This window comes from Ursus arctos, unplaced genomic scaffold (assembly GCF_023065955.2).
Source record: "Ursus arctos isolate Adak ecotype North America unplaced genomic scaffold, UrsArc2.0 scaffold_16, whole genome shotgun sequence".
Lineage (NCBI taxonomy): Eukaryota > Metazoa > Chordata > Mammalia > Carnivora > Ursidae > Ursus > Ursus arctos.
In genome coordinates, this window is record NW_026622830.1 from 25,131 (window position 1) to 97,219 (window position 72,089).

Genomic DNA, 72,089 nt, shown 5'->3' on the forward strand with positions numbered 1-72,089 from the left:
GATCCTTGTAGCAAACTGGCCTGCCCATCAAGAGCGACAGTCCAAGACCACGATGTCACAACCCCCAGCTATCTGATCCAACCACCCTGCCAGGCTGGCACCCGCTCAGTGAGTCCTAAGACCCAGAGACATCTTTCCATTCCAGCTCAATCCTTCTCACAGAGAAGCAATCTCCAGCCTCACAAACGTGTTCATCATTAGCTCTGGAATTCCCTGGGTTGTGTCTACACTGGCCCACACAGGGGTCCCATGCAGACCACTCCACAGATGCCCAATGGTTGCAAGCCATTTTCAAGCTGCCCTTAGAAAGGCAGAAACTGGCCCGATTAGGCAGACCAGGCAAGTGACTCGATGTGCTGCAAACTCAGACAACATCCTCCCTGAACACCAGCGCTTCTGAGTCCAAGCTTCCAACCCTCGCTCACTGGGCACTGAGCACCATGCCAGCATGAACACTGCTCTTCGATTCACTGGACTCCCAGGCCTTCCAATCAGAAACCCAGCTCCAGACACCACTCTATTTTCCCTTCAGAGAGAGAAGTCAACTGATGGAATAAAACACTCCCTGTGCACAGCACACTTCTATCCACATAGAATTCCTTGGTCTTTCTCATTCGGGCAGCCCTACAATGAGAGATACCTCACCAATGAGAGATACCTCAAGTTCAATCATGACTTATATATTTGACTTTGTGTTGTTCCTTTTGCTATGTGTATCTCAAAGTCAATGTCTGTAGTGCTTTCTTAAAACATCAATAATAATAATGACACGGTCACCTAAGGGTTAGGATCACCACAGCCAGACAACATGGCTCTGGTCCAGGTAAGGATGAAGACACAACCTCAGCCCATGAATCAAACCCCACACCCTCAGGAATCCCGACACACCTCACGGGTGAAGAGTTCCTTTGCTACATGGAGTTGTCTGCGTCCAAAGGATACAGGCAACCCCCAGCATTCATTCTGTTTTCTTCATCAATTCCCCAGCTCAAGTCGCAAGTGACTCACTGGGTCAAGCTTCCAGAGCCCAGGGTGGGCCTCCAGGTAAGCAGCACCCCCCCGCCCCCACCCTGGGAAAGGTAACGGGGGGGGGCCTCGATTTCCTTTGGGAGCACAATGTGGCACTCCCCGAGCTCCTAAAGAACCCACACTCCTTCTCCCTTTCTCCCTCTCACAAAGGCCACCAAACCCTGTGACAGCTCTGAGGCTGTTTTACTTTAACAAATAATTTCTACTATCGGAATGTGGCTCACAGAAGAAAAAACATGAACACCCACAAAGGATTCTCTTAATATTTCAGAAGACTGTTTTTCCATTGTTTAATTAAAACAGGAAATAAAAGGCACAGATAGCTCCTTCCACTAGCAGGTCCAATTCACTTCAGTGATTGAAAGTAGAGCAGGAAATAAAAGAGTAACAGATGTTCTGAGGACCCATCACATCCATCACCTCAGGTTTGAAACTTCTCACACATGCAAGGAAAGCAGCACCACCAAACATCTCGGCCTGGTGACTCTGACAGTCTGAACTGGAGTGACAGGGACAGACGATGAGGCTGTGTGTGTTGGGTGAGGCTGGTGGCCCAGAAGAAGGTTCTCTGCCAGCTCTCTGCCTGTGCCTCACTTGTCCTCAGCAGGGAACTTGCTCACAGCCCTCACCTGTCACAACTCTCACACAGGAGACCCACAGCCACCCCTGGAGCCCGCCCTGCCCACACCCTGCTGCACAATGCACTCAGCTCTCCTCTGGGACCCCTGTCACCTATACCCAGACCTGGAACTCCCCGGTCTCCTGCAAAGCTCCAGGATTACCCCTCTTCTTCCAAAATCACACTGGCTCAAGGCTTTCATGAGAAAGCTATAACGCTAACTAATGAAAGGTTCACACCTACTTTCCCCTTCTGTTGCATTTCTCTGCACCTTCCTTCCTACCTGTGCAAACTGGTACATATCAGTGGAGCATGAACGTGCTCTGAGATCTGGATCTTTCATCGCAGCTTTCCGAGGACTCCTTCTGCGATAAGAAACGAGCGTATCCTACAACAGGGTGTTTTACAACTATCATCTGCAGAATAGTACAGCCCAAATCACGACATTTTTACCTCACTCTTCATGAAGCAGAACACTTTTTCCTTTCTTCTCTTAAATTCCATTTAGTTCACATGCCATGGAATATTCGCTTCAGGGGTAGGATTTAGTGATTCCTCACCTGCATACAGTACCCGGTGCTCATCACAAGTGCCCTCCTTAATACCCCTCACCCATTTAACCCTTCCTCCCATGCCCCTGCCCTGCAGCAACCCTCAGTTTGTTCTCTAAGGTTGAGTCTGTTTCCTTGTTTGCTTCTCTCAACACCCCTCAACTCTGTTCATCTGTTTTCTTTCTGAAATTCCACATGAGTGAGAGCATAGGATATGTGTCTTTCCTCACTGATTTTGCTTAGCTTAATACACTCTAGGTCCATCCACATCCTTGCAAATGGTAAGATTTCATTCTTTTTGAAGCTGGGTCATATTCCATTATATATATGTACCCCACATCTGCTTTATCCATTCATCAGTGCATGGACTTTGGGATTCTCTCCATAGTTTGGCTACTGTGGACATTGCTGCTATAAACATCATGGTGCATGTACCCCCTTTGAATCTGCATTTTTGTATCCTTTGGGTAAATACCTAGGAGAGCAATTGCTGGATCATATGGTTGTTCAACGTCTAACTTTTTGAGGAACCCCCACACTGTTTCCCAGACTGGCTGCACCACTTTGCATTCCCACCAACAGGATGGGAAGGTTCCCCTTTAAGCAGAACATTATCTGCGAGCAATTTCATAAGAGGAAACAAAAATTCTGTGAGATGCACCCAGGGTCAGGCAAGCAGTTGCACAATTCACCCCAGGGCTCCTGACGCCAAGCCCCTTGAAGCCACCAGCATGCGTCTATCCAAAAGAATTCCCAGACTCTCCTTCTGACTCCACCACTGAAGAAACTACAGAGAAAACAGCTCCTCAAAATATCTAGATGATACATTTAGTAAAACTAGAAAGTCAAGCTCAACTTTTAAACAGTAAAAGTCTGCCTTGAATAATTTTGAATTTTCCCTAGACCCTAATTGTAACTCTTTCGATGAAAAGACTAACCAATGATGAAACATCACCTTTGACAAATGACATCATCCAAGTCTGTATCTGACGACAAAAAGCCACCTAACTCTAGATGCTGGCCACACATCTATATCCTAGGCCCAAGTGAATAACACTGTTAGATTAAGGAACAAATTAGACATTACAACACACACAGTGAATCTCACCTTCCCTTTCAAATAAAAGAGGATTTCCTAGCAAACAGATGTTCAAAATACATTCGTAAGCAATAAATGAACAGAGAAAATGTGATCCCCTGCAATGTTCTACCTGCAGGGAAACTACGTAACTCTTGCACCAAACCCAGAATGCTGACAGCTACTTACGTTTTACTTCATGGCTCAGCTAGAGAAAACAGAAAAGCCCAGGAGGTTTTGGGAAAATGAAAGGTTTTACCTCCAGTCTGACATAGATAGGACATTTCGCCAAACGTACGTGTGCTTTCTCTGAACGCTGACGTCCTGTGACAAGCTGCCTCGCTGACTCAGATGCTGACGTTCAAAACCTCGGGTCTCATGGAGCCAGAGCAGAGAAGTGCTGTCAGCTGGGGAGAAGAAGGCACCTCTAACCTATAGCCCGCACACCTGCTTCGGTTTCTGGGCGAAGGGGCAACATATACTTGTTTTTTACTAGTAATTATCTTCATTCTAAATAGACCAATGACCTTGCCTTTTCTGGAAAGTGGAATTACTCTTCCAAACTCTCAACTCATCTGTTCCAAATACAACCAGAGTGGGGTCTGCTTTACGCCCGCCTCCAGGCCCCCGCCTGGAGGACCTTCCAGCATGATTCTAACAGCCAAATACCACCAACTCCGGGGCACAGGGTACAATGTTGAGGCTGGGGGATGGAGCTGGGGCTTGTTACCACCACACCTGTGCCTGGGGCAGCAGGAACCTGGAGGACCCTCCTGCAGGATCCTGACACCCCATTAGCACCAACCCCAGGGGACACGGGGCATAATGCTGAAGTTGGAGGACGGCTCTGGGGCTTGCTACTGCCACACCTGTGCCTGGGGGAACAGGGAATGCCCTGCTGAACTCGGAGTACTGCTCAAGGTCCATCACCTGCACTGTGTCAGGGAACCAGGGCACAGCCAACTGAAGATGGGGACTGTGTGTGGTCCTTACCTGCACTCTTCCAGGGGAACACGGGAAACCCTGAAATTCTGCAACCCATCCCACAAAAGCTCAGGTGCGCGGGCGCCCTGGAGTTCACGGGTCTGGGGAATACAGCCAGTTGACAGACATCGGGCAGAGGAGACTTTAAAGGGAAAAAGAAAACTCACCCGCGATGAACCCTCTCCACACGCCCTTCCAGAACCCCGCCTCCCACCCGGGGCTCACCCTCCCCCCGGACCCCCACCCCGGCACATATCTCGCACTCACCCAGCCGGGAACTCCGCAGGACAACTCTCTCCCAGCGTCCCTTCTTCTGCCCCAGGTCTGCAACCCTTTGCAACTCTGGGACCAACCACAGAGAGGTAGCTCCACCCCCACGCAGTGATTGGTCGGGGAAGGTGTGCCCCAAGCCCCTTGGATGCCAGGCAACCCTGCGAGTGCAGGGGGTCCAGGAGGCGCCTCCCTGCCCCAACACCCAGCATGGGTGGGGTCGTGTGCCAGGCCCCACACACACACCTGGCCCCTTCCGGGGACCCCTCTAGCCGGAGAAGATCCTCAGAGCCCGGCCCCTTCCCTTTCTGCACCAGCCCTCCCTGCTGGGGTGTGCCTGGTTCCAGGCAAGATCAGCTGCTCTCAGACCCTCCAAGGCTTGGGCTTTAGGAAATGCAATGATTTCATGCATTTCCAAGGCAACTTTAAGACCTAAAAAGTAATGCTCTAATTGGGAAGAGCTTCACCTTCTGGTCTAACCCATGGAGTGGACAGTGCTTCTCAGACCTTCAACGCATCCTTCTAGGATGAGCCCATTTGTGCTGGAATCTATATACACATGCTTGCTTCTGCAGGAAAGCGTCCAGGATGGAGAACAGCCGCCCTTCTGTGCTGTTGCTGTTGTGAACCAGGAACATATATTTTTCACTTAAAAAGAAAGTGTATTGTTATTGTCGACACTAAATGAACTAAATAAACATTTTAGAGAGAAAGGAAAAGAGTTTTATTCAAAACCCAAGTCAGGACAGCTGCCTGGGAGACACAATCTTCAGAAAGAAGGGAGTGCACCGGAGAAGGAACACTTGGGGCAGGGTTATATATTTGTTCTGTTTTGTGTTACATACAGAGTTACACACCACAATGAGGAAGAAGATTCCAGAAAGTGACAGACTTTTTCTTATGTTTTCAGTATGTACATGTCAATATGACTTTAATCTTACGGGAGCCAAAGAGGTTCTTTATTTTTTCTTATCTTTATGTTGGCATTTTTGGTTATTGTTTTCTTCTCGAAGCAGATGTCCAACATGTGCTTGGGGCAGAAATAGGGCCCATGCTTTGAGGTTTTGTCCAGTCATTTTGAACTGGGTAAAATGTTAAAGGATAGCTTCCCTGGGAGCCCAGGATCAGGGCCCACAGATGATATAAGATAAAAATTACTTTTATCATTATACTTACTACTAAATGGAGGAATTTGAGACAAAAGCACCTTTCACAAGAGTACCAAGAAATCAAAATGATGCCCACGGAAGGCTACCTGCTCCATGGTCAGCACAGGTAACAGAAGTGTTCACAGTCTCTGGACTCCTGCCCTTCTCCTGCCCAAATCTCTGAAGCACACAGACCACTTAAAATCAGAATTGTGGAACTGCTAGACGCCTTAGAGATGTCTGGCACCATTGCCTTGGACTGCAGAATAAAACACAGTAGCTTGTTGTCACCAACTAATTTCAACATGAAGTGCCCCCTGGATGCACTAAGTTCTTTCTCTGCAAACGTTGACTAATGTAAGTCACAGTCATACCATATAAACACTACGATGGCTGGGAAGTAATTGTAGGTAAGGGAATATTTTAGCCATGTTTATAAGCATTGGCTCACTTCGTAGAAGAGGCTGAGTGTTTTTAAATACTATTTCAGACCTGTCTTACAGCACACTCTGAACATACCAGAGCCTGAATCGACTAAAAAAGATAGTTGGTTTCAGTAACTTTAATACCAGAAAAATATTATACTGTCTCTATTCCTAAGGATCCTGGAGTATATCACCAGAGGTCCTCCACTGAGATAATTATCTTCATGATCACCGTGGGCAGAGGTGAAAAGGCCAGCTGAATTCATTCCAGTTGGCCACACGACAAGAAAATGCTGATACTTGATAGGTTTCCAGATCGAGAAGCCCAGAGATAAGATGGAAATAATACCCTGTATGGAACAACAAGAGATTTGGAGTCAATTTGGGGATCCCACTTAGGTTTCTGACACTAAAATCCTCTGTGGCTCGTATTGTCTGAGTCCCCATCTAACCATCTAGAAAATGGGCCTAATAATATCTACATCCTAGCTGAGAAGTTTAACAGGGACTATGCTACAAAGAGCCAGTATGGTGTCTCTTAAGAGCAGGTGCTCAGGAAGCCATAATTACTATTGAGTCTATTTCTTTTCCAGAAGAAAGAACACATGTTGAATCCATGTTTCTAATAGATGACTCACCAGATGATTTTCAAACCTGAAGGAAGGTCAAGAAGCTACTCTGTGTCATATTTCTCTGAGAAATCATGTTTTTGCAGTGGTGAGGAAAATACAATAGCACCATCATCACTAGGAGTGGGGAGTTTCCCATTACCATATGGCCATGTTGACGCCCTTAGCTCAGGGCCACCAGAAAGGGCAGCTGGGGGCGGAGGCACAGGCCAAGGCTGCTAAGTGTGGCTGGGGCAGGCAGAGCTCTGAAGCTGAACTCCCGTCTAGATTAGGATAGTGAGGTCTCTTCACAGATAGAGGGCCATTGTCTGTGAGCCCTGACATGGAAAGGTGGAGAATTTCTATTGCGATTCCCTCTCTGACCCTTAGGATATGCAGCAAAGTTCCATTTAATTTTTTAAACATTGAGGGACTTCCTGGTTTTCTTTTCATTATGACTACAGGCTCAATTCCCCTGTGGTCTAAGAATAGAATCTAGTTAATTTCAGGCTCTTAAAATTTGTAGACTTGATTTGTGACCCAGCATACCATCTATTTGGGTAATATTCTGTGACCACTAGAAAAGAATGTATTCTGCACTTATTAGGTAATGTTCCATATATGTCTATTAGGTGACATTTGTTACCAATGTTTTGTCTGCTTTTTCTAGCAGATACTGAGAAAGGTATATTAAAATCCTCAAACAATACTGCTCTATTCAACACTGCATTGGAGAATCTACCCAGAGTTATAAGGCAAGAGAAACAAAAGGTATAAGAATTGAGGGGATAATTGTCACTATACACAGATAATATGATGGTGTACACAGAAAATCCAAAATAGTCTATAAATACACTATTAGAATTAAAAATGGAATTTAGAAATTTGAGATGGACCATAGCTTACTGTTAGACCATTTCTGGAAGATGTGTAGAAAATGTTGATCTTGGGGTGGGACACAGACTGCACTAACCTTTTGAAAAGATTCAGTGGGACTTCATAAAAATGTGACGTTTCTCCTTATCTCATGACCATTAAGAAAATAAAAAGGCAAGCCATAGACTGGGAAGTAAAGATTTGCAACACACACACGGACAAAGACTTGTCAATAAAGAATTCCTATGCATCAACCATAAAAGACAGTCTATTTAAAAATGAATACTTCAAATGTTGGAGAGGATGTGGAGAAAGGGGACCCTCTTACACTGTTGGTGGGAATGCAAGCTGGTGCAGTCACTCTTAAAAACAGTATGGATGCCCCTCAAGACGTTTACAATAGAGCTGTCCCATGAGCCAACAACTGCACTACTAGGTATTCATCTCTAAGATACAAATGTACTGATCCAAAGGGGCACCTGCACCCCAATGTCCACAATAGCCAAACTGTAGAAGGAGCTGAGATGTCCTTCAACAGATGAATGGATAAAGAAGATGTGGTCCATATACACAATGGAATATCACTCAGCCATCAGAAAGGATGAATACCTACCATTTGCATCAACATGGATGGAACTGGAAGGGATTATTCTAAGTGAAATAAGTCAATCAGAGAAAGACAATTATCATATTATTTCACTCATATGTGGAATATAAGGAATAGCGCAGAGGACAATAGGGGTATGGGGGGCACTGAATGGGAAGAAATCAGAGAGGGAGACAAACCATAGAGACTCTTGACTCTGGGAAACAAACTGAGAGTGAGGAAAGGGAGGTGGGGGGAGGGGTAACTGGGTGATGGGCATTGAAGAGGGCACATGATATGACTAACGGTGGGTATTATACTGAAGTAATAAATCACTGAACATTATATCAAAAGCCAGTGATGTACTATACCTCAGCTAAAAATTAAATTATTAAATTAAATTAAATTAAATTAAATTAAATTAAATTAAAATGGATGTTTCTTAAAAGACGGCCAATAAGACAGGAAAGGGTGCTCAACAGCATTATTTTCAGGAACATCCAGGACCTTTCTAAAACAAAAACATACACACAAACCAGTATTCCCTAGATGGATGACATCTTATTTCTGAGGACAACTTGGAGAACAGACGAGCATCCAAGTCCAGTGATGGAATTACTGACACTCAGAGGATGGACAATTGACCTAAGTTAGGGCTCAGGATCTCAAACTACAGTACAATTTCTAGGCATAATTTTGTCCTCTGAAGGCAGACAACTGCCACACCACGTCATATGCCACATAGGTTGCTTACCAACCCCTACCATAAAGGAAGAAGATCAGAAAGAGATAGGATTGATAGGAAATAGCAGAAAACACATGTGGGGATTATCCTGAAACACACTTATCACATAACTAGTGTAAGGAAGTGTAGGGAACTGACATGGACAGAGACTCAAGAGGTACTTTGGAAAATGCTGTCTGACATTGTCACACATTGGTACCAGCTAATGAGGGCTCTGAGCACACCCTAGAATGCCTATACTCACAAGAGTTTGCAACATGGTCTCTGAGGACTGAAACTCTTCAAGACCTCAAAGTTTACCTGATTGACTGCTGGACTAAGAGATTCCCATGTTCTGAGAACAGATACCAACTAATTGGGAGGCTCACCTGGGCTCACTCAGAGGCCCTACAAAAGCCTGGACCATTCACTGAAAATCAATAGAAAGAAAGAAGAAAAGAAAAGAAAAGAAAAGAAAAGAAAAGAAAAGAAAAGAAAAGGAAAGAAGGAAGGAAGGAAGGAAGGAAGGAAGGAAGGAAGGAAGGAAGGAAGGAAGGAAGAAAGAAAGAAAGAAAGAAAGAAAGAAAGAAAGAAAGAAAGAAAAGAAAGAGAAAGAAAGAAAGAAAGAAAGAAAGAAAGAAAGAAAGAAAGAAAGAAAGAAAGAAAGAAAGAAAAGGAAAGGGAGAAAAGAAAGAAAAGAATCAATGATACAAAAACTCCAAAAGGCTATTCTGGAGTGGGAAAAGCAGATCCCAGATGAACAAAGCAGAACCACTCCTGACCTTAAGTCCTACTACAGAAATGATACTTTTCTGAGCAGGACAGACAGACAGACAGTCCTACGCATCCAATGAGGGTCAGCACAACATGCAAAACAAATAGCTAGAAAACTGGTGATTGATGAATCTGTTCAAGAAAACCAGAATGAGGTGTATCTGTTCTCAGACTCATGGCAGTAACAAGTGACACAAAACTGTGGTTGGAAATAGGTCAGAAAAATGACTGCCCAGTAGAAAATAAGAACATAGGAGTTAAGAACATATGGCAGAAATTAGCGCTGGCTGGGGCGCCTGGGTGGCTCGGTCGTTAAGCATCTGCCTTCGGCTCAGGACATGATCCCAGAGTTCTGGGATTGAGCCCCGCATTGGGCTCCCTCCTCCTCTGGGAGCCTGCTTCTTCCTCTCCCACTCCCCCTGCTTGTGTTCCCTCTCTCGCTGGCTGTCTCTTTCTGTCAAATAAATAAAATCTTCTTTAAAAATTAGCCCTGGCTGACATTTCCATCTTCATCATGCATGTTTCTGTACATCAGAAGGATAGCTCTAGGGGCGCCTGGGTGGCACAGTGGTTAAAGCGTCTGCCTTCGGCTCAGGGCGTGATCCTGGCGTTATGGGATCGAGCCACACATCAGGCTCCTCTGCTATGAGCCTGCTTCTTCCTCTCCCACTCCCCCTGCTGGTGTTCCCTCTCTCGCTGGCTGTCTCTATCTCTGTCCAATAAATAAATAAAATCTTTAAAAAAAAAAAAAAAGAAGAAGGATAACTCTAAAGTAACCAAATTAAACACCAGGCAGAGAACCTCATTAGGAAAATGAGTGAGGCCAAAATACCTAAAAACATCATTTAAAAAACCAATGGTTTTTGGCAGAAGAGGAAAACAATTCAAAATGGAACCATCCATGAATAAGAAGGATAATGGAATATGAAACCGAAACACATAGATATGGCAATCAATACGATCATTGCATGGGCACATCACCAAGGAGGTCATGCTGGCATAACAGAGAACATAGAGGAAGCAAAATGTATACTGTTACCAAACGACTCACTGAGAGAGAGAGAATGCCATAATTGCTAAAGTTAAAGCCAAGAGATCTTTAATGAATACCCCACATAAAGTCAAAGCTGACAGACTCTTCCAAAATATACAAATTGAATATAACCAACCGTTGTCTGTATCAAAGAATAAACTATACCCATGTACCATTATAGACACATGGTCAAAAATAGTGTTCTCCTATTCTTGCCAGAAAAAATGCTTTAAACACTATTATCAAAGCATTAGAAATCTGGATTCATTGCTATGGTATCCCAATCATTATCAAATCAGATCATGGCACCCGCTTCACAGGAAAGCAAATACAACAGTAGGCTAAGGAACAAGGGATAATGTGGAACTTCCACTAACTCTACAACCCAACTACCACTGGGTCAATTGAAAGGTCGAGTAGCTTGAGAAATCAAGGAATCAATCCCATTTAAAATTGCACCCAAAGCCATAGGATACCCAGGAATAAACCTAACCAAAGAGGTAAAACATCTATACTCAGAAAAGTATAGATCACTTATGAAAGCAATTGAGGAAGGCACAAAGAAATGGAAAAACAGTCCATGCTCATTGACTGGAGGAAAAAAAATGTTAAAATGTCTTTGCTACCCAAAGCAATCTACACATTCAATGCAATCCCTATCAAAATAACACCAGTATTTTTCGCAGAACTGGAACAAACAACCCTAAAATTTGTATGGAACCAGAAAAGACCCCGAACAGCCAAAGGAATGTTGAAAAAAGAAAGGAAAGCTGGGGGCATCACAATTCCGGACTTCAAGCTCTATTACAAAGCTGTCATCATCAAGACAGCATGGTACTGTCTCAAAAACTGACACATTGATCAATGGAACAGAATAGAGAACCCAGAAATGGACCCTCAAGTCTGTGGTCAACGAATCTTCAACAAAGCGGAAAGAATATCCAGTGGAAAAAAAGATGGTCTCTCCAACAAATGGTGCTGGGAAAACTGGACAGCCACATGCAGAAGAATGGCACTGGAGAACTTTCTTACACTGTCCACAAAGATAAACTCAAAATGGATGAAAGACCTAAATGGGAGACAGGAATCCATCAAAATCCTAGAGGAGAACACAGGCAGCAACTTTTTTGACCTCAGCTGCAGCGACTTCTAGCTAGATATGTCTCCAGAGGCAAAGGAAACAAAGGCAAAAATGAATTATTGGGACTTCATCAAGATAAAAAGCTTTTGTACAGCGAAGGACATAGTCGACAAAACCGACAGACAACCTATAGGACGGGAGATTTTTACAAATTTCTTAACAGATAAAGGGCTACTATCCAAGATCTATAAAGAACTTACCAAATCAACACCCAAAGAACAAATAATCCAGTCAAGAAATGGGCAGAAGACATTAATAGACATTTCCCCAAAGAAGAAATACAAATAGTCAACAGACTCATGGAAAATGTTTCCACATCGGTTGCCATCAGGGAAATACAAATCATAAGATACCACCTCACACCAGTCAGAATGGCTAAAATGAACAAGTCAGGAAATGACAGATGTTGGCGAGGATGTGGGACATCCTCAGGAATGGGACAGACGTAGGAACCCTCCTACACTGTTGGTGGGAATGCAAGCTGGTGAAGCCACTCTGGACAACAGTATGGAGGTTCCTCAAAAAGTTAAAACTAGAGCTACCCTATGACCCAGCAATTGCACTACTAGATATTTACCACCCAAATACAAACGTAGTGATCTGAAGGGGCACCTGCACCCCAATGTTTATAGCAGCAATGTCCGCAATAGCCAAACTATGGAAAGAGCCCAGATGTCCATTGACAGTTGAATGGATAAAGAAGATGTGGTGTATATACATACACTGGAATATTACTCAGTCATCAGAAAGGATGAATACTTACCATTTACAATGCATGGATGGAACTAGAGGGTGTTATGCGAAGCAAAATAAGTCAATCAGAGGAAGATAATTATCATATGATTTCACTCATATGTGGAATTTAAGAAACAAAACAGAGGGGATGCCTGGGTGGCTCAGACAGTTAAGTGTCTGCCTTCACCTCAGGTCATGATCCCAGGATCCTGAGATCAAGTCCCGCATCAAGCTCCTTGCTCAGCGGGGAGTCTGCTTCTCCCTCTGCCTGACATTCCCCCTGCTGTGCTCTCTCTCTCTCTCTTTCTCTCTGACAAATAAATAAATAAAATCTTAAAAGAAAAAAAGAGGGGCGCCTGGGTGGCACAGCGGTTAAGCGTCTGCCTTCGGCTCAGGGCATGATCCCGGTGTTATGGGATCGAGCCCCACATCAGGCTCCTCCGCTGTGAGCCTGCTTCTTCCTCTCCCACTCCCCCTACTTGTGTTCCCTCTCTCACTGGCTGTCTCTATCTCTGTCAAATAAATAAATAAAATCTTTAAAAAAAAAAAAAAGAAACGAAACAGAGGATCATAGAGGAAGGGAGGGAAAAATAAAACAAGATGAAATCAGACAGGGAGACAAACCATAAGAGACTGTGAACCATAGGAAATAAATTGAGGGTTGCTGAAAGGGTGGGGGGGATGGGGTAACTAGGTGATGGGCATTAAGGATGGCATGGGGTGTAATGAGCACTGGGTGTTATATAAGACTGATGAATCACTGAAACTCTACCTCTAAGACTACTAGTATACTATATGTTAATTGAATTTAAATAAAATAAAATACGATTTAACAAAATAAATTGTGTTGGGAAGCTGGATATTCCCATGTCAAAGAACAAAGATGGACTCTTCCATTTCACCTTTTACAGAAATGAACTAAATAATGAATCAAAGACCTCAATGAAAGTCCTAAAACTGTTCGTCTCCCATAAGAAAACATAGGGGAAAAGCTTCATGACACTGGATAGGACAATGATTTCTTACATAGGACACCAAAAACATAGCAACAACAAAAATAAAAGGCAAAGAGGACTACATGAAAGTAAAAAACTGTTGTGAATCACAGGACACAACAGATGAAAAGGAAACCTACAGAATGGGAGAAAGTATTTGCAAATCATATATCTAATGGTGAGTTAATATCCAGAATAAATAAAGAACTCATGGGGTGCTGCATGGCTCAGTCATTAGGCGTCTGCCTTCAGCTCAGGGCATGATCCTGGCATTCTGGGATTGAGCCCCACATCGAGCTCCTCCGCTGGGAGCCAGCTCTTCCTCTCCCACTCCCCCTGTTTGTATTCCCTCTCTCACTGGCTGTCTCTTGCTCTGTCAAATAAATAAATAAAATCTTTAAAAAAAAAAAGAACTCATACAGCACAATAACAAAACAAATGACTTGATTTTAAAATGGGCAAAGGACTTGAATTGACTTCTGCAAAGATGTATGCAAATGACCAACAAGCATATGAAAATACACTCATATGACTAATAATCAGAGGAGATTAAACCAAAACCACAGAGCTATCAGCTCACATTCATTCTGATGGGTACTGAAAAAAAAAAAAAAAAGACAACCAGAAACAGAAAACTCCAAATGTTGGCAAAGATGTGGAGAAAGTGGAACTTTTGTGCACTGCTGGTGTGATTGTAAAATGGTGTACCACTATGGAAAACAGTATCGAAGCATCTCAAAAACTAAAAATTCAGGTACAGTATGATCCAGCAATCCCACCTCTGGGTATATATTCAAAAGAATTAGAAAGCAGGTTCTGGAAGAGATATTTGCACACCCATGTCACAGCAGCACTCTTCACAATAGACAAACGGCCAAATGGTAGAAGCAACTCAAATGTCCACCAATGGATAAATGGATAAACCAAATGTGGTCTATCCATCAATGAAATATCATTGAGTCTTACCAAGGAAGGAAGTCCTGACACCTGCTACAACATGCATGAACCTTGAGGACACGATGCCCCGTGAAATAAACCCTCACAAAAGGACAAATACTGTAGGAATCCACAGCTGGAAGCTCTCCAAAGTAGCCATATTTCCAGAAATAGAAGCTAGACTGGTAGTAACCAGGAGATTCAGGGAAGGGGGAAAAGGGGGAAGCTGTGATTTAATGGGTGCAGACATTCAAAGGCCCATCAGAGAAAGACAAATGCCATATGATCCCACTCATATGTGGAGTTTAAGAAAGAAAATAGATGAACATGTGGGAACAGGGAAAAGAAAAAAAGCAGAGAAGGAAACAAACCATAAGAGAATCTTCATGATAGAGAACAAACTGAGGATCCCTGGAGAGAGGGGGTGGGGGAGGGGCTAGATGGGTGAAGGGGATTAAGGAGGGCACTTACTGTGTAAGCACTGGGTGTTGTATTCAGTGATGAATCACAGAATTGCACCCCAGAAACCAATATTGCACTGTATGTTAACTAAAATTTAAATTAGAAATTTAATGGCAAAATTAATGTTATGATTTTTTACAATTTTTTAAAAGTACATTCTGTAAGATTTCATTTTCTAATAAAGATTTTATTTATTTATTTTAGAGAGAGAGCGCATGGCACGAGAGTGACAAGAGAGTCAGGAGGTGGAAGGAGAATCATGAGCCCACGCTGCACTGAACACAGACCCTATGTGGGGCTCGATCCCACGACCATGAGATGGCATCCAGAGCTGAAATCAAGAGTCAGTGGCTTAACCGACTGAGCCACCATCCATCTCCTTGGGCATTAGTGTTGTTCCGTTCCCTGCTCTCTCCACCACTGCTGTGCTGAACACTCCTGGAAATACAGCCGAAACACTGGGCCAGAGTTCCCGGGGGTGAGTCTGAGGACAAGCATGCTAGGTGATGGGTGCACCTGCGGCCTGGGATGGGTACTGCCCACTGTTCTCCCAGACAGGGGTGCCCGACACCCTTCTCTCCAGGGCAGCTGTCGGGGCCACCATGTCCTCAGGCACCTGAGGGCCACCCGGCCCAGGAATTCACCTTCTCCCACAGAGAACAGATGGTACTTCTTTCTCTCCAGGAATAGGAACCCTGATCCCGGGAAAGGAGAGCTCTCCTGGGACTCGTGGCCCAGCCAGGCAGCCGTGGGCACCATGTATGTGACGGAGCCAGAGAGGCTGGACCTTGGAGGGAATGTGTGCCTTACACCAGCCGTGTGCAGGGCAGGTGGGAGCAGCAGCCCCTGCTTCCTGGGGAGCAGTGATGTGTGCAGATGGAAGGAGGCAGGGGCGGAGCCTTCCCAGCCACACCACAGTCTCTCCCTCCGTACTGAAGCCAGCAGGAAGGGAGCCCCGAGGGCGGAGATGAGACTCCAGGAGGATTCCCATCCAAGGAAAGGGGACCTGCAGCCCCTGGAAGGCATTGAAGCCTCCAGCCCCACCAGCCCGCAGGCCATTTGCACAGGATCACCTCCAGCATTTCCTTAGCACATTGTCCATGTTCGTGTGTGGACAGTGATTGGCCCACTCAGTGCTGGTGCATTTCCAGAGGCAGACTAGAAACCGTCCAGTGCCTGCTAGTGGGACAGAGGACCCCCACCCAAAGAAGCCAAGGATGTCCCTTTTCCTCCAGAGCTGGGGAAGGCAGCCACTGTCCCGGGGCAGGACCTGGTCCAGGTGTGTGTCCTTTCTGAAGTCCCCGCGTTCAGTGGGCATCGTTGTGCCTGAGAAAGGCCCCCTCAGCCTTAGAGTCGGAAGCAGTGAGGGGCTGTCTCTGGCCCTGGCCCAGGATCACAACCCAAAACCATCCTGCCTTTGGGAGGACATGCCCCTCTCCCCTCCCCAGGTTCAGGACGCCCGGGACCCTGCAAGAGCTCTTCATTCGAGGCAGAGTCCTGGAGAGCATGTGTGTCTCGTCAGCCCAGCAAGTGAAAGAACCAACCGCCCCCCCCACAATGCTCAGGTTCTAACCGAAGCAGAATTTCCATGTACTCTTCAAGTCCAGATTTACTGTGTGTAGCAAGGACACCTGCCCCTCCCCACTAGGTAAGTGGGTGCTGGGGAAGGGCTGTCTGGGCATGGGGACAGCCTCCTCCCCTCTTACGTGGCCTTGGGGGACCCCAGGGAAAGTCTTCCTTGCTTTCCTTCCCTCAGAGGGAGGGGCTGGCCTCGTGCTCCCAGGGCTCCCCACTGTGTCCCCACTCCTGAGGAAGAGCCACCCATGGACCTCGTGTCAGGAGTGTGGTCTGCCACTGCTCCTGGGCTCCCAGCCAGGGGCCTGGCGGCTGCGTGGAAGGCCTAGATTGCTTTTGGGGGGAGGGGTGCTCACTGGTGACCCCACTCACCATCCCCCACAGTGGTCTGCAATCCAGGCTCTGTGCCCAGCGTAGGTCAATCACCAGCACCCCACATGTTCCTGCTATGGGAGCAATCATTCAGCATCACCCCATTGCACAGAGGAGGAGAGCGGGCCCCAGAGAGGGGAGGCAAATGGCTCCAGTCACAGGGCTGCTCTGCAGAGAAGCTGGAAGCCCAGCCCTCCCAAGCCCCCACTAGCCCACCCAGAGACTCCCTGAGCCCAGAGTGAGCCCTCCCCTGCCTGCCCAGCCACTCACTGGTCCCTGAGTTTGATGAGGGCCTGTTCTTCTTGGCTCTGAAGGTGTTGCTGGTCGACTAGGAGGGGGAGTCCAGCAGGAGAGACAGGCTGTAGCTACAGGACAGAGAGACACGTCTGAGCTAGCAGGAGCCACACTCTGGTCTCCGTCCCAGAGCCTGCCCGGGAGCTGGAATCTGGGTGCCCTAGGGGCCAGCATGCAACAGTCTCTGCTGACCAGGGAGCCGTGGCCTTCAGGGAGAGTCCACTCTGTCCTCTCCCTGCTCTTGCCCGTCCTCACCTCTCCTCACTGTGGGGCTCTGAGACCCAGAACCAGGCCCCATAGGGCTGCTCGGTATCCAGCTTGTAACGATTTTGCAGCCTCCAGAGCAGCTGGATTTCCTGGGGCTGGAGGGAGGACTGGCGGCAGACAAGGACTGGGCTGGGGAGGATGCAGGGCCTCGTGGGGGGGGCGGGTAGGATGGGGCAGGGGGCAAGTCCTGGGGCCATTGCTCATATCTAAAAAGGGCTGAAATCCCTGAATGCCCACGGGGTCCCTCATTAGAGTAACAACACCCTCACACTCAGGCACCCTGGTGGTGGGCCCCTCCTCCCTGGCCTCCTTCCTGCCCCTCTGACTCTAGCCAGGGCTGCAGCCAGGGGCAGGCTGGACCTCTGTCCCGGGTCCTGCCAGGAAGATGAGGCAGAATGAGAAGAAGAGAAGGGGAAGGGATGGACCGATCTTCTCCCTGCCCTGAGTCAGCCTCCATTGCTGCCACCAGGTCCCCTGGCCCAGCCATGCACTTAGCTAGACCCTGGGAGGGAGTCTGCATTCCAGGCCAGCTGGGTGGGGTGGGGGATATTCAGTGACCTTTGCATCCCCAGATATCCAACCCACCTGGCCTTGCACCCTGAGACTTGCTGCCCAGCGTGGGCATGGTTCTGGGGCTCAGCGGACTCTGGGGCCACAGAGCACTTGGCGGTGGTGAGGGAACATGAGGGACCAGTCAGGTGTGGAGCCATGGGTCTTGTGCACGTCCACAGCAGGACTGGGTCATGATACACATGCTGTGTGCAGGTCCCCTGTGAACACCTAACCCTCTCAGTGGGGAGGCCTGTGTGACTGGTGCACCTGTCCTCCACCTACCCCAGAAGAGCGGCCACATTCAAGCATTTCCATGCCCAACCCTCAGGGACAGTTGGGAACCTGGGGTCCAGAGAGGCAGGGACTGGCCCAGGACAAATGAGGGGTGCAGAGTCCAAGGAGCAGGGCTGCTCTCCAATCCTAGGCCAGCATCAACCTACCCATGAGGTTTGCTTTGGGGATGAGAGCCCCTCAGATCCTTGGGGATAGCTCCCCACCCCGTCCCATGTGGGGACATGACCTTGGGCATCCCAAGGCAGGTAGAGGCATGTGTACCTGTGTGCGCAGACACACACACACACACACACACACACACACACACACACACACACACACACATATACTCTGACTGCCCAGCTGGGGGTCAGAAGGGGAGGACACCCTGGGAGCGAGGTGGGTGACAAAAAGAAGAAAGAGGTCGGAGACAGCTGGGCCATGGGGCAGGGGCATCAGGACTCCTGGCCATACCCCAAATCCACAGCATGGGGAGGGGAGACACGCCAGGCTGATGGTCAGGGGGTCCCCAAGGGGCCCAGGAGGGTTGCCAGGGCACTGGGAGAGGACAGGGTCTGGGGTCCGGTGTCCATCACCTCCCTGGGCACCTGGAAGTAGGAACAGAAACCCCCCACTAGTGTGGAGGGGGCTAAGGCACAAAAGTCCTCAGCTTACTCTTCTATCAATTGGGCTGTAGAGATGGGTGTCTCCAGGATCCCACAGGCTTGTAGAAGAGCCTGCTGGCCTTGGATCTCCGTCCCTGACCCACTGTGCTCCCAGTCCTGGGAAAATGCTTTGTACTCCCTCGAGGTCCTTCTGAGCAGAGGGCAGCCTGGGGGCTTTGGGGGCTGAGGACCTGGGTATGCAGAATGTGGCAGAGCACTGGACCACTGGTCGGGGGACCAAGGTCAGGACCCTCCTTGGTGCAGCCTCAGGGTTCCCATTTGGAAGAGGTTCCAGAGTCAGTGCTCTGGGCATGGTGAGGAGGCCTTAGGAAGGAACTGAGCACCAGGACAGGAAAGGGAAACAGGGACGAGGGAGACTTCTGAGGGTTTCTCACATCGTCCCCGGAGCCCTCAGATCCTGCTCCTGTGAGACACTCAGAGACAGAGACAGAGACTGAACACAGGAGAGAGGAAACCAGGAGAAGTCACAGACTTTCCTCCATCAGCTTGGAAATGACATCCCATCCTTTTGCTCCATTCTCTTCCTTAGAGCGCAGTCACACAGGCCATCCACCCTGGAGGGGAGGGGACTCCCCAGGGATATGTGACCAGGATTCAGGAATGCCCGGGAACCACTGTGGAGACTGCCCCGCACATGGGCACAGACAAGGCCCGGGGACCTGAGCCTCAACTTAATGGGAGCCCCTGGAAGTCTGTGTCACCAGGGGATAAGGTTGGAATCAGTTCATTGCAACCTTCCCACGGAGCCTGGAACAAAGGGGTGGCTTTGCCTGGACCCCAGAGCAGACCCAGCCCCTCTGAGCTGTGTTCCATGCCCCGCCCAGCCCCTGGCTCATCCTTGCATTCCCAGGTGTGTGCCCCAGCCTCCTGTGATAGCAGGTACGGAATGTATGTAGAGGTCCTACCCCTGATGGTGTCCCTAGAAGTAGAAGCCAGAACACCCCACTGTGCAGATGGGGAGCCTGGGGAGGCCCTGAGAGGCACAGGGTCTGTCCAGGGTCACGGCCCTGGTCACGAGCAGGAGCCCGGTCTGAACCCAGCTCTGCGTCCTCACAGCGGGGACACTGGCTGCACCCAGGCCCCCTGGGGGCTGTGGGTGGGCTGTGTGGGTGTCACTGTATGGATGGGCCATGGGGGGGGAGGGTGAGCATAGAGCAGCTGGGGGAGGGGGGCCCTCGGGGGCTCTTGTAGGAGAAGGCAGTCGGGCAAGGGAGCCCCAGGCAGTGCTGACCTCACTTCCCTGACAACGGACCCCAACAGAATTTGGAACTCGGGTAACCAGGCACCCACATTCCAGAGCCAGCCCCCTGCCCAGCTCATTTCGTTGGAGATCCTCGAACGAAGAACATGTTTGCGTGTTGCATCCCCAAGTCCGGAGGCTGCAGGCTGAGGAAAGCACGCCCTGCAAACACTTTCCCTCGCTGGGGATGTCGTGTCAGGGCTCCCCGACGCCTCTGGCCATTTGGCAGGAAGGACCGAAAGGTGACACCATGAGGCCCAGAGCCGGCCAGCCCAGCCCCACACGCTCTGATCCGACTGTGCAGCCCCAGGTCCCCTCCGTGTGTGTGTGTGTGTGTGTGTGTGTGTGTGTAAGAGGGGTCTTGTAGGGTGGGGCCACTCCAAGGTCAATATTCAGTGGGCAGGTCATGTTCACACCCCAGGTCAAGCCTGGCTGGGTGGGACAGGGTGTGCGGGGGCTACGCCCTTCTGCCCAAGGTTTATCCCGAGCCCTGCAGGGATGGGTCACTGCATCCCAGGTGCAGGGCTATGCACGCACAGGTCTGTGTCTTATCTGGGAGCACCAGGGGGCCTGGGCAGGAGGACAGTGAAGACAGCCGGGCAGGGCTGTGATGCCTCTGGGCCGGCTACCGGTCCCTGTCTTTGCAGAAGACCGTGGATGAGACTGAGAGGAAGCTGGTGGACACGCCGTCCTCTCCAGGAGCAGGGACAGGGGATCTCCTGGGAAGGGTTCTGACTCCGCCCAGGCCACTGTCCCCAGTAGTCATTCACTCAGTGAGTGTGATCCAGGAGCCAGAGCCCACGGAGGCCGAGCCCGAGGGTGAGAAGGCTGGGGCTGGGTGTGTGTGGTGTGTGGGGATGGGTCAGTGCTGGCCCCACAGGGAGGAGCCCCCAGAGGCTGGTGTGGGTCCAGGAGCAAGGACCGGGCTCAGAGCACCCAGTGGGTGGACTGCAGTCGGGGACACGTCCTGGTCAGGGTTCCTTCCTGGCTGCAGCTTCTCTGGGAGCCCCTGGGCTGGGTTCTGTCTCTGCAAAGGCCACGAGAGGCAGACACATGGGTGAGCTTTTCTCCTCTCACAGCTGCTCCACCATCTGAGGAACTAGAGCCGGCTCCAAGTTCATGGGCAGCTCCAGAGGGAGGGGTGGTGCCTGCAGCAACTTCAGCAGGAGACCAGGAGCCAGCGGGTGACCTGGCACCTGCCCACGGAGAGCCTGAAGCTGTGCAGGAAGAGCCTGCTGGAGACCCTGCCGACGGAGAGCCTGCCCCTGAGCCCGGCACTGCTCCTGCCCCCACACCTGCCCCTATCTGTGCTCCTTTTCTTGCCCCTGCCCCAAATCCTGCCCCTGCTCCTGCCCCTGCCCTTGTCTGTGCTCCTGATCCTGCAAAGGATGAAACTCCTGCCCCTACCCCTTGCTCTGCCTGTGCTCCTGTTGCTGCCCCAGACCCAGCTACTGTCCCTGTGCCTGCCAGAGCCACTGCCCTTGCCCCTGCCTGTGCTCCTGTTCCTACCCTCCAGCTCTTGCCCCTGCTCCTGCCCCTTCCTCTATCCCTGCCAGAGCAGCTGCCCCTTCCCCTGCCTGTGCTGCCATTACTGCCCCAGAACAAGCTCATGCCCCAACTCTTGCCCCCTCCCCTGCCAGAACTGCTGCCCCTTCCCCTGCCCCTGCCAGAGCCGCTGACCCTTCCCCTGTCTCTGCCTGTGCTCCTGTTCCTGCCCCAGACCCAGCTCTTGCCCCAACTCCTGCCCCTTCCCCTGCCAGAACTGCTGCCCCTTCCCCTGCCCCTGCCAGAGCCGCTGACCCTTTCCCTGCCCCTGTCTGTGCTCTGGTTCCTGCCCTGGACCCAGCTCCTGCCCCAGACCCAGCTCCTGGCCCAGCTCCTGCCCCTTTCCCTGCCCCTGCCTGTGCTCTGGTTCCTGCCCTGGACCCAGCTCCTGCCCCAACTCCTGCCCCTTCCCCTGCCAGAACTGCTACCCCTTCCTCTGCCCCTGCCAGAGCCGCTGACCCTTCCCCTGTCTCTGCCTGTGCTCCTGTTCCTGCCCCAGAACCAGCTCCTGCCCCTACTCCTGCCCCTTCCCCTGCCAGAACTGCTGCCCCTTTCCCTGCCCCTGCCTGTGCTCTGGTTCCTGCCCTGGACCCAGCTCCTGCCCCAGACCCAGCTCCTGGCCCAGCTCCTGCCCCTTCTCCTGCCCCTGCCTGTGCTCTGGTTCCTGCCCTGGACCCAGCTCCTGCCCCAACTCCTGCCCCTTCCCCTGCCAGAACTGCTACCCCTTCCTCTGCCCCTGCCAGAGCCGCCGACCCTTCCTCTGTCCCTGCCTGTGCTCCTGTTCCTGCCCCAGAACCAGCTCCTGCCCCTACTCCTGCCCCTTCCCCTGCCAGAACTGCTGCCCCTTTCCCTGCCCCTGCCTGTGCTCTGGTTCCTGCCCTGGACCCAGCTCCTGCCCCAGAACCAGCTCCTGGCCCAGCTCCTGCCCCTTCCCCTGCCCCTGCCTGTGCTCTGGTTCCTGCCCTGGACCCAGCTCCTGCCCCAGACCCAGCTCCTGGCCCAGCTCCTGCCCCTTCCCCTGCCCCTGCCTGTGCTCTGGTTCCTGCCCTGGACCCAGCTCCTGCCCCAACTCCTGCCCCTTCCCCTGCCAGAACTGCTACCCCTTCCTCTGCCCCTGCCAGAGCCGCTGACCCTTCCCCTGTCCCTGCCTGTGCTCCTGTTCCTGCCCCAGAACCAGCTCCTGCCCCTACTCCTGCCCCTTCCCCTGCCAGAACTGCTGCCCCTTTCCCTGCCCCTGCCTGTGCTCTCGTTCCTGCCCTGGACCCAGCTCCTGCCCCTTCCCCTGCCCCTGCCTGTGCTCTGGTTCCTGCCCTGGACCCAGCTCCTGCCCCAGACCCAGCTCCTGGCCCAGCTCCTGCCCCTGCCCCTGCCTGTGCTCTGGTTCCTGCCCCAGACCCATCTCCTGCCCCAGATCCTGCCCCCTCCCCTCCCAGAACTGCTGCCCCTTCCCCCTGCCCCTGCCTGTGCTCCTGTTCTTGCCCTGGACCCAGCTCCTGCCCTGGATCCTGCACCTGCCACTGCTGCTGACCCTGTCCCTCCCCTTGCTCCTGTCCCTGCTCTTGCACCTGTCCCTGCTCCTGTCCCTGCCCCTATCCCAACCCCTGCCCCTACTCCTGCTTTTGCAGGGCTCCCAGAGCCACATCCAGAGCCCACAGCCCTGCAGGGAGAGCTCCTTGTGCAATTACCCTTAGTTCCTTCACCCGAACCCGACATCCCGCCAGAATGTTTCATCCCCTCCCCCTATGTTCTTTCTCTCTGGTACATATTGACTGTTACTTTATCTTTTCATGTTCTGTATACTGTTTATTATTTGTTTTAAGTAAAATTACTTGTTTTCAATTGAACATGTCATGCACATTGAGTATATTCACAATGTTGTGCCACCCCACCAGAGAACATTGCTGCAGAATATCTCCTTCCCCAAAGGGGTCCCTGAACCAGAAGCCCTCCCTGCCCATTTCTCCCCCAGCCCAGACCCTCAAAACCCCTAAGCTGCTCTCTCTGTTTCTTTACCTGTTCCGGATGTTTCTGTAAGTGGAATCACAATAGGTACCTTCGTGCCTGCCCACCTATTTTCAAAGGGGACTCTTTTTTTCTGTGTTTATCTGACATAGCATTTCCCTTATTCGATACTGAAATCCCCGATGGATTACAGATCAGACATAATCACAGAGACCACTTCAGGACTTATGGGCACAATCTCAGGGCCGAGACCCCTGCTCCTGCTGGGACACCACAGCCTGACCTCAGACAGGAAACAGCTGGCTCTTCCTGTGACCCCCACAGAAACCAGGGAAATGCAGAAAGCTAGTAGACACACCACAATGGGCAAAAGCATTGCTCACAACCCAAGGCCAGAGAAAGGTTTCCCCTGCCTCTGGTCCAAACCACACTCCAAGTCACTGGGTTCCACAGGGACAGAGACCAAACACATGCAAGTCCAAGGGGGAGGATAGGCACGTGGGGAGTATGTGTCAGAGATGCGGGAGCTCCCGGGGAAGGACTCTGGCAAAGGAAACCCTATGGAGGCAGCACTGGTCACGTTCAGATCAGCAGGTTTCTGGTCAGGGAACCAGCAGCCCTGGGGAGAATGTGAGGACACAGAAGTCCCCCGCAGGTCCCCTGGAGAGAAGGGTGACAGGCACCCGTCTGGGAGAACAGTGAGCGGCACCCATCCCAGGCTGCAGGTGCACCCACCACCTAGCATGCTCGTCCTCGGACTCACCCCTGGAAACTCTGGCCCAGTGTTTCAGTTGTATTTTCAGGAGTGTTCATCACAGCGGCGGTGGAGAGAGCAGGCTATGCACCAACGCTAATGCCCAAGGAGATGGATGGGATCCTCGGTCCCAATCCTCATGAAAGGATGCCCTGTAGCTACTGTCACAGCTTCCTCTGGGCACAAGATCTGGGAAGCCCCTCCTGAGACTCCCCTCCTGCCACCCTGCTCCTGGGAACATTCAGAATTGTCTGAGGAGGAGATGGAGAGGATCCAGGATGACAGCAGGTCCGAGGAGAAGGACGGTCAGCACTGGGAGGACAGTTGGACGTGCCCTGAGCCACCATCCAGGGCCCGGGCTATGATGCCCACGGACCTCACCCCAAATAATGGCTCCTGATGTAGGGACCCTACTTCCGTGGTTTCACTCCCTCCCTTCCTACATCATTATTCACTCCGTCATTCATTACCCCCGCCTCTTTCCTGCTCCTCCACCCCTTCCATCCTCCCTCCCTCCCTCTTTCCCTCAGTCCCATCCTCCCTCATATCTTCCTTCATTCAGCAGAGGATCTGGGGTCCCTGCTGTGTACTGAGCACTGGGGCTTCATCAGTGAGCACCCCCCCAACCCATGCAGTCACATCCACTGTGGGTGGTGACAGGGGCCAGTCCTGAGGGTGAGCAAGAGTGATGAGCACCAGGAATCTGCTCCTGAAAACAGAGACCAGTTGCACAAAGAAAAGAATGGAGAGACCCACTCTCAGTATTTCCTCTAGAAAAATCTAGTCTTGAAAAGAAAGTATATCCTAGACTTAACGCAATGTGAGTTCTCATGGCAGGTACGCACTGATTCCTAGAACCAACGAAGAGTAAATCATCCAGTCTTGATGGGGGTTTGTGACAGACCTTTTCTGACCAAATGACAGCACTTAACCAACATCTCCAGGGCCTCCAAGTCTTCCCAAGGCCTCTGTGATCCTCTGACTCTTCCATCGACCTCCTTGGGAAGCTCTGTCCTGTTGTCTTCCTTGTCGCCTGCCTCTTCTGGAACCCTCTGTGGCCTCCCCACCAGGGCCACCCTCACCGGGATTTCCCGTGACCCGTGGCTAGGTGCCCGCATCCTGTGCTGGGCCCCACGAGCCCCGTGCTTTGTGCAAGGCCTTAGTGCTCACTCTGGGTCACTTGGCATCTCCCCTTGCAGCGGGCTGCATCTTCCTGCACTGGGTCTCCTCTGAGCAGTCTGTGAGGCCAGACTGCCCATGTCACAGGCACTGAAGCGTGAGTCTAGAAGGTCCAGATGACCCACTCCCAGTCCCAGCGTGTAGAGAACGGGCCGAGGGTGGTTCCCAAGCAGAGGAGGACTTGGGCCCAGGGGGCCTGAGGGAGGGCATGGCATAGTGAGCCTGAAGAAGGAGAGCGAGCACCGTGGCGGCCTGGTGCTCAGGCCTGCTGGGAGACCAGGTCCCACCTGCACTGGCTCTGTCCCCAGGACTGGACGCCATCAGGGTATCCACACTCCCAGGCTGCAGGCTGGCAGTGACTTGCAGGGGGGAGGCACCGCTGGTGCAGGCGAGAGCCCTCCCCAGGGAGGAGGGGGCAGGTGCTCCCTCAGCAGCAGGTGCACTGGGGAGGGCTGAGGGGGCATCAGCAGACAGCAGTGGCTGCAGCTGGGGTCTCCACACAGGCCCCTGCCTCAGGCCCAGCACGAGATTGGATGGCCTTTATCCCCGAAACACAAAGTCTGGCCCAGGACCCCTCCCTCAAGCCCCCACTCCCAATCCTTTGTACTCAGCTCAAGTGACAAGAAATGGCCAATAGTTCAGGTGGTGTTGGGTGCACAGGGACATTTGTTTTCTGGCCCAGGACCCCTCCCTCAAGCCCCCACTCCCAATCCTTTGTACTCAGCTCAAGTGACAAGAAATGGCCAATAGTTCAGGTGGTGTTGGGTGCACAGGGACATTTGTTTTTCTGGCCCATGCTGTAACACTGCTGGCATTTTAAAGATCTCAAGGCTTGGATTCAAAAACTGTAGGAAGATAGCTTTGTAGCTTTCTGGAAACCTGTCTCTGTGCCTTGCAGCCCTCCCATCCCACCAGCTCTGCTCAGAATCCCTCCAGGCCACAGACCCACAGTCTTGGGTCCTCAGATGGCCCAGACGATGTGATCCAGGCGGGGCAGCAGGACACACTGCGGATTTCAGCAACCCCCCCCCAGAAAGTGAGGGTACCACTGGGCGAGCTGTCTGAAAACAGCCAGGTCAGGGTTCCAGGAAGACACCAGAGGCACAGGAGGAACTGGGGAGCATCTGAAGGTCAGGTGGGGACAGTCAGAGCTTCCAGACCCTATTCCCTAACGCTCCTCATCACTCAGCCTTTCTTCCAGTGAATCTGTTTGGTTTCTGTTTGCCCCAACTGTTACCCGTTGCCCTGGGCAGCAGAGACTCACATATGCCTTTAAACGTTTAGGACATCGAATGCCCTCCAGTAGCCACCTCACTACAGTTGGTGGTAAGCAAGAAGTCACTGAGGTCTCCAAGGGTCTGGACTTGGTGTTTCCCTCTTCTGAGATGGGGACACCTGTGGAAGGTGCAGGTGGCCGGCTGGGGGTGGGGGGCAGGCACCTGACATGGACAGATGGGGTAGGTGAGGCCCGAGGCCCCGGGGGTGTGTGTCCGGCATCTGCACTGAACAGGTCTTCAAAGCTGCAGATTGTCTGGGATCATCTTCAGGCTGAGAAGGAAGATGAGGGGAGCAGAGGGGAGAAGAGGAGGCTCAGCTTAGAGAGGAGAGGGCTGAGCCACTGCTTTGGGGGAAAAGTGGGTCAGGTCCAGGCTCATGGGGACAGACCTTAGGCCACTGTGTTATGTGAAATAAGCCAGTCCCTAAAGGACAGATACTGGAGGACCCCACTCGTGAGGGACGGAGAGCACTCCAATTCACAGAGGTGGAAATAGCTGCTGGGTGCCGGGGCTGGGGAGGGGGAATGGGGGTTAGGGTCTCGTGGGTAGAGGTTCAGTTTGGGATGACAATGAAGTTGTGGCGATGGATGGAGGTGGCAGGTGCAGAGCAGTGAATGTACGTATTGCCACTGAATTGTACCCTGAAACGTGCTTAACGGGATCAGTCATATGTCCACTACACCACAATAGGAAAGTAGTGAGTCAGGAGGACGGGGCCATCGCGAGTCCCAGGAGGGCCCTGGAGCAGGGACCCTGTATCTTGGTTCTCGCTCTCACGCTCTGCCCCTTGTTGGTGACCGAGCTCACAGTAGGCACTCAGTGAATGCTTGCTAACACATAGTGCAGAGAGAGTCCACAAGTGCAAACCCTCCAGTGGGCACTGAGGGATCCCAACAGGACGCGCATCCAGACGGAGTCAGTGCCCACATCTCACAAACACCAGCACAGAGATAGCCATTTAAAACCAAGGCAGGAACCAGAAATAACCCAGAGGGCTCCATGCTCCTGGAGGCCGTGCTAGCGGTCACAGCCTCTGGCGGTCAGAGAGGTGGCTCGGCACACCCCTGACCCTGAAGGCCCATGGCTGCTGCGAGGTGCAGGGACTGGGAGGAAGACCCAGCCAGGGCCCGTTCTGGCTCCAGGGCTGCTGCAGGGCCATTCCCAGCCCACCAGGCAGTGTCTGTTTAGAACCAGGGAGAAAACCTTTTCCCTCAATTGTTCTTTTTAAAGATGGTTGCTCAGCATTGACACAGAAAAACATTCGATGTAAAACTGGAGCCGTTCGCAGCTGCAAATGACCCAGAAATCATCGAAATGCACTGACCACAAGGAAAGGAACTTGTGCCCCAGGCAGGCCTCCTGTGCATGGGGGCAGCTAGGGGCCCTGGACATGCCCGAGCGGGCAGTGCTGGACTCCACAGTTAAGAGGACAGAAGAAGGAATCTGCTCTTATGGCTCCGCTCAGAGAGGCCACCCTGACGGAGACAGGGCAAGCCCCTCATGCGTTCTGGATGTCCTGGTGATTCTTGGGCACTGCCCGAATCTCAGCATCTTCATGACCCGAGTTGGGGGAGGGCAGCCCAGCAGCCTCAGGTCCCACGTGGCCTCTGGGGCTTGGTGGGCTTGCGGTTCAGGTGGCTCTTGTCAGGCCACATGGCCTCCATCCCATTGGCCAGGTCGACCCCCATTGCCTCGTGACAGGCCAATGTCAATCAGTGAACCTCCACCACTGACCCCCCAACAAAGGCCCCCATATAGTAAAAGTTGCCCTGGTGCCTGGGGATGTGGGCCTGGGACTGTGGCCGGCGCGCGTTGCTGAAGTTCTCATTGGCCACCCAGTAGAAACTGGGGTACAAGGTGACAAAGGGGGGGGGACAGGATCTCCATACCCACGTGGTCATGGAACTTCATGTCCACATCCGCGCACACCAGGTCGTCCACCTCACAGAGGAAGCGCTGCTCACAGAAGCGGCTGATCATCGCCATGTGCTGCATGGACACATCCTGCCAGAGCGGGGCGCTGCAGACCCCGAGGACCACCACCCTCCGGCCTTCCCAGAGAGGCACACAGGCCCGGCAGCTGGTGGTTGGTGAAGACGTACTAGGTGACCCTGTGTCCGCCATAAGGCACCACGGACCTTGAGGACCACCACCCACTGGCCCTCACGGAGGGGCACACGGGTACGGCAGCTGGCTGATCGCTGAAGACGTACTAGGTGACACTGTGTCCACCATAAGGACCACCGCCCTCCGGCCCTCACAGAGGGGCACACGGGGCACAGCAGCCAGCTGGTCAGTGAAGACATAGTAGGTGACCCTGTGTCCCACCATGAAGTGCTTCTTTGCCGTCTGCAGGACAAGCTCCAGGAAGACCACATAGCTACGGGGACAGGGGACAGGGTGAGAGGAGGGTCACTGCCAGAGGCTGGCAGCAGGACCCCGAAGCTGAGGGCCATAGACCTGTGTACTTTCTTCAAGGGGACAGGCCCTGGGCTGCTTTAAGCAATAGCCACTCTCCTGGCCTCTCCTGAGTGAGTCTGCCCATGCGGACTCCCTACCTTCTGCTCCCAGAGATGGGGGCCGTCAGCACCCCATCTTACAAAGGGGTGCCTAAGGCTTAAGAGGTTGGAAGCCCATGCAGCCCCACATGGGCTCTAGCATGCTGGAGCCAGGAACACTCCCCCTGTGCTGAGCTCCCGGGCAAACCCCCAGTTCTGTCCCCGCCTGTCAGGAGAGGAGCACCTTGGGGCACAGCCCTTGTTTCTATGCCCTACAGTCTGGGTAGAACCAGCAGGGCCGGCCACCGGCCCCATTTTGTTTTGCGTGGGATGTCACCGGCCCCCACAGAGCTGTCTCCACCTCCTGTAGGGTCCTCCCTTGAAGGCTACTGGGCATCCTGCTGACAAGGTCCTCAGTACCCCTGGTATTCCTAGGAGGGGTCACCCTCGAACTTCCCCAGGTCAGGAATCAGGTCCAGCCCATGGTCAGGGAAGGGGAAAGAGGACCTCTGGAAGAAGAAGGAGCTCGCTTAGGCCCCAGCCTTGAAGCCAAGGGTGTAAGCTCCCAGGTCCAGGTCTACATCTCCCCAGACAAGAAGTTGGGAGTCTTGTCCAACCGCCTCACATGACTGGTCCCCCTTTGAGGGGACTACCTGCTCCCCACCATAGGGAGAGCAGCTCCCCCATCATCAGGCAAGTGTGGTGAGCCCCTCTGAGACTGATTTTTTATGCAGACACTAAGGCTACGTCCTTACACCTGCCCCATCACGGGCAGGTTAGCAAATTGCTCACATCGGGAAGGCAGGCACTACATTTAAATAGCAGACAGGCACGCTCAACCAGCAGACATGAGTCAGGTTATCAGGGGGCAATTCGGGGCCCAGCCAACAGGGAAACAAGCCAAACATGAAGCAGGGGGAGAGAAGAGTGCTCGTGGCAGAGGGCACAGTGAATGCAAAGTCTTGGACTCAGGCCTGAGGCACATGTGGGACAATCATACCCCTGGGTGGCCCACAGAGGGGCAGGCTGTGATGGGAGAGGTGAGGCTGGAAAGGATGGGCAGGAGGGGAGCAGACCACAGAGAGGCCCAAATGTTATGTGTCGAAAAGATCACTCTGGTTACTGGAGGAGAATGGGCTCTGTGCAGAAGAGGACAGGGAGACCCCTAACCCTAACCCAACCATAACCCTAACAACCCGTAACACCAATCCTAACCACTAATACCAACCCCAATGAAATCATCACAAAATCAGCAAATACATCCCTACACCCGTCTTAAGATAGATGTAAGAAGCCTGATCAGAAAAATTGCAAAACCAAGAGCTCTTAAATATATTGTACATCATAAGTGTCTCTTCACAAACATCTCAAAGATTGTTCAATATAGTGAAACCAAGCAATGTTATACTCCACAATAAATTTTTAAATAAAAACATGTGGTCATATTAATTGATGCAGAAAAGGTTCTAACCAAAATCCAAAGTCTGTTGCTGATATAAACACTCATGAAAACAGGAATAAGGGGTAATTTTTTTTTCAATAAATCTATAGCAAACACCATGCTCAAGTCTGAAGATTGACAGCTCTACTCCGAAATCAGGAACAAGGACAGGATGCTGGCTTTCACAGAAGGGTAGATACTGTGTGATTCCACCTGTATGAGGTATCTAGAGACAGAAAGTTGAACGTGGCTGCAGGGCTGAGAGGAAAGGGGAATGGGGAGTTAGTGTTTCATACATACAGTCTCCCTCAGGGAGAAAGAAAAAGTTCTAGAGAATGATGTACAACCATGTGAACTCACCTAAGGCCAGAGAACTGTGACCCTGAAATGTTTTAAGTGGTAAATGTTACTATGTTTAGTCACAGTGAAAAAATTAAGGACTGATGCATGTCACCACATGGACGGACACTGAAAACAGCCCAAGCGACATAAGCCTCCAGAAAGGCCACCCAGATTGGAGCCATCTGTGCTCCTTAAATCCATCAGGGTTGTGCAAATACGGGAAAGTCTCGGGAGCAGTTGCAGAAGAAGAAAACTGGATCCGAATGGAGCAGGACATTTCAGACAGCAGGGCAGGTGGCAACAGTTCAAGTGGACCTGTGGTCTGGATTATAATAGGGAAACTGCGATGATTTCCTCGTTCAGGGCTATGTGGTGGTTCCGCAGGATGGTGTCCCTGTTCGGGGTAAAACGCACTGAAGTATCCCGTGTGAAGTGGCAAATGTGGTAAAGAAACGACAGCTGGGGAGTCCGAGTGTGGAGATAAAGCATATTTGTGCTGCTGTGACAGGTTCACTGCACCTTGAAATCACCGCAGAGTCAAGTACTCTTACAAACAACCAGGTCAGCACCAGGTCACAGGAGCAGAGCCCACATCAAGCTTCCTGATGGAGGCCAAGTCCTCCCAGACCCGGTTCGCCCACTGCGGAGAGACCACTCACCAGTGTAGGAAGCCACAGGTTAGCAAGAGACTCATGCGAGGATGACATCGGGGGCCCCTGTGTCTCGGGTGCAAGAGAAGCAGCGGGATCTGGAATTCGAATTTTCCACAACGCTCCACCAAAAACTGGTTAGAACTGTGAAAATGCGTGAAGGGAAGGCTCAGTCAAGTGGACTAGGGTCGCCAGAAGGGTCACTGGGCGGGGGAGCCAACCGCTCAGTGTCAATTACACGAACAACTGTCAATTACAGACCCCACATTGAAGCTCCACAGCAGAGACTCATGAGTCACAGGCCCCAAAGGGGAAGACGCGGGTTTTACCTCCTCCAAGAAGTCACCACGCCTGCAGCACAGTGGGTGAGAACCTAACATCACCCCGAACCTCGCTTTTCTCCAGAACAACCCACCGAACTTCCTCCTCCTCCTCCATGAAGTACTGAACAGGGAACAGCCCTGCTCTCGGACAGCCCTGTCCTCGGACACCCGTTAGACACCAACGACAGACGTCGAGTGAGATGGACAACCCCGCTCTCCGACACCCATGAGACACCAACAACAGACGTCGAGGGAGACGGTCAGCCCTGTCCTCGGACACCCGTGAGACACCGACGACAGACGTCGAGGGAGACGGTCAGCCCTGTCCTCGGACACCCGTGAGACACCGACGACAGACGTCGAGGGAGACGGTCAGCCCTGTCCTCGGACACCCGTGAGACACCGACGACAGACGTCGAGGGAGACGGTCAGCGCTGTCCTCGGACACCCGTGAGACACCGACGACAGACGTCGAGGGAGACGGTCAGCCCTGTCCTCGGACACCCGTGAGACATCGACGACAGACGTCGAGGGAGACGGTCAGCCCTGTCCTCGGACACCCGTGAGACACCGACGACAGACGTCGAGGGAGACGGTCAGCGCTGTCCTCGGACACCCGTGAGACACCGACGACAGACGTCGAGGGAGACGGACAGCCCTGTCCTCGGACACCTGTGAGACACCGACGACAGACGTCGAGGGAGACGGTCAGCCCTGTCCTCGGACACCCGTGAGACACCGACGACAGACGTCGAGGGAGACGGTCAGCCCTGTCCTCGGACACCCGTGAGACACCGACGACAGACGTCAAGGGAGATGGACAGCCCTGCTCTCGGACACCCGTGAGACACCGATGACAGACGTCGAGGGAGACGGACAACCCTGTCTTCGGACACCCCTGAGACACCGACGACAGACATGGAGGGAGACGGACAGCCTATCTTCGGACACCCATGAGACACCAACGACAGACGTCGAGGGAGATGGACAGCCCTGTCACGGACACCCGTGAGACACCGACGACAGATGGACACCCCTGAGACACCGACGACAGACGTTGAAGGAGAAAGACAGCCCTGCCTTCCGACACCCGGGAGACACCGATGACGGACGTCGAGGGAGGTGGACAGCCCTGTCCTCGGACACCCAGAGACACCGATGACAGACGGACACCCGGGAGACACGACAGACGTCGAGGGAGACACTCGGAGACCGGAAGACACTGCGCTCGGGAAGAACCGACGCCGTGAGAACACCTGCTCTCCCCACAGCCGTCTGTCTGCAGAGCGCGCGCCGTCGCTACCGAACCTCCAGACACCGAACCGACAGCCCGGACCGGGTGTGGACGCGGGGAGGACCCTGCGGGGCCGAGGCCGGTGGAGCAGGAGCACCAGGCGGCCAGAGGCTCCCTAACTGCAGACTGCCTGCGGAGCCCCCAGAACCGGATCCGTGTGCGCGTAAACACGGACCCGCGGACCAGCCCAGCGGATCCGGGCCCAGGGAGGGGAGACCCCACAGCCCCGCGCGCAGCCCCGCCAGCGACCCCACGGCACCGCACACAAACCACGGAAACCCCACCGTCTACACAGCGCGCCCTTCCTCCGCGGGGTCCTGTGAGCACGGAGCCCTTCGGCAGTCCCGGCTCAGGCGGCTTCTCCTCACCTTCTCCTCCCGCGGTGGGTGCTGAGGAGACCCGGGTTCTGTGGGTGTGGACACCGCTCCATGTCCTCCACTGCGGGTCCTTTCGGTGTGGACGCGGAAACACGTCCTCCACTGCAGGTCCTGTCCGCGTGGACGCGGCCCCATGTCCTCCCGAAGTCTCCACAGCGGATCCTGAGGAGGCCAAGCTCCTGTCGGTGTGGACGCGCACCCACGTCCTCCACTGCGGGTCCTTTCGGTGTGGACACGGAAATACGTCCTCCCGAAGTCTCCATAGCGGATCCTGAGGAGGCCGGGCTCCTGTCAATGTGGACACAGACCCACATCCTCCACAGCAGGTCGTGGGGAGGCCGGGCTCCTGACCGTGGGTGAGGCCCCACGTCCTCCCAGGGCCTGGGCGTCACCACAGACGGTCCTGAGGACTTGGAACGCCCCTCAGCTCCCGGAAAGCGCATGCCCAGCGGGAGTCACGGAGCGGGACTCGGGTGCCCCCTGCGGGCGGTGGGGGCGGTGCAGGGTGGGGTGCGCTCAGTTCAGTGGAGGCACCTGTCCCTTCTGGAGTCCAGCTGAATCCATTATATTTTGAAAATTCAAACTGAAATGGAGTCCAATTACCCCTGACATCTCCAGAAATAGAAACAATTAATTAGAAACCATACAGAATTAAGTGAAATGCAGGCACAAGCATTACAACTTACACCAAAATTCATTCAACATTGTAGATAAATTTAAAATGTAAAACTGTCAAAAAGAAAACATAAAAGAATATCTACATGACCTTGGGTTTGGTGATGAGTTTTAACACAACACCAAATGCCAATCCACAAAAGAAAAAAAAACTGATAACATGAACTTCCTAAAATTAGAACTTCTGCTCTGTGAAAGACCTTGCTCAGAAACTAAAAGACAAGCCACAAACTGGGAGAAAATATTTGCAAAATATATATCCGGTAAAAGATCTGTATTCAAAATATACAAAAAACTATCAGAACTGAACAGTAAGGAAACAAACATCCGAACTGATAATGGGTAAGGGTCTGAAAATGCCTGGACAAAGAAGATATGCAGACACAGAATAAGCATACAAAAATATGCTCAACGTCATCATTAGGAAAGAACAAGTGTAAACGACAGTGAGACAGCACTGCACACCTATTCCAAATGCTGAACTCCAGAAACAAAAATACCAACTGCTGGAAGGCGAGGAATGGCAGCAACTGTCCCTTCAGAAGACAGTTTGGCCATTTTCTCCAAACCTAAATAAGTCTCACGTTAAGGTCCAACAAGTGTACTTCTAGTATTTAGACCACTGCTGTGAAAAGCTATTTCCAAACAAAAACATGCAGTTATGCACAGCAGCTCTATTCATGGTGGTTACAAACTTAACGAAGCCAGGATGTCCTTCCGGTAATGAATCCATAAGCACACTGAGTGCATCCGTGTGAAGGAAGCAGAATATGCCAGGCAACATGTGCCTCTTTGGCACAAGGGTTATTTGGGTGGATTAATTTTAAGAAACAGCACACATGGGAGAATCTCTGACAACTGGGTAGAAGTTGCTGTTTGGTGAGTGAAAGGTACGCTGATAAAGGAAAGCTCCATTGGTAGGCCTGTCTCCCTCTGTATCAGGAACAGAATGACTAAATCTCAAGAAACTCTTACTGAAAGAAAAAGCACAGACTTAAATCTGTGTAACAACCATTCCCTCACTTACTGTGCTCACCTGATAACATCCCTTAACTGGCCTTCCCACCACCTAAAATCTTTTGGTCTTTAGTTGAAGATGGCATTTAGAGTGAGGGCTGGGTCACTTCAAGGGGTTACTCTGTTTTCCTGGGTATCTCCCATGAATACAGGACATTTGAATGATATTAAACTTTGACTTGTTTTTCTCCTGTTAATCTATTCAGCAATAAAAATAAATGAACCATCACCCCCACACAATGACATGGATGAACTTTACACGTATTTTTCTAAGTCAAAGAATCCAGTCTGAAAAAGTTACACACTGAGTGACCCCATTTGTAGGAGATTCTGGAAAAGGCAAAACTAGAGGTGATAAAATGATCAAGGGGTGAATTCCATCATATTTTAATGATTTGTACCTGCCATTATTCATTTGTCAAAACCCAAACATTTTGGGGCACCTGGCTGGCGCAGTCGGTGGAGCATGCAACTATTGATCTTGGGGTTGTGAGTTCGAGCCCCATTTGGGTGTGGAGATTACTTAAAAATAAAATCTTTAAAAAACACAAACAAACATGTTTACATCCCCAAGAGTAAATCAAAAGCTACTGAAATAAAGTTACTTAGGATGTGGGAGTGTCGCAGGGTGGTGTAGGGACCAAGGGCAGGCTGCCCCAAATCTGCCACTTTGACATATATATTTTAAATAAAAGTTACTTAAGAGACAGCCTATGTAAGAGGGATGCTCAAACCCTCCTCTGTCCCCCGAAGCAGGAAATCTATCTGCACATGAAGATCTCCCTGTACCAGGAGGTGAAAAGACTTCCTAATCACCAGAAATGGGAAGTTTAGAGCCCAGAAGGCTGCATAAACAACCCTTGTTACTTTTGACTAACTTACTACCCCAGCCTGAATTCTGTTTAGAATTCCTTACTAATTGAAGCTCCCAAGGTTGTTTTCCTTCTTCTGTGAATTTCTCACAGATTTATTTTCTCTTTGTCCACAAAGTATAAAACCTGCCTGCCTTGGTCATTTAATCATGTGTACATGATTAAACTTTGTGGGTTTTTCCCTCCTGTTAATCTGTTTCATGTCAATGTATAATTCCCAATCCAACTGAAAGAACCTTGAAATGAGCAAAATTTTCTTCTGCCCCTTCAGTGGGATACAGAAAATGACAAAGAATCTAACTGTACTGGAAATGTATGAAAAAACACCCACTGCAGGTTGTATGGCAGAAGATGCTGACCTAAGTAAACTTTGGAAACAAGTGGAATCTGTAGACTAAAGGAAAAAGTTCTTTCCCATCAGGGTGGTAGCTAACAGATCTGAAAACTCCCCATCTGTAATCTGGAATGGCGCAGTGAATTAAATACATAGCAGGTGGTGAGAGCCAGTTTGTCACTGTTGGAGTAGAAAGCTACAGATCAGCCAAGGAAGAATATCACAATACAACCAGGTTGGAGACATCAGCATGAACTCCTCTTCGGCTCAGTACAGATACAGACAGTACCACATGGACATCTTTAATTAGGTGTGTTTACATTGGTTGGAACACATGCATGTATTGCCTTCCATTGTCTGCTGAGCACATTCAGTTCCCACAGGCAAGACTTTAATACCATTCTCTAATAAAAGGAGCCAGAGCTCTTCTAAGATATTGCTAATAGTAGGACTGAGACTGTAAATATAGGAGCCAGGATAATCTTGAAGTATCAGAAAGTAAAGAAGTACCACAGAAAACCCCACAAAGATGGAATGATGTCCACAGAAAACAGGAGACAATGGAAAACACTGGTAAAAAATAAATGATTTGTTAAAAAGAAACCACAGGCCCCAAATGGAGTCACTTAACATTAAGAGACCCGGGTCAGCAAACGAGGTCTTACCGCCTAACCCAACTGCAGTTTCACACACCCCCACCTCCAAGTAAACTTTAACCAGTCAACCAGGAATATGTACTGAATGGCCCCTTCTGTTCCCCTTAGGAGGGCAACCCTGCCTTAAACAATGCATTGTTTGCTAACGATTTCCTTTTTTCAATTCCCTGTCTGCTTTTAAAAGCCTTTCCTTCCGTGCAGCTCAAAGGAGGTCCTTTCTATTTGCTAGATGGGATGCTGCCCAATTCATGAATTGTTCAGTAAGGCAATGTGATCTTTTAAATTGCTCAGTTGTATTTTTTATTAACAGATTACACAGGTTTTTACAATTGGGGTTGAATAGACCTCTTCTAACAGAATTCCAAATAATAAATATAGACAGACCCTCAGCTACCCATCAAGGAGGTGCAGCTGACTCCCCTCTCCTAAAGTGTGTGGGCTCCGCACAGTGTCTTCCTACTCACGAGGACACACCATAGGCACCTGGGAAAGTAACTTCATGGTGGGGAAGCCCGACCAACACAGCCTCAGGTGACCAAGGTTAACACAGACAGTGACAAGTGTTCCTTGCTGTACAGTGATGACAGAGCACTTTACCTCTGTGATCCGCTTCCCTGAAAACCACAGCCCCCGTCTAACCATGAGAAAAACAAGTAAATCCCGTCTATGTACAGGTCTATGTACAAAATGCCTGACCTGTCCTTCTCAACACCATCCAGGTCATCAAAACAAGACAAGTCACAGCCAAGCAGAGCCTAAAGAGACATGATGACCACATGTCACGGGGTGCCCTCACGGGATCCTGGAACCAGAAAAGGTAGAACAGAGGGAACCTGGATAAGTATGGACTTCAGTAAATAATAACGTATCAACATTTGTTCATTAATTGTGACAATTTATGACAAATTTAAAGGTTAAATAAGAGAAACCTCTTACATCAGACTGAAAACCTAGAGGAAATGGGTGATTTCCTAATAAAAATGCACATTAACAAAATAGACCCTAAATAGACCCTAAAATAAGGAAAAAACAAGCAGACCAATTAGCCATCCAGGGCCTCTTCCTCCTGCTGATTCTCGTGCTGAGGTGGATAGAGGGATGAGTGAAATAGATGAAGCGGATTAAGAGGACACTTTTCTTGATGACCACTGAGTAATATATAGAATTACTGAATCACTCTATTGGACACCTGAAACGAATGTAACACTGTATGTTAGCTCTACTAGAATTTAAATAAATTTTTTAAAAAAATTTTTCTTTCAGGAACCTCTTTGAAAAAGCTTTTCCTGTGCAATGTGCATAAGCCCTACTTGGGAGGATTCACTCTACAATAATTATTCACTCTATGCCTCGAATTCAGATTTCACTGAGTTCTTGCACTCTACCTGTGGATCCCAGCCCACGGGAGCCATGGTCCTTTTCTGTCCAGGCTCAGCACCTATGCATTCAACATTGGAAGTAGAGACACATGTCACTTCACAGTCCAGGAAGCTATTATTGTTTCTGTTTTAGTGTGAGATAGTCACAGACTGTGGGACAGGTTTCAGAGCAGGTTTATTATGGATCCTGGATCTCTACTTCAATGGTCATTACCTGGATCCATTTGGCTAATAGGTTCCCTGTGGATGGTCTTGATTCCAAGCACATACACAGAAGATGCAAAGGTGGGTGGGCTTGGATGGGACAGGAAGAAGACCAATAACAGACGAGTGTACGACCCCTCCCCTGATCCAGGAACTGCTACGGGAGAGGGTACAGGAGGAAGAATCCATGTGAAACTCCAAGGTCACCAGGTGAACACAGGAGGCACAGGTCAAGGGATCTGGAGATGCAGGGCTTGGAGGCTGCTCTGAGCTACCTCTGGGAGGGAGGGAGGAAGTGAGGGAGGGAGGGAAGGAATGAGAAGGAGACACTGCCTGCCCCTGGCCCATTCCAGCTGCCCACCGCTCTGGCACACATCAGTCTACACAGCTGACACAGCCTATGCTCAGGGTTGACTGGCTCAGGTCCCTCAATCCTCAGTGGGACAGCTGGCCCCAGGGCTCAGAGACATGCTGAGGGAGATGAGAGGGAAAGCTGCCCCACCCAGATCATCCCCTCCTTGAGCAGACAGCCCTTCAGAACTGCTAAAAAAAAAACCCACTAACAGGTTTGAAAGACATGCCATGGATGAACCAAGGCATAGAGATATGTAAAATAACATTCACTTTTAAGTTCAGAGCTGTCATCTCAGGAAGTGGGGAGAGCTTCCCTGAGGAAGACTGAGGGGAGGGCAGGCCATGCTGAAAAGGGAGACGTGGATCTCCTGATTGGGGACCTGCAGCCCCCTTCCAGGGCAGGGCATCGTCCTCACCTCATGGGGGATCCATGGAAGTGTTCCATCAGGGGACTGACAGGGCCAGAGGTGGGTCTCGAGAAGGCTACCCTGGCATCAGACTGCACAGGGCACCAGGGACGAGGGCCCGATGGAGGACGGGCAATATCCCAGAGGCCATGGGGCAAGAGCAGAGGCACATGACCTTGAAGATGATGATGAAAAGCAGGAGGTGGCAGCATGGAGCCGGCCCGAAAGTGCCATGGGAACAGTGCCCACAGCTACACTGACAGTGCCTTCTGAGCCAGGTGTGGCTGACTTCAGTGGGCTCCAGACCAGTCCTGACCACAACCTTAGGAAGTGTGCACCACCCCGGCCTCCTATCCCCTTGCAGCTGCTAGGAATCATGGTCACAGACCCTGGTCAGCTTTCGTGGAAACCAAGCAGTGACTCCCCTGCACGCTGCCCCTCTGGTGGCGGTCCAGTGCGACCCTCGTGCCTGGCCAGAGACTGATGTCTACCTGTCTCCACACAACTCCGCAGACAGGAGGGTGTCCCTGAATTCCACAGCACCTGATGAGACAGATCCACAGACCCCAACACCCAGTGGGTCACTCGGGACCTCACCTATGGTCATGAAGCTCACCATGCCCTATTTCTGTCACTTCCCACAGAAAGCCTGGTTCTGACCCCCACAATACCATCCATCCTGGTTGCTGATGTGTGGTCATGCCACGAACCCACATGGCACCTTTCTTTTAGAGAAGGCTACCCCTGCACCTCGTAGAAAATATTTCTAATGAAGTAAAGTCCATCAGGACTACGGTGTGAACAGTGACACACAGTCTGCATGGTAGTAGTCAGTAATTCTAACAAGGGCTGACCCCCCCTCCCATCTCACAAAACCTTCCTCTGTCCCCACGAAACTCATGGTCTGCCCTCAGAAAAACCCCCAGGAAACAAAGTTTAATCTGAATGCTCCCTTCACCTTCTGGTTCAAATCTTGTCCAACCACAATGATACGAAACTAGAAATCAGTCTCAAGAAAAAAATGGGACATGATGGGTAGTAAGGAGGGCACGTACTGCATGGTGCACTGGGTGTTATACGCAACTAATGAATCGTCGAACTTTACATCAAAAACCAGGGATTTACTGTATGGTGACTAACATAATATAATAAAGAAACATTTAAAAAAAAGAAGAAGAAGAAAATGGGACAGTTGAAAGTATGTGGAGATTGGGGCACCTGGGTGGCTCAGTCATTAAGCATCTGCCTTCAGCTCAGGTCGTGATCCCAGGGTCCTGGGATCGAGCTCTGCATCAGGCTCCTTGCTCAGTGGGGACCCTGCTTCTCCCTCTCCCACCCCCCTGCTTGCGTTCCCTCTCTCGCTGTCTCACTCTCTGTCAAATAAATAAATAAAATCTTTAAAAAAATATGTGGACATTTAACAACATGCTACTGAACAACCAACAGTCAAAGAAGAAATCAAAAGAAATTTTAGAAGTACCTTGACACAAACAAAAAAGAGAACCTACAAAAACTTATGGGATGCAGCAAAAGTAGCTCTAAGGGGGACGTTCATAGAAATTCAGGTCTTCGTCAATCCATGAGAATGCTCTCCAATAAACAACCTGATTTTATGTAGTAAAGAAGTAGAAAAAAAAAAACAACAACAAGCAAAGCCCCAAATTAGTAGAAATAAGGAAATAACAAAAAGGAATGCGTAAATAAATCCAATGGAGACTAAAAAGACAAAAAAATCAATGAAAATAAGAGCTGCCTTTTTTGGAAAGATAAACAAAACTGACAAACTTACCTAGACTCACCAAGAAAGACAGAGGACTCGAATACAATCACGAAAGAAAGATAATGGATTCCTGTCTCACATCAAAATCAAAAGAACACAAGCAGCAAACTCTTCGACCTTGGACACAACAACTTCTTGCAAGACACGTCTCTAAAGGCAAAGGAAATAAAAGCAAAAATGAACTATGGGGACTTCATCAAGACGAAAATCTTCTCAACAGCAAAGCAAACAATCAACAAAACTAAAAGGCAACCTACAGAATCGCAGAAGATATTGGCAAATGATATCACAGATAAAGGGCTGGTATCCAAGATCTATACAGAACTTCTCAAACTCGACACCCAAGAAATGGGCAGAAGACACAAAGAGATACTTCACATGAAAAATTGCTCCACATCACTTGCCATCAGGGAAATACAAATCAAAATTACAATGAGATACCACCTTACACCACTTAGAATGGTTAAAATTAACAAGGCAGGAAATAAAAAATATTGGAGAGGATGTGGAGAAAGGGGAACCCTCTTACACTATTGGTGAGAATGCAAGTTGGTACAGCCACTTTTGAAAACAGTATGGAGTTTCCTCAAGACGTTAAACACAGAGCTATCCTACGACCCACCAATTGCACTACTGGGTATTGACCCCATAGACACAGAGTAATGAAAAGAAGGGGCACCTGTATCCCAATGTTCATAGCAGCAATGTTCACAATAGCCAAACTGTGGAAGGAGCCAAGATGTCCTTCAGCAGATGAATGGACAAAGAAGATGTGGTTCATCTATACAATGGAATATTACTCAGTCATCAGAAAGGATGAATACCCACCATTTGTACCAACATGGATGGACCAGGAGCGGATTATGCTAAGTGAAATTAAGTCAAGCAGAGAAAGACAATTATCATATGGTTTCACTCCTATGTGGAACAGAAGGAATAGCATGGAGGACATTAGGAGAAGGAAGGGGAAAATGAAGGGGGGGAATGAGACGGGGAGATGAACCATGAGAGACTATTGATGCCGGGAAACAAACTGAAGGTTGCAGAAAGGGAGGGGGTGGGGGGACGGGTTATCCTGGTGATGGGTATTAAGGAGGGCACGTGTTGTAATGAGCACTAGGTGTTATATGCAAACAATGAATCATGGAACACTACATCAAAAACTAATGAAGTACTGTAGGGTGACTAACATAATTTTTAAAAAAGAGAAAGATATGAAATCCATACAAGAAAACTATCACTATTTGCAAATGACATGAAATCCCCAAAGATTCCACAAAAACCTGTTAGAATAAACAAATTCAGTAAAGCTGCAGGATATAAAGTCAATATACAGAGACCTGTTGCATTTATTTTTTTCAGATTTTATTTATTTATTTGACAGGGAGAGAAAAAGCACGAGCAGGGGGAGTGTCAGACAGAGGGAGAAGCAAACCCTCGCTAAACGGGGAGCCCAACATGGGGATCAATCCCAGGACTCTGGGATCATGACCTGAGCTGAAGGCAGACGCTTCACCTATGGAGCCACCCAGATGACCCAACTTCTTGCATTTCTATATACTGATGACACACTTTCGCAAAGAGAAATTTAAAAAGCAATGCCATTTAAAATTGCATCCAAAAAAAAATCGAGGAATAAAAGTAACCAAGAATGAGAAAGACATGGTACACTCAACACATGGCAGAAAAGAAAGGAAAAACATGTGTGTCGAGGGGGGCAGAATGTATGGGTCAAAGATTTGGAAGGCAACACAAACAAATGGAAGCATACGCTATGCTCCTTAACTGGAAGAGTTAATTATGTGAACATGTCCATCGTACCCAAAGCAATCGACAGATGTGATGAAATCCCTATCTGAATTCCAGTGGCATTATTCGAGGAAATAGAAGACAGTCCTAAAACTCGTATGGAATCACAAAAGACCCCAAATACCCAAAGCAACCTGGAGAAAGAAAGCTGCAGTCAACACACTCCTGGATTTCAAGCTAGATTACAAAGCTGTTGTCATCAAAACAGGATGGTACTGTCATAAACACAGACACCAGGTCAGTGGAACAGAACAGAAAGCTCAGAAACGAACCCACACGTAGATGGTCCTAACTTATGACACAGCAGCAGAAGATATGCCATGGGGAAAGGACTGTCTCTTCGGTGAGCAGTAACAGGAAAACTGGGCACTAAATGCAGAAGAATGGAACTGGGTCAGTTTCTTACACTGCACACAAAATTTTTAATGGATGAATGATTTGAACATAAGACCTGAATCCATAAACCTCCAAGAAGACACAGGTACTGTTTCTCGACGTTGGTTTGGGCAAAGAGTCTTTAGATCGGACACCAAATGCAAAGGCAACAAAAGCAAAAATAAACAAGTGGAACAACATCAAACTGAAATCTTCCACACGGCAAAAGAAACCAGCAAAAACTTAAAAGGCCACTGACCCAATAAGAAAAAAATATCTGCGAATCATATGTGTGAGAAGAGGCTAATATCCAAAATACACACAACACTCATACAAATCAAAACAAAACTGTATAAAAAATGGAGTGAATATGTGAATAGATACTTTCCAAAGATGGCACACAGGTGCCAACAGACAGAAAAAGTTGTTCGACATCACTAATCATCGTCAGGGAGACATAAGTCAAAACCACAATCAGCCATCACCTCACAACTGTTGCAACGGCAATCGTCCCAGAGGCAGACGACGGGACCCTGTGCACTGTTGGTGGGAATGGAAATGGGTGCACCCACTGTGACAAACGGTATGGAGGTTCCTGAAAAAATAAATACAACTGCCACATGACCCAGTAATGGCTCTACTGAGTATTGATTTGGAGGACACAAAAACACTGCCTCAAAAAGACAGATGCACTCCCACGTTCACTGCAGCATTATTCACAATAACCAGACATACAAACATAGACTTTGGGGGCCTTATGCCAAGTAACTCAGACACAGAAAGACCAATACCAGATGCTCTCATGTACATTCCACGTGGAATAAACAAATACTGAACGCATAGATACTGAGAGCAGATTGGCAGGTGCCAGATTCGGGGATGGGGTGATAGAAACGGGTGAAGGTGGTCAAAGACTCAATGTTTGAGTGATAAAATCCGACAGTCATGAAATGTTCTGTCCAGCATGGAGACTAAAACTAACCCCGCAGGATGGGGTGTAGGTTTCCCTGCTCTTGGAAAGTACAGTGTTCCTAGGAAACCTTCCACAGCAGAAATGGTGTAAAGAAGGAATGACCATTAATTTATACAGAAAACTTAAGAGAGCGTGCTCAGACTCCAAAATCCCTTCTCTTTGGCTTTTCTTAGGCCTCGGGACACAAGTTTCTAAGGGAGGCCCAGCATAAATGAAGATAAAGCACAGCAGAGGCTCACAGACACCATTCAAAGTGCTGGTGGCTGGATGTGGAGAGCGGTTCCCAGCGGAAGGAGCTGGTTGGGGTGCACGCCGCCTCTGTCGTGCTTCTCCCCAAAACAGATGCTGAACACGTTTCTCACTGTTCGACTTTTTTCATAAGAGGGAAATCCTCTTCAGGTCTCTTCCTCTTACTGAAGCCGGGTAATAACGTAGATCTCTCAAGAAAGTCAAGTGTCTTACTGTGAACGTTTAAAAAGTGGGGGATACTTGCACTGGAGCCTTGCTGAGGGAGGACATGTGAAAGGTTCTCCCGGACACAAACCTCAGCAGATCCACCGGGAAAGGCCCCTTCTTCAGCATGGGGAACACGGACTACCTCCTACCCCCAGAAACCTTCTCCTTCCCTTCGCTCAGGACAACGCATAACAGCTGGGAGTCACCCCAATTCCTCCTTTCTCCCGTTCCCAATATCTAACCCACTGGCAAATCCTGTGAGCTCCATCTTCAAAATGTACCCAGAATAGGTCTAACCACTCCATCCAAGGCCACCTGTCTGGTCTACACTGAAGCTCATCTCTTGGCTGAGTTCCTGGAAAAGCTTCATCATTCACCTGCCTTGCCATCCTCAACCCTCTGTCATCTGTTCTCAACACTGTAGCCAGGATGGCCCAGTGAAACAGGGTCTCATGGGGTTATAGCCCTGGAATGGCTTTCTGTCACCCTCTGTCACATCTCTGAGGTCATGTCCTAAGCTGTCTCCTGTGGCCACAGGGCCTTCTTGTTGCTCCTGGACATACCTGGAATTCTCCTGCCCCAGAGCCTTTGCACATGCTTTCCCTTCTGTTTAGAATGCTCTTGATGTGTTCTCACTCACCTTCTGAGAAGTCTGAATTGGAGTGACAGGGACAGAAGATGAGGCTGTGTGTGTTGGGTGAGGCTGGTGGCCCAGAAGAAGGTTCTCTGCCAGCTCTCCACCTGTGCCTCACTTGTCCTCAGCCAGGAACTTGCACACAGCCCTCACCTGTCACAGCTCTCACACAGGAGACCCACAGCCACCCCTGGAGCCCTGCCTGCCCACACTGTGCTGCAGAATGCATTCAGCTCTCCTCCGGGACCCCTGTCAGCTTTACCCAGACCTGGAACTCCCCCGTCTCCTGCAAAGCTCCAGGATTCCCCCTCTTCTTCCAAAATCACACTGGCTCAAGGCTTTCACGAGAAAGCTACAAAGCTAACTAATGAAAGGTTCACACCTACTTTCCCCTTCTGTTGCATTTCTCTGCACCTTCCTTCCTACCTGTGCAAACTGGTACATATCAGTGGAGCATGAACGTGCGCTGAGATCTGGATCTTTCATCGCAGCTTTCCGAGGACTCCTTCTGCGATAAGAAACGAGCGTATCCTACAACAGGGTGTTTTACAACTATCATCTGCAGAATAGTACAGCCCAAATCACTACATTTTTACCTCACTCTTCATGAAGCAGAACACTTTCTCCTTTCTTCTCTTACTTAAATTCCAGTTAGTTCACATGCCATGGAATATTCGCTTCAGGGTTAGGATTTAGTGATTCCTCACCTGCATACAATACCCGGTGCTCATCACAAGCGCCCTCCTTAATACCCCTCACCCATTTAACCCTTCCCCCCACGCCCCTGCCCTGCAGCAACCCTCGGTTTGTTCTCTAAGGTTGAGTCTGTTTCCTTGTTTGCCTCTTTCATCACCCCTCAACTCTGTTCATCTGTTTTCTTTCTGAAATTCCACAAGCGTGAGATCATAGGATATTTGTCTTTCCTCACTGATTTTGCTTAGCTCAATACACTCTAGATCCATCCACATCCTTGCAAATGGTAAGATTTCATTCTTTTGGAAGCTGGGGCATATTCCATTATATATATGTATCCCACATCTGCTTTATCCATTCATCAGTGCATGGACTTCGGGATTCTCTCCATAGTTTGGCTACTGTGGACATTGCTGCTATAAACATCATGGTGCATGTTCCCCCTTCGAATCTGCATTTTTGTATCCTTTGGGTAAATACCTAGGAGAGCAATTGCTGGATCATGTGGTTGTTCGATGTTTAACTTTTTGAGGAACCCCCACACTGGTTCCCAGACTGGCTGCACCACTTTGCATTCCCACCAACAGGATGGGAGGGTGCCCCTTTAAGCAGAACATTATCTGCGAGCAATTTCATAAGAGGAAACAAAAATTCTGTGAGATGCACCCAGGGTCAGGCAAGCAGTTGCAGAATGCACCCCAAGGCTCCTGACACCAAGCCCCTTGAAGCCACCAGCAGGCCTCTATCTAAAAGAATTCCCAGACTCTCCTTCTGACTCCACCACCAAAGAAACTACAGAGAAAACAGCTCCTCAAAATATCTAGATGATACGTTTAGTAAAACTAGAAAGTCAAGCTCAACTTTTAAACAGTAAAAGGCTGCCTTGAATAATTTAGAATTTTCCCTCGACCCTAATTGTAACTCTTTCGATGAAAAGACTAACCAATGATGAAACATCACCTTTGACAAATGACATCATCCAAGTCTGTATCTGACGACAAAAAGCCACCTAACTCTAGATGCTGGCCACACATCTATATCCTAGGCCCAAGTGAATAACACAGTTAGATGAAGGAACAAATTAGATGTTACAAACACAGAGTGAATCTCACCTCCCCTTTCAAATAAAAGAGGATTTCCTAGGAAACAGATGTTCAAAATACATTCATAAGCAATAAATGGACAGAGAAATTGTGATCCCTGCAAAGTTCTACCAGCAGGGAAACTAAGTAATTCTTGCACCAAACCCAGAATGCTGACAGCTACTTAAGTTTTACTTCGTGTCTCAGCTAGAGAAAAGAGAAAAGCCCAGGAGGTTTTGGGAAAATGAGAGGTTTTACCTCCAGTCTGACATAAATAGGACATTTCGCCAAACGTACCTGTGCTTTCTCTGAACACTGGCGTCCTGTGACAAGCTGCCTCACTGACTCAGATGCTGACGTTCAAAACCTCGGGTCTCGTGGAGCCAGAGCAGAGAAGTGCTGTCAGCTGGGGAGAAGAAGACACCTCTAACCTACAGCCTGCACACCTGCTTCGGTTTCTGGGCGAAGGGGCAACACTTACTTGTTTTTTACTAGTAATTATCTTCATTCTAAATAGACCAATGACCTTGCCTTTTCTGGAAAGCGGAATTACTCTTCCAAACCCTCAACTCATCTGTTCCAAATACAACCAGAGTGGGGTCTGCTTTACGCCCGCCTCCAGGCCCCCACCTGGAGGACCTTCCAGCATGATTCTAACAGCCAAATACCACCAACTCCGGGGCACGGGGGGGGGGGGGGGCCATGGGGTACAATGTTGAGGCTGAGGGATGGAGCTGGGGCTTGTTACCGCCACACCTGTGCCTGGGGCAGCAGGAACCTGGAGGACCCTCCTGCACAATCCTGACAGCTCATTACCACCAACCCCTGGGGACAATGCTGAAGCTGGGGGACGTTCTGGGGCTTATTATCACCACACCTGTGCCTGGGGCAGCAGGAACCTGGAGGACCCTCCTGCAGGATCCTGACACCCCATTAGCACCAACCCAGGGGACACGGGGCACAATGCTGAAGTTGGGGGACTGCTCTGGGGCTTGTTACTACCACACCTGTGCCTGGGGGAACAGGGAACACCCTGCTGAACTCAGGGTACTGCTCAAGGTCCATCACCTGCACTGTGTCAGGGAACCAGGGGACACTCCACTGAAGATGGGGACTGTGTGCGGTCCTTATCTTCACTCTTCCTAGGGAACACGGGAAACCCTGAAATTCTGCAACCCATCCCACAAAAGCTCAGGTGAGCGGGCGCCCTGGAGTTCACGGGTCTGGGGAATACAGCCAGTTGACAGACATCGGGCAGAGGAGACTTTAAAGGGAAAAAGAAAACTCACCCTCGATGAACCCTCTCCACGCGCCCTTCCAGAACACCACCTCCCACCCGGGGCTCACCCTCCCCCCGGACCCCCACCGCGGCACACATCCCGCACTCACCCAGCCAGGAACTCCGCAGGACAACTCTCTCCCAGCGTCCCTTCTTCTGCCCCAGGTCTGCAACCTGCTGCAACTCCGGGACCGCCCACAGAGACGTAACTCCACCCCCACGCAGTGACTGGTTGGGGAAGGTGGTGCCCTGAGCCCCTTGGATGCTGGGCAACCCGCCCTCCCGCCCCGCAACCCTGCAAGTGCAGGGGGTCCAGGAGGCGCCTCCCTGCCCCAACACCCGACATGGGTGGGGTCGTGGGCCGGGCCCCACACACACACCTGGCCCCTTCCGGGGACCCCTCTAGCTGGAGAAGACCCTCAGAGCCCTGCCCCTTCCCTTTCTGCACCAGCCCTCCCTGCTGGCGTGTGCCTGGTTCCAGGCAAGGTCAGCTGCTCAGACCCTCCAAGGCTTGGGCTTTAGGAAATGCAATGATTTCATGCATTTCCAAGGCAACTTTAAGACCTAAAAAGTAATGCTCTAACTGGGAAGAGCATCACCTTCTGGTCTCACCCATGGAGTGGACAGTGCTTCTCAGACCTTCAACGCATCCTTCTAGGATGAGCCCATTTGTGCTGGAATCTATATACACATGCTTGCTTCTGCAGGAAAGTGTCCAGGATGGAGAACAGCTGCCCTTCTGTGCTGCTGGAGTTGTGAACCAGGAACATTTATTTTTCACTTAAAAAGAAAGCGTATTGTTATTGTCGACACTAAGTGAACTAAATAAACATTTTAGAGAGAAAGGAAGAGAGTTTTATTCAAACCCAAGTCAGGACAGCTGCCTGGGAGACACAATCTTCACCAAGAAGGGATTGCTCCGGGGAAGGAACATTTGGGGCAGGGTTACATATTTGTTCTGCTTTGTTTTACGTACGGAGTTACACACCATGATGAGGAAGAAGATTCCAGAAAGTTACAGACTTGTTCTTATGTTTTCAGAATGTGCAAGTCAGTATGACTTTAATCTTATGGGAGCCACAGAGGCTCTTTATTTTTTCTCATCTTTATGTTGGCATTTTTGGTTATTGTTTTCTTCTCAAAGCAGATGTACAACATGTGCTTGGGGCAGAAATAGGGCCCATGCTTTGAGGTTTTGCCCAGTCATTTTGAACTGGGTAAAATGTTAAAGGATAGCTACCCTGGGAGCCCAGGATCAGGGCCCACAGATGATATAAGATAAAAATTACTTTTATCATTATAATTACTCCTAAATGGAGGAATTTGAGACAAAAGCACCTTTCACAAGAGTACCAAGAAATCAAAATGATGCCTACAGAAGGCTACCTGCTCCATGGTCAGCACAGGTAACAGAAGTGTTCACAGTCTCTGGACTCCTGCCCTTCTCCTGCCCAAATCTCTGAAGCACACAGACCACTTAAAATCAGAATTGTAGAACTGCTAGACACCTTAGAGATGTCTGGCACCATTCCCTTGGACTGCAGAATAAAACACAGTAGCTCGTTGTCACAAACTAATTTCAACATGAAGTGCCCCCTGGATGCACTAAGTTCTTTCTCTGCAAATGTTGACTAATGTAAGTCACAGTCATACCATAGAAACACTGCGATGGCTGGGAAGTCATCGTAGGTAAGGGAATATTTTAGCCATGTTTATAAGCATTGGCTCACTTTGTAGAAGAGGCTGAGCTGAGTGTTTTTAAAACTATTTCAGACCTGTTTTACAGCACCCTCTGAACATACCAGAGCCTGAATCAACTAAAAAAGATCGTTTCAGTAACTTTAATACCAGAAAAATATTACACTGTCTCTATTCCTAGGGGTCTCTATTCCTAGAGGTCCTCCACTGAGATAATTATCTTCATGATCATGATGGGCAGAGGTTAAAAGGCCCGCTGAATTCATTCCAGTTGGCCACACGACGAGAAAATCCTGATACTTGATAGGTTTCCAGATCGAGAAGACCAGAGGGAAATAGTACCCTGTATGGAATAACAATGGATTTGGAGTCAATTTGGGGATCCCACTTAGGTTTCTGACACTAAAATCCTCTGTGACTCGTATTGTCTGAGTCCCTGTCTAACCATCTGAAAATGTGCCTCTAATATCTACATCCTAGTTGAGAAGAGGGAGAATGCTACAAAGAGCCAGTATGATGTCTCTCAAGAACAGATGCTCAGGAAGCCATAATTGCTATTGGGTCTATTTCTTTTCCAGAAGAAAGAATACATGTTGAATCCATATTTCTAATAGATGACTCACAAGATGATTTTCAAACCTGAAGGAAGGTCAAAAAGTCGCTATTGTGTCATATTTCACTCAGAAATCATGTTGTTGGACTGGTGAGGACAATACAACAGCACCATCATCACTAAGAGTGGGGAGCTTCTAATTTCCATACGGACATGTTGACCCCTTAGCTCAGGGCCACCAGAAAGGGCAGCTGGGGAGGGAGCACCGTCATCACTAGGAGTGGGGAGCTTCCCATTGCCATATGGCCATGTTGACCCCCTTAGCTCAGGGCCATCAGAAAGGACAGCTGAGGGGGACCACAGGCCAAGGCTGCCAGGTGTGGCTGGGGCAGGCAGAACTCTGACTTAAAGCTCAACTCCTGTCTAGGTTATTATAATGCTCTTCACAAATAAAGTGCCATTGTCTGTGAGCCCTGATGTAGAAAAGGTTGAGAATTTCCATTGAAATTCCCTCTCTGACCTTTAGGATATGTAGCAAAGTTACATTTAATTTTTAAACATGGAGGGACTTCCTGGTTTTCTTTTCATTATGACTGTGGCCCAATTCCCCTGTGCTCTAAGAATAGAATCTAGTTAATTTCAGTGTTTAAAATTTGTAGACTTTATTCATGGCCCCACCTATCATCTATTTGGGTAAAGAGTCTATGACCACTTGAAAATAATGTATTCTGCACTTACTAGGTAATGTTCCATATAGGTCAATTAGGTCACATTTGTTACCAATGTTTTGTCTGCTTTTTCTGTCAGATATTGAGAAAGGTATATTAAAATCTTCAAACAATGCTGCTCTATTCAACATTGCATTGGAAAATCTACCCAGTGTTATAAGGCAAAAGAAACAGAAAGTATAAGAATTGAGGGGATGATTGTGACTATTCACAGATAATAGGATGGTGTACATAGAAAATCCAAAATAGTCTATAAATACCCTATTAGAATTAAAATGGAATTTAGAAATTTGAGATGGATTATAGCTTCACATTAGACAGTTTCTGGAAGAAAATGTAGACCATTTCAATCTTGGGGTAGGACACAGGGTGCACTGACCATGTAAAAGACTTCAGTGGGACTTCATAAAAATGTGACATTTTTCCTTATCTCATGACCATTAAGAAAATGAAAAGGTGAGCTGCAGACTGGGAAGTAAAGATTTGCAACACACACTGACAAAGACTTGTCAATAAAGAATTCCTACTCGTCAACCATAAAACGCACTCTATTTAAAAACGAATACTTCACAAAAGATTGACTGATGGCTGATAAGAACAGGAAAGGGTGCTCAACAGTATGATTTTTAGGAACATCCAGGCCTTTCCTAAAACAAAAACATACACACAAGCCAGTATTCCCTAGATGGACGACATCCTTATTACTGAGGACAACTTGGAGAACAGACGAGCATCCAAGTAAAGTGATGGAATTCCTGACACTCAGAGGATGGACAATTGACCTAAGTTAGGGCTGAGGACCTCAAACTACAGTACAATTTCTAGGTATCATTCGGTCCTCTGAAGGCAGACATCAGACCACGTCATATACCACACGGGTTGCTTACCAACCCCTACCATAAAAGAAGATCAGAAACAGATAGGACTGGTAAGAAATAGCAAAAATCACATGTGGGGATTATCCTGAAACACACTGATCACATAACTAGTGTAAGGAAGTGTAGTGAACTGACAAGGACAGAGACTCAAGAGGTACTTCTTTGGGAAACGCTGTCTGAAATCGTCACACGTTGGTACCTGCTAATGAGAGCTCTGAGCATACCCTAGGGTTTGCTCACAAGGGTCTGCAACACCATCGCTGAGGACTGAAACTCTTCAAGACCTCAAAGCTTGCCTGATTGACTATTGGACTAAGAGATTCCATGTTCTGAAAACAGATACCAACTAATTGAAAGGTTCACCTGGGCTCTCTCGGAGGCCCTACAAGAAGCTGAACCATTCACTGAAAATCAATTACACACACACACACACACACACACACACACACACACAACCTGTCACTGGTCTAATTCACCAATTACTTACACATTCAGGATTCTTCCTACTTTTTCTTTGTCAGATTGATATTTGTACTCACATGAAATGTCATCATTTCTAATTAACACTGATGTCAAAATAGAGATGCATTGACACAATATTCACAAAATGGAACTTCCCTGTTGTAATTTTCAATATATCATTTTTTAAAGTTCATACATATTTTAGGTTTTTGGTAACTCGTATAGGAGAAAATCAGCATTGAAAAACTCTAAATACTGACAAGGAGTTTTAAGACTAGAGAACAAAAATTGTCAAATTTCATAGATAATAAGGAACCAAAGGGAAAGCATGGAAGCTGTAGTCGAATAATTTTACACATATGCATCCTCTATTATTGTACTACTGAGGGGCGTGTTTTATTACCACTATACATGCATCAATTGTCTTCCACGTGCACCTGCACAGGTGTAATGAATTACTACAGTAGAATGAAATGTCTGGGAACTATTTGGCGGCATCTATAATGAACAAATAAATTTCGTTCTATATTTGGTGAACTTCCACTGTCTGTCCCTTTAGACAATGGACCATAAACAGAAGGGGGAATGAACCACGAGAGACTATGGACTCTGGGAAACAAACTGGGGGTTCAGAGGGGAGGGTGTGGGGGATTGGGATAGGCTGGTGATGGGCATTAAGGAGGGCACATATTGCGTGGAGCCTTGGGTGTTATACGCAAATAATGAATCATGGAACACTACCTCGAAAACTAAGGATATACTGTATGGTGACTAACATAACATAATAAAAAACTATTATTAGAAAAAAATAAAAAATAAAGGTAAAAAAAAAACCAATACAGCTTTTCTGTTTCAAGAACAATCACAATTGAGAAGAAACTAACTTCCAATTCTTAAAGCAACACACAGACCAAGTTCCATTTCACTCCCCTTTATTCACATTCTCTGTGGGTTCTAAGCTATTTCCCTACCTCCTTTCCTGCTGAGCAGGGAGCCCGGGCTTGATCCCAGAACCCTGGGATCATGACCTCAGCCGAAGGCAGACGCTTACTGGCTGAGCCAACCAGGAGCCCCGCCCATGTTTTTCTTAAGCAAAAGGACACTTTCTCGGATGACTTCACATGACTTCACATGGTACCAGAGATCTGCACTTTGCCTCTAGGAGGTTGGAGATGAAGGCAATTGCAAACTCTCACAGTGGTTTCCCACAATGACCTGCCTGGTGACAGTGAGCCCCTTATGAGCCCACGAGAGGGTGCTGCGACACTCAGCTGTGGCTGGGCTGGCACAGAAAACCAAATCCATTTCCCTGGCTGACATCTCTGGGGAACAGATGCCCCGCACTGTGAATGAGTCCCTGCCACTGAGCTGTCCAGAGATGGCCATCCTCAGGGAGGATGAGGATCAAGGACAATGCCAGAGGAGACCTCATCTGTCTCTTTTATCTTTTCATATTGTGGACAGTGGACAACTAGCTGCCTACAAGTCCCCAGCTACCTTAGTCTCTTCTGTGAACGACCCAGAGGTTTTACAGAACACTTAAGATTTTGTCCTCACAAGTGCCCAAATATTTACATATAGATAAGAGTGCAATCAGTTCCTTAATTTTAAATGTAAATATGTGAATAAATTCTTATTTCTAAAAAAGATTTATTTATTTTAGAGAGAAGAGAGAGAGCACAAGCAGGAGGGGCAGGAAGAGGGAGGGAGAGTCTCAAGCTGACTCTGCACTGAGCACCCGGACCTTAGCAGGGCTCGATCTCATGACACTGAGATCATGACCTGAGGTGAAACCAGGAGTGGGATACTTAACCAACTACACCACCCAGTTGACCTAATGAATTCTTAATTTAATTTCATTCATAACCAACTGCTATGGGATCACAGAGCTAATAATTAGGCACATTCTCATCTTTAGCATGAATACAGAGGAAGACAACCAAATTCTACCGAACTTCTAATGTGGTGACAAAAATCTCAAATCCTCTAAAACACTCCTCAGGTTATATCCATAGGTTTTAATGATATGCTCAAACAATTTCAAAAATTATCTCTTTTTAATAAAACATACATGGTTTACTTAAAGTCAACTAGCCTTTGCATTTAAGCTCCAAATGGTTTTGTCCTTACCGGGATAGTTAAAATCATCACTACCGAAAAATGGAAGGAAGTTCTTGGGTGGTTGTAGCCGTTTCTCATAGATTGGTAAGTTCCAGCTTCATTTATCATATTTAGCCTGAAGAGATCACCTACTTCCTGCTACACACCTTCTTCCATTTGAATTTTCTCAGTTATTCCCATACCAGTTAGATTCTATCCTGAGAGTTACAGGGAGAACTGGCAAAGATACTGGACTCTGGGTCTCCTGAAGAGAGAGGGAATGAGCTGCTACGAACACTTTGCATCCAGGCCACGTGCCCTGCTGCCGCCTTACACTGAAACAATATTTCTCACACAGAAGTGCTGAGGAAATGATGCAAGTTACAAAGGACTAGATCTCCCTATGTAAGTTCAAACACAAGTCAAACAAACAGTTGTTTATGAACTCACATATGGGTGATAAGGCTAGAGTTAGTCAAAAATTATAGTCACAAGTAAAAATGATATCAAAACACAGATTATAACAAAGTCACCATCAAAGGGAAGAGAAAGATATGGAGTTGGATAGAGGCCATCTGAGGTTCTATGCAGGTTCCTTAACAAGGGTGTCAATATATTGACCCTTCACTTTTTTATTATTCTTTGTTATTTTTTCTCAAGAAATACATTTATTTAGATTCTCTTGGTCGCACACAGATATGAATATGTCTAATGAATATCGTATTATACATCACGTCACTGTCATTTATGTGTCTATGACTAGAAAAAACCCAGTACATTGGTTTTACATAGTCTTAGAAGACAGTCCAGCTCAGGTCCTCAGTGAAAGCTTGTTGAGTGAAATAACGGCACTGCCAAATGATTGTCTAGTCCATATTTAAACCTGCAATCTCTGATAAATCTACAGATCCCTTCATGATGTTGAATGTTCTCCATCGTGGTGTTACAGGATTTGTGTCCCCTCAGTGCCCGGGTTCTTGGTCATGCTGCTTCCAAGAATGAAGAGGTAGACCAGATGAAGAGTGGTGGGCATCAAAGCAAAGTTTATTGAGCAAGAGTACAAAGCTCCCAGAGAGGGAGGGGACCCAAGTGGGTTGCACCCGGAGTTTCTACGTTTAGGGGTTTTTATAAGCTCTTTTTGTGGAACTTTCTTAAGCAGGGTGTGCTGAGTTGTGCCAATCAGGGCTTTGGTCACATATCTGTCTCCCTAGTAGGTTCATGTCCACTTGCTGATGGTCTTTTTTTTTCCCCTAACATCTGGGGGCTTAGATCTTAACTGCCCCTTGTCCATGATATTGACAAATGCTTTCGTGGTTAATTGTCTTATTTTAGGACGTTTTGCAGAAGTCATTCCTGCAAAGGCTGCAGAGCAGAATGTCCGTGTTGTCCTGTCTAAGCTGCAGAACAGGATGTCAGTGCTATTTTAACTGTCCTGACTCCATATTTTCTTGTTGGGGACCCTGACCCTGACTACCTAACTGTCCAACTAACTCCTAACTTTCCCCCCTCTGAGGAAGTGACCCTAACTGCCGGTAGGGAAGGGGGCAATGACTGGTCTAACTGCTTCCTGCTGGTCGGGGGCCTTGTTGAAGAATCGTAGTCAGGGTTTCATCCCCAGAGATCTGTCCAAAGGTCCTTGGTAGAAGACGGTAGGGGCTGTCTCCATTTGTGGCTGCACAGACAGGACCATCTGTAGCCTGATGGACTTTAAACGAGAAAAGACAAATCAGATAAGGGCATTTAGAATACAAGGTCTGGAAAGGAATAGAAGGGAGATGACTAATAGTGGGGCTCTTATACCAACAACACAGGTCAGGTGGTCTCTCGTTTGGATTCTCAGAACCTGGTAGCCCAAATAGATGACCTCTTCTCTTTCTGCATGTCTCTCAGGGTACAGCTGTGAGAGAAGGCATAAATAAATAAAATTAGACATGTGGAAGCAGAATAATGGTCTCCCAAAGTGTGCACATCCTAACACCCAAATTCAGTGACTGTGACCTCACATGGTAAAAGGGACTCTAAACATAACAGTAGAGAAGGAGGCAGGATGGCGGAAGAGTAGGGGACCTCATTTCATCTGGTCACTTGAATTTAGCTTGATATCTATCAAATCATTCTGAACACCCACAAAATCAGCCTGAGATCTAAGAATATATGTCTGGACCTCTACAAGCAGAAAAGTGACTGTTTTTTTGCAAGGTAGGATGTGCACAGGCATGAATCTGTGGGAGATACTGGAAGATAAACAGAAGCAGGAGGGAGGCTCCATAAGCTGGCTACCATTAAATGATATAACAACAGAGCGCAAATCAGAACCCTTAGAAATCTTCTCTGGTGAGAAATATCCCTTTCTGAAAGGGGCTCAGGGGATGAAAAGGGCAGAATTCTACATGGGTCATTGTGGTCTCAGGATCCCAGGAGATACAGAAAGAACAGGGATGCCTGAACCAATACAGTGCCCAAGAAGTGGAGCAAAGAAACTGGTTGTGGTCAGTGAGCCCAGAAGGGACTCTCAGCTCTGGTCACCATAAACCAGGAGATGGGCTAGTATGGCAACCACTCTCTGCCTGACCACCCTGTAAAGGACTGGAACTTGTGGGCTGTTTACCGTCCTCTGGGAGGGGCAAAAAGGCTGTGGAGCTGGGTGCACACAAGAGCCCACAACCGCTCACAGTCCCAAAGACACAAAGTGCAGTGATGGTCTCTGGGACTCCCTCGGGATGTAGTGTCTTCTAACACAGAGACCAAAATTCAATCAGGAACAAGTGACTCACCCCGCTTTGTCCACCCAGTGAGATTATAGTCTCTCCTCCTCCACCTTTTTTTTATAGTTTTCTTTCACTTTGGCTGTTTGCTTTTCTGTGGTGGCTTCCAACCAATTCAGATTTTTTTCTAGGGTGCATTCTGCTTGGATTGTGGATGATATTTTGGACTCTGTTCATTCGCTCACCCATCCTTCCCTGGGCAGAATGACAAAAAGGAAGAATTCACAACAAAGGAAAGAGCCAGAGGCAATGTTCTCTGCCACAGAGCTAATGGATATGGATATAAGATGTCAGAGAAAGCATTCAGGATAGCAATTATAAAGTTAATAGCTAAGCTTGAAAAGAGCATAAATGACAATACAGAATCTCTAAGGGTGGAAATGAGATCTAATCAGGCTGAACTTAAAAATGACAATACAGAATCTCTAAGCGTGGAAATGAGATCTAATCAGGCTGAACTTAAAAACACTACGAGCTAGTGTCAATGAGGCAAAAGAGAGAGTAAGTGATCTAGAGGACAGACTGATGGGAAGGAAGGAAGTTGAGGAAAAGAGAGAACGACAACTAATAGCCCATGAAGAAAGGCTACAAGAATTTAATGATCCCTTGAAACAAACCAACGTCAGAATTGCTGGGATCCCAGAGAGGGTGGAGAGAAAGAGAGCTAGAAGGTATATTTGAGCAAATCATAGCTGAGAATTTTTCTAATCTGGGGAAGGAAACAAGCATTCAAGTCAAAGAGCCACAGAGGACCCCTCCCAAAATCAATAACAATAGATCAACACCCCAACATATACTAGTGAACCTTGCAAATCTTACAGCCAAAGAAGCTGTCCTGAGAGCACCTAGGGAGAGGAGAATCCTTATGTGTGGAGGGAGGAACATCAGAATAACATCAGACCTATCCACAGAAACCCGTCAGGCAAGAGAGGGCTGGCAAGGTATATTCAGGGTACTAAATGAGAAGAACATGCAGCCAAGAATAGTGTATCCAGCAAGGCTGTCATTCAGAATGGAAGGAGAGATAAAGAGCCTCCAGGACAAACAGAAACTGAAAGATTATGTGACCACCAAGCCAGACCTGCAAGGAATCTTAAAGGGGATTCTGTAAGTGAAGAGAGACCCCAAGAGTAATATAGACCAGAAAGCAACAGAGACAATCTACAGAAACAAGGACTTTACAGGCAATACAATGGCACTAAATTAATATCTTTTGATAGTTACTCTGAATGTAAATGGGCTAAATGCTTAAACCAAAAGACACAGGGTATCAGATTGGATAAAAAAGCAAGACCCATCCATATGCTGTCTACAACAGACTCATTTTAGACCTAAAGACACTTCTAGATTGAAAGTGAGGGGGTGAAGAACAATTTATCATGCTAATGGACCTCAAAAGAAAGCTGGAGTAATAATCCTCATATCAGACAAATTAGATTTTAAACCAAAGACTGTAGTAAGGAATGAAGATGGACACTATATCATACATAAAGGGTCTATCCAACAAGATGATCTAACAAAGCGGTAAATATCTATGCCCTGGACGTGGGAGCAGCCAATTATATAAACCAATTAATACCAAAGTAAAGAAACATATTGATAACCATACACGGGTAGTAGGAGACTTCAACACCCCTCTCACAGCTGAACAGATCATCTACACAGAAGATCAACAAAGAAACAAGAGCTTTGAATGACGCACTGGACCAGATGGACTTCACAGATATCTACAGAACATTCCATCCTAAATCAACAGAATGCTCATTCTTCTCGAATGCACATGGAACTTTCTCCAGAATAGATCAGATACTGGGTCACAAATCAGGTCTCAACCATCACCAAAAGATTGAGATTATTCTCTGCATACTTTCAGACCACAATGCTTTGAAACTGGAACTCAAACACAAGAAGAAATTTGGAAGAAACTCAAGCACTTGGAGGTTAAAGAGCATCCTGCTAAAAAATGAATGGGTCAACCAGGAAATTAAAGAAGAACTTAAACAATTCATGCAAACTAAAGAGGATGAAAACACATCAGTTCAAAACCTATGGGATACAGCAAAGGCGGTCCTAAGAGGGAAGTATATAGCAATACAAGCCTTTCTCAAAAAATTAGAAAAATCCCAAATACACAAGCTAACCATATACCTAAAGGACCTGGAGAAAGAACAGCAAATACAGCCTAAACCCAGCAGGAGAAGAGAAATAATAAAGATTAGAATAGAAATCAATGAAATATAAACTAGAAGAACAGTGGAACAGATCAACGAAACTAGAAGCTGGTTCTTTGAAAGAATTAATATGATCGATAAACCTCTGGCCTGACTTATCCAAAAGAAAGGGAAAGGACCCAAATTAATAAAATCATGAATGAAAGGGGAGCGATCACAAACAATACCAAGGAAATACAGACAATTGTTAGAATATATTATTAGCGGGGCGCCTGGGTGGCTCAGTCCTTCAGCGTCTGCCTTCAGTTCAGGGCGTGATCCCAGCGTTCTGGGATCGAGCCCCACATCGGGCTCCTCCACTGGAGCCTGCTTCTTCCTCTCCCACTCCCCCTGCTTGTGTTCCCTCTCTCGCTGGCTGTCTCTCTCTCTGCCAAATAAATAAAATCTTTAAAATATATATATATATATATATTATTAGCAACTATATGCCAACAAATTAGGCAATCTGGAAGAAACGGGTGCATTCCTGGAAACTTAAAAACTAACAAGACTGAAACAGGAAGAGATAGAAAATCTTAACAGACCAGGGGCGCCTGGGTGGCACAGCGGTTAAGCGTCTGCCTTCGGCTCAGGGCGTGATCCCGGCGTTATGGGATCAAGTCCCACATCAGGCTCCTCCGCTATGAGCCTGCTTCTTCCTCTCCCACTCCCCCTGCTTGTGTTCCCTCTCTCGCTGGCTATCTCTATCTCTGTCGAATAAATAAACAAAATCTTTAAAAAAAAAAAAAAGAAAGAAAGAAAATCTTAACAGACCAATAACCAGCAAGGAAATTTGAAGCAGTAACAAAAACCTCCCCCCGCCCCAAAAGGAGTCCAGGCACAGATAGCTTCCCATGGGAATTCTACCAAACATTTACAGAAGAATTAATACCTATTCTCCTGAAGCTGTTTCAAAAAATAGAAACAGAAGGAAAACTTCCAAACTTGGTCTATGAGGCAGCATTACCTTTATCCCAAAACCAGGCAAAGATCCCATCAAAAAGGAAAATTACAGACCAATATCCTTGATGAAATGGATGCCAAAATTCTCAACAAGATCCTAGCCAATAGGATCCAATAATACATTAAAAGAATTATTCACCACGACCAGGTGGGATTTATTCCTGGGATGCAAGGGTGATTCAAACATTCACAAATCAGTCAATGTGATAGAGCACATTAATAAAAGAAAAGAACCATATGATCCTCTCAATTAATGCAGAAAAGCATTTGACAAAATGCAGCATCCTTTCTTGATTAAAACTCTTCAAAGTATAGGGATAGAGAGAACACCCTCAACATGATAAAATCCATCTCTGAAAAGCCCAGCAAATGTCGTTCTCAATGGGGAAAAACTGAGAGCTTTTCCCATAAGGTCAGGAACATGACAGGGGTGCCCACTCTCACGACTATTGTTCAACATCGTACTAAAAGTCCTAGCCTCAGCAATCAGACAACAAGAAGAAATAAAAGGCATTCGAATTGGCAAAGAAGAAGTCAAAGTCTCTCTCTTCACAGATGACATGATACTTTATGCAGAAAACCCAAAAGACTCCACCCCAAAATTGCTAGAACTCATACAGGAATTCAGTAATGTGGCGGGATACAAAATCAATGCACAGAACTCAGTTGCATTTCTATACACTAACAATGAGACTGAAGAAAGAGTAATTAGGGAATCAATTCTGTTTACAATAACAACAAAAATCATAAGATAACTAGGAATAAACCTAGCCAAAGAGGTAAAGGATCTGTACTCTAGAAACTACAGAACACTTATGAAAGAAGTTGAGGAAGACACAAAGAGATGGAAAAACATTCCACGCTCATAGATTGGAAGAATAAACATAGTTAAAATGTCTATGCTGCCCAGAGCAATCTACACATTCAATGCAATCCCTATCAAAATTCCATCACCATTTTTCACAGAGCTGGAACAACCAATCCTAAGATTTGTGTGGAATCAGAAAAGACCCTGAATCTACAGGGGAATGTTGAAAAAGAAAACCAAAGCTGGAGGCATCACAATGCCTGACTTCAAGCCACATTACAAAGCTGTGAGTATCAAGACAGTACGGTACTAGCACAAAAACAGACACATAGATCAATGGAACAGAATAGAGAAGCCAGAAATGGACCCTTAACTCTATGGTCAAACTAATCTTTGACAAAGCAGGAAAGAATATCCAAAGGAAGAAAGACAGTCTCTTTAATAAATGGTGCTGGGAAAATTGGGCAGCCACATGCAGAAGAATGAAACTGGACCATTCTCTTACACCATACGCAAAGATAAACTCAAAATGGATGAAAGATCTAAATGTGAGATAGGAATCCATCAAAATCCTAGAGAGCACAGGCAGTAACCTCTTCGACATCAGTTGCAGCAACTTCTTGCAACACACGTCTCTTAAGGCAAGGGATACAAAAGCAAAAATGAACTCTTGGGACTTCATCAAGACAAAAAGCTTCTGCTTGGTAAAGGAAACAGTCAACAAAACTAAGAGGCAACCCATGGAATGGGAGAAGATATTTGCAAATGACAAAACAGACAAAGGGCTAGTATCCAAGATCTATAAAGAACTTATCAAACTCAACACCCAAAGAACAAATAATCCAGTCAAGAAAGGGACAGAAGAAGGATACAAACCATGAGAGACTCTGGACTCTGGGAAACAAACTGAGGATTACAGAAGGGAGGGGATGGGGAGATGGGGTAACCAGGTGATGGGTATTAAGGAGGGCACATCTTGGGATGAGCACTGGGTGTTATACGCAACTAATGAACCATTGAACACTACATCAAAAACAAATTAAATTAAATTAAATTAAATTACATTAAAAAGTGATCAACCAAAAGCCAACTTCTCTTTATTATCACTCAACCAGCAACTCTAAACATCAGTGATAAAATATTCCTTTCCAGAAAAAATATTTTGTTTGTTTAATTTCTAAATCTAAACAAATGCTATGGTTACCATTGGCTTTCAACATAGATATTAGCAAATTAGCATTTTTTATAACTTGCTTTTAAGAAACATCATATTCTACAGATAATTTCAATTCTGGAAATTCCAGTGATACAGCAGGCCCCTCAACTCCTGACTCAGCCAAGTGTGCCCCTTCCCAATTATAAGGCCCCTTCATGGGCAAACTACTTATCTCTGTGTCTAAACAGGAGATTCAAAGGAAGCAATGACAGCACTGAGGATGTGAAGACAAGACGTAAATTGAGTTATTTTACCTCCATCTACTTGAACTATTTATTTGTGTTTAAAATTTAAAACAGTGAAAAGGAGGGCAGATTCCAAGTGGTACTATTTTTGTTTAGTAAGAGTAGGCATGAAATGGAATCGTTTCATTTCACAATTACTGTGGGAAATAATTTTGTCTAAAAGAGGAGAAAGGTGTTAACAAATAATCCACGCCATTGTCAAAGAGGTCAGCCTCAGCTTCTCATCCCTCCTGACTTTTATTAAGATATAATGCTTAGAGTGGAACAGCTTGGTGGCCTCAAACAAAAAAGACACCAAAATAGGGGTTTGGTGAATCCTCTTGTAATCAAATCAACACGAACCTATGATAGGTCTTCATGTCTTCTCTGTCGTGTATATATTTTTGTTACAGGCACACTACAAAATTAGAAGGAAGATACCATGGCCCATGTTGGGATGTTCTGGATTCAGTTACAGCATAGTGCAGGACAGCAGGATGGCAGTATTAATTTCCGCATGCCCCAAGTTGTCCCAGAATGCCTAAGTCCTGAGAGAGAAACCCTTGAGCACAAAGCAATAAAATACTAAAGGTGTCTTATATCATGCTGGTGACAAACTCATAGCAGAGCTCCATGCCCGATCTATCCATCTTAATTCATGCTTCCTAAGAGCGCTCAGCTGGCTCAGTCAGTAGAGCCTGTGACTCTTAATCCCAAGGTTTTCCAGCCCCATGTGGGTGTAGAGATTACTTAAAAATCTATTCGTGGGGTGCCTGGGTGGCTCAGTCAGTCAGGTGCCCAACTCTTGATTTCCACTGAGGTCATGATCTCAGGTTCCTGAGATTGATCGCCACCCTGTGACAGCCTCCACAATCAAGCGAGGAGTCTTCTTGAGGATTCTCTCCCCTCCCTCTGCCCCTTCTCTCTCTCTCTCAAATAAATAAATCTGTAAAAAAAAAAATTGGACAGAAGACATACACAGACACTTCTCCAAAGAAGACATACAAATGGCTAACAGACACATGAAAAAATGTTCAACATCACTAGCCGTCAGGGAAATACAAATCACAACCACATGAGATACCACCTCGCACCAGTTAGAATGGCCAAAATAAACAAGACAGGGAAGAGCAAATGTTGGAGAGGATGTGGAGAAATGGGAACCCTCCTCTTACACTGGTACGCAAGGTAGGAATGCAAGCTGGTATAGCCACTCTGGAAAACAGTGCAGAGGTTACTCGAGAAGTTAAAAATAGAGCCACCCTATGACCCAGCAATTGCACTACCAGGTATTTACCCCAAAGATACAGATGTAGTGAAAAGAAGGGGCACATGCACCCCAATGTTCATAGCAGCAATGTCCACAATAGCCAAACTGTAGAAGGGGCCGAGATGCCCTTCAACAGATGAATGGATAAAGAAGATGTGGTTCATCTATACAATGGAATATTACTCAGCCATAAGAAAGGATGAATACTACCATTTGCATCGACATGGTTGGAACTGGAGGGGATTATGCCAAGTGAAATAAGTCAATCAGAGGAAGACAATTATCATATGATTTCACTCATATATGGAATTTAAGAAACAAAACAGAGGATCACTGAGGAAGGGAGGGAAAAAGAAAACAAGACAAAATCAGAGATGGAGACAAACCATAAGAGACTCTTAATCATAGGAAACAAACTGAAAGTTGCTGAAGGGGGGTAGATGAAGTAATGGGTGATGGGCATTAAGAAGGGCACGTGATGTAATGAGCACTGGGTGTTATACACATCTGATGAATCACTGAACTCTACCTCTGAAAATAATAATACATTATTTATGTTAAGTAGATGGATTTAAATAAATTTAAATGTAAAAAAATTGTGTTGGGAAACTGGATATCCCCATGTAAAAGAACAAAGATGGACCCTTCCATTTCACCTCTTACAGAAATGACTAAAAAATGGATCAAAGACCTCAATGAATGTCCTAAAATTGTCCATCTCCCATAAGAAGACATAGGGGAAAAGCTTCATGACACTGGATAGGACAATGATTTCTTAGGACACCAAAAACACAGCAACAACAACAACAAAAGGCAAATAGGACTACATCAAAGTAAAAAACTGTTGTGAATCACAGGACACAACAGGTGAAAAGACAACCTACAGAATGGGAGAAAATATTTGCAAATCATATATCTGATGATGAGTTAATATCCAGAATAAATAAAGAACTTGTACAGCATAATAACAAAACAATCAGGGGCGCCTGGGTGGCACAGTGGTTAAGCGTCTGCCTTCGGCTCAGGGTGTGATCCCGGCGTTATGGAATCGAGCCCCACATCAGGCTCCTCTGCTGCGAGCCTGCTTCTTCCTCTCCCACTCCCCCTACTGTGTTCCCTCTCTCGCTGGCTGTCTCCCTCTCTGTCAAATAAATAAATAAAATCTTTAAAAAAAATAAATAAATAACAAAACATTCAAATGACTTGATTTAAAAATGGGAAAAGGACTTGAATTGACATGTCTAATTGACAAGCATAAGAAAATATGCTCAATATGATTAATAAGCAGAGGAGACTAAACCAAACCACAGAGATATCATCTACCTTCATTCTGACGGCTACTGGAAAAAAAAAGACAACCAGAAACAGAAAACTCCAAATGTTGGCAAAGATGTGGAGAAACTGGAACTTTTGTGCACTGCTGGTGTGATTGTAAAATGGTGTACCACTATGGAAAACAGTATCAAAGCATCTCAAAAACTAAAAATGCAGGTACAGTATGATCCAGCAATCCCACCTCTGGGTATATATTCAAAAGAATCAGAAAGCAGGTTCTGGAAGAGATATTTGCACACCCATGTCACAGCAGCACTCTTCACAATAGACAAACGGCCAAATGGCAGAAGCAACTCAAATGTCCACCAATGGATAAATGGATAAACCAAATGTGGTCTATCCATCAATGAAATATCATTGAGTCTTACCGAGGAAGGAAATCCTGACACCTGCTACAACATGCATGAACCTTGAGGACACTATGCTCCATGAAATAAGCCCTCACAAAAAGACAAATACTGTAGGAATCCACAGCTGGGAGCTCTCCAAAGTAGCCATATTTCCAGAAATAGAAGCTAGACTGGTAGTAACCAGGAGATTGAGGGAAGGGGGAAAGGGGGGAAGCTGTGATTTAATGGGTGCAGACATTCAAAGGCCCGTCAGAGAAAGACAAATGCCATATGATCCCACTCATATGTGGAATTTCAGAAAGAAAATAGATGAACATGTGGGAAGGAGGAAAAGAAAAAAAGCAGAGAAGGAAACAAACCATAAGAGAATCTTCATGATAGAGGACAAACTGAGGGTCCCTGGAGAGAGGGGGTGGGGGAGGGGCTAGTCGGTGATGGGGATTAAGGAGGGCACTTGCTGTGTAAGCCCTGGGTGTCCTATTAAGTGATGAATCACAGAATTGCACTCCAGAAACCAATATTGCACAGTATGTTAACTAAAATTTAAATTAGAAAATTAAAGATGCTGATCTGATGAGCACGCAACTAATGAGTCATTGAGCACTACATCAAAAACTAATGATGTTGGCTAATTGAATTTAAATAAAATATAAAAAAATAAGAATGAGTACAGGATTTCAGATTTGCAAGACGGAACGTTCTGGAGGTATGTTCACAGCAGTGTAAATATACTTAACATTACTGAACTTTATACTGAAAATGTTTAAAATGGCAAAATTAATGTTACGATTTCTTACAATTTTTTAAAAGTACATTCTGTATGATTCTATTTTTATTTTTTTATTATGTGCAGTTAGCTAGTGTATAGCACATAGTTTTTGATGTAGTGTTCAATGATTCGTTAGTTATGTATAATACCCAGTGTTCATCACAGCACGTGCCCTCCTCAGTTTTTATAAAGATCTTATTTATTTATTTTAGAGAGAGAGAGGGCATGGCACGAGAATGACAGGACAGGCAGGCGGTGGAAGGAGAATCGTGAGCCCATGCTGCACTGAACACAGACCCTATGTGGGGCTCAATCCCAGCACCATGACACCACATCCAGAGTCAAAATCAAGAGTCAGTGGCTTAACCGACTGAGCCACCATCCATCTCCTTGGGCATTAGTGTTGTTCCGTTCCCTGCTCTCTCCACCACTGCTGTGCTGAACACTCCTGAAAATACAACTGAAACACTGGGCCAGAGTTCCCGGGGGTGAGTCCGAGGACGAGCATGCTAGGTGATGGGTGCACCTGCGGTCTGGGATGCTTGCTGCCCACTGTTCTCCCAGACAGGGGTGCCCGACACCCTTCTCTCCAGGGGAGCTGTTGGGGCCACCACATCCTCAGGCACCTGAGGGCCACCCGGCCCAGGAATTCACCTTCTCCCGCAGAGGACAGATGGTACTTCTTTCTCTCCAGGAATAGGAACCCTGATCCCGGGAAAGGAGAGCTCTCCTGGGACTCGTGGCCCAGCCAGGCAGCTGTGGGCACCGTGTATGTGACGGAGCCAGAACGGCTGGGCCTTGGAGGAATGAGTGTCTTAAACCAGCTTTGCACAGGGCACGCGGGAGCAGCAGCCCCTGCTTCCTGGGGAGCAGTGATGTGCGTGGAAGGAAGGAGGCAGGGGCGGAGCCACACCACAGTCTCTCCCTTGGTCCTGAAGCCAGCAGGAAGGGAGCCCTGGGGGCGGAGATGAGACTCCAGGAGGATTCCCATCCAGGGAAAGGGGACCTGCGGCCCCTGGAAGGCATTGAAGGCTCCAGCCCCACCAGCCCTCAGGCCATTTGCACAGGATCACATCCAGCATTTCCTTAGCACGTTGTCCATGTTCGTATGTGGACAGTGATTGGCCCACTCAGTGCTGGTGCATTTTCAGAGGCAGACTAGAAACCGTCCAGTGCCTGCTAGTGGGACAGAGGACCCCCGCCCACAGAAGCAGAGGATGTCCCTTTTCCTCCAGAGCTGGGGAAGGCAGCCACTATCCTGGTGCAGGACCTGGTCCAGGTGTGTGTCCTTTCTGAAGTCCCCACATTCAGCGGGCATCATTGTGCCTAAGAAAGCCCCCCTCAGCCCTAGAGTCAGGAGCAGTGAGGGGCTGTCTCCGGCCCTGGCCCAGAATCACAACCTGAAACCATACTATCTTTGGGAAGTTGGGCCTCCTTCAGGAGCCAGGGAGAGGACTGGCCCCTCTCCCCTCCCCAGGTCCAGGATGCCCAGGACTCTGTAAGAACTCTTCATTCGAGGAGGAGTCCTGGAGAGCGTGTGTGTCTCGTCAGCCCAGCAAGTGAAAGAACCAAACCCCAATGCTCAGGTTCTAACCGAAGCAGAATTTCCATGTACTCTTCAAGTCCAGATTTACTGTGTGCAGCAAGGACACCTGCCCCTCCCCACTAGGTAAGTGGGTGCTGGGGAAGGGCTGTCTGGGCATGGGGACAGCCTCCTCCCCTCTTACGTGGCCTTGGGGGACCCCAGGGAAAGTCTTCCTTGCTCTCCTTCCCTCAGAGGGAGGGGCTGGCCTCGTGTTCCCAGGGCTCCCGCTTCATCCCCACTCCTGAAGAAGAGCCACCCATGGACCTCGTGTCAGGAGTGTGGTCTGCCACTGCTCCTGGGCTCCCAGCCAGGGGCCTGGCGGCTGCATGGAACACCTAGATTGCTTTTGGGGGGAGGGGTGCTCACTGGTGACCCCACTCACCATCCCCCACAGTGGTCTGCAATCCAGGCTCTGTGCCCAGCGTAGGTCAATCACCAGCACCCCACATGTTCCTGCCATGGGAATGATCATTCAGCATCACCCCATTGCACATAGGAGGAGAGTGAGGTCCAGAAAGGGGAGGCAAATGGCTCCAGCCACAGGGCTCCTCCGCAGAGAAGCTGGAAGGCCAGCCCTCCCAAGCCCCCACTAGCCCACCCAGAGACTCCCTGAGCCCAGAGTGAGCCCTCCCCTGCCTGCCCAGCCACTCGCTGGTCCCTGAGTTTGATGATGGCCTGTTCTTCTTGGCTCTGAAGGTGTTGCTGGTCGACTGGGAGGGGGAGTCCAGCTGGCGGGACAGGCGGTAGCTACAGGACAGAGTGACACGTCTGAGCTAGCAGGAGCCACACTCTGGTCTCCCTCCCAGAGCCTGCCCGGGAGCTGGAATCTGGGTGCCCTAGGGGCCAGCATGCAACAGAGTCTCTGCTGACCAGGGAGCCGTGGCCTTCAGGGATAGTCCACTCTGTCCTTTCCCCGCTCTTGCCCGTCCTCACCTCTCCTCACTGTGGGGCTCCGAGACCCAGAACCAGGCCCCATAGGGCTGCTCGGGCTCCAGCTTGTAATTATTTTGCAGCCTCCGGAGCAGCTGGATTTCCTGGGGCTGGAGAGAGGACTGGCTGCTGTCAAGGACTGGGCTGGGGAGGATGCAGGGCCTCGTGGGGGCGGGGGGGTAGGATGGGGCAGGGGCCAAGTCCTGGGGCCCCAGCTCATGTCTGAAAATGGCTGAAATCCCTGAATGCCCACAGGGTCCCTCATTACAGTAACAACACCCTCACACTCGGGCATCCTGGTGGTGGGCGCCTCCTCCCGGGCCTCCTTCCCACCCCTCTGACTCTAGCCAGGGCTGCAGCCAGGGGCAGGCTGGACCTCTGTCCCAGGTCCTGCCAGGAAGATGAGGGAGAATGAGGAGAGAAGGGGAAAGGGCAGACAGATCTTCTCCCTGCCATGAGCCGGCCTCCAATGCTGCCACCAGGTCTCCTGGCCCAGCCATGCACTTAGCTAGACCCTGGGAGGGAGTCTGCATTCCAGGCCAGCTGGGTGGGGTGACCTTTTCGTCCCCAGATATTGAACCCACCTGGCCTTGCACCCTGAGGCTTGCTGCCCAGTGTGGGCATTGTTCTGGGGCTCAGCAGACTTTGGGGCCACAGAGCACTTGGCGGTGGTGAGGGAACATGAGGGACCAGTCAGGTGTGGAGCCATGGGTCTTGTGCACGTCTACAGCAGGACTGGGTCATGATACACATTCTGTGTGCAGGTCCCCTGTGAACACCTAACCCTCTCAGTGGGGAGGCCTGTGTGCCTGGTGCACCTGTCCTCCACCTACCCCAGAAGAGCGGCCACATTCAAGCATTTCCATGCCCAACCCTCAGGGACAGTTGGGAAGCTGAGGTCCAGAGAGGCAGGGACTGGCCCAGGACAAATGAGGGGTGCAGAGTCCAAGGAGCAGGGCTGCTCTCCAGTCCTAGGCCAGCATCAACCCACCCATGAGGTTTGCTTTGGGGATGAGAGCCCCTCAGATCCTTGGGGATAGCTCCCCACCCCGTCCCATGTGGGGACATGACCTTGGGCATCCCCAGGCAGGTAGAGGCATGTGCACACACACACACACACACACACACACACACACATATACTCTGACTGCCCAGCTGGGGGTCAGAAGGAGAGGACACCCTGGGAGCGAGGTGGGTGACAAAAAGAAGAAAGAGGTCGGAGACAGCTGGGCCATGGGGCAGGGGCATCAGGACTCCTGGCCATACCCCAGATCCACAGCATGGGGAGGGGAGACACACAAGGCTGATGGTCAGGGGGTCCCCAAGGGGCCCAGGAGGGTTGCCAGGGCACTGGGAGAGGACAGGGTCTGGGGTCCGGTGTCCATCACCTACCTGGGCACCTGGAAGTAAGAACAGAAACCCCCCCACTAGTGTGGAGGGGGCTACAGCACAAAAGGCCTCAGCTTACTCTACTGTCAGTTGGGCTGTAGAGATGGGTGTCTCCAGGGTCCCACAGGCTTGTAGAAGAGCCTGCTGGCCTTGGATCTCCGTCCCTGACCCACTGTGCTCCCAGTCCTAGGAAAATGCTTTGTACTCCCTCGAGGTCCTTCTGAGCAGAGGGCAGCCTGGGAGCTTGGGGGGCTGAGGACCTGGGTATGCAGAACGTGGCAGAGCACTGACCACTGCTCGGGGGACCAAGGTCAGGACCCTCCTAGGTGCAGCCTCAGGGTTCCCATTTGGAAGAGGTTCCAGAGTCAGTGCTCTGGGCATGGTGAGGAGGCCTTAGGAAGGAACTGAGCACCAGGACAGGAAAGGGAAACATGGACGAGGGAGACTTCTGAGGGTTTCTCACATCGTCCCCGGAGCCCGCAGATCCTGCTCCTGTGAGACACTCAGAGACAGAGACAGAGACTGAACACAGGAGAGAGGAAACCAGGAGAAGTCACAGACTTTCCTCCATCAGCTTGGAAATGACATCCCATCCTTTTGCTCCATTCTCTTCCTTAGAGCACAGTCACAGAGGCCATCCACCCTGGAGGGGAGAGGATTCCCCAGGGATGTGTGACCAGGATTCGGGAATGCCCAGGAACCACTGTGGAGACTGCCCCGCACATGGGCACAGATGAGGCCCGGGGACCTGAGCCTCAATTTAATGGGAGCCCCTGGAAGTCTGTGTCGCCAGGGGATAAGGTTGGAATCAGTTCATTGCAACCTTCCCACAGGGCCTGGGACAAAGGGGTGGCTTTGCCTGGACCCCAGAGCAGACCCAGCCCCTCTGAGCTGTGTTCCATGCCCCGCCCAGCCCCTGGCTCATCCTTGCATTCCCAGGTGTGTGCCCCAGCCTCCTGTGATAGCAGGTACGGAATGTATGTAGAGGTCCTACCCCGATGG

General features: G+C 48.5%; 1 pseudogene; it reads right to left on the bottom strand.

Annotated features, from left to right (window-relative positions):
* Window positions 1-28,448: 28,448 nt before the first annotated feature.
* LOC113250038 (histo-blood group ABO system transferase 2-like) lies at window positions 28,449-34,138 on the bottom strand (annotated as a pseudogene).
* Window positions 34,139-72,089: the final 37,951 nt, after the last annotated feature.